This window comes from Erpetoichthys calabaricus, chromosome 10, assembly GCF_900747795.2.
Source record: "Erpetoichthys calabaricus chromosome 10, fErpCal1.3, whole genome shotgun sequence".
NCBI classification, from domain to species: Eukaryota; Metazoa; Chordata; class Cladistia; order Polypteriformes; family Polypteridae; genus Erpetoichthys; species Erpetoichthys calabaricus.
The window spans coordinates 71,880,173-71,952,261 of record NC_041403.2 but is presented as its reverse complement, the minus strand read 5'-3'; positions in this window follow the sequence as shown (position 1 = coordinate 71,952,261).

Genomic DNA, 72,089 nt, shown 5'->3' with positions numbered 1-72,089 from the left:
TAGGTATGCACCAAATTACCATTGTTTTGGACAAAAATCTTTGAATCCTTACCCATTAACAGTTGTGTTTGGTGTACTTGCAGATGGGCTTAAAGTGGAAAAGAACAAACAAATCATAATTGCCTTTACCTCACTACAAGCATGTAGACTTATCTTCTTCAACTGGAAGAATCCTAACATACCTCTGTTAAGTCAGTGGGTAACTGATGTTCCATACTATTTAAAATTAGACAACATCAAATTCTCACTCAGAGAATCTGTTCAAAACTTTAATTTTGGCAGGATCTAATCAATAACATTTTAGAATAACCTTCTATATCTGGGAAAAGGATACTTTTGCTTCCTTGCTGCTTCAAAGATTTGCTTTGTTGGCTGGTTCTTCTCTCTTTATTTCTTTTGGGTGGGGGTTGAATTTTGGTTTTATTAAGTTTGATTTGATTGTATGGGTTATTTGCCTTTAAACGGAATTAATGAAATAAAGTTATGCAATCTGCTAACAAAAGCCAATTTTTTTGTACTTCTGACCAGCAACCAATTTTCATGACACATACTGTATTTGTGAGAAAGCAGAAGCTAACTGCTCTCACTAACTTGGCTGATGCTACAATTTGGTCAATATGTTATAATATGGAAAATTTCTATTCTGTTTAATATTTTAAAAAGTAAATGCGAATTTTTTTTCCATCCATCCATCCATTTTCCAACACGCTGAATCCAAACACAGGGTCACGGGGGTCTGCTGGAGCCAATCCCAGCCAACACAGGGCACAAGGCAGGAACCAATCCCGGGCAGGGTGCCAACCCACCGCAGGACACACACAAACACACCAAGGACACACTAGGGCCAATTAAGAATCGCCAACCGGAGCGCCCGGAGGAAACCCACGCAGACACGGGAAGAACATACAAACTCCATGCAGGAGGAACCCGGGAAGCGATCCCAGGTCTCCTAACTGCGAGGCAGCAGCACTACCACTGCGCCACCGTGCCGCCCTATTGCAGTGTATCGAAAATAAAATAAAACTCCTACTATATATACTGAAAATCTTGAAAGGTAGGTTTTAATTTAATGGGTACTTCCCTGAACCCTGGCTAAAGATCAGTGATGTCTCTACATTGGTGCAAGTGGTTTGCTTTGCTCTGTGAGACATGGACACTATGTAGTGTCCTGATACGAAGACTGGACTCCTTCGGTACTGTGTCTCTTCGGAGAATCCTTGGGTACCAATGGTTTGACTTTGTGTTGAATGAGCGGTTGCTCATGGAATCCCTGCATTGTGTGGGAGGGTCAGTTATGGCGCTATGGCCATGTGGCGTGATTCCCCAAGGGTGATCCAGCTCACAGGATCCTCGCTGTTGAGGACCCGAAATGGCTGGAACAGGCCAAGGGGACACCCACGTAACACCTGGCTATGGCAGATAGAGGGTCATTTACAGAGGGTGGGACAGGACTGTGTGTCTGCCCGGAGGGTTGCCAACCAGGATCCCAAGCTGTTTCATCATGTGGTGGGTGCAGCAATGCGCTGTACCAATGCATGCTCCCCGACCTGACCTGACCTGACCTGACCTAAGCTGAGCTGGGGCGCTGCTGCCCTATACCAGCACTATACCAGCAGTAGTAACCTTTCCTCAATAATTGAACTTATTGTTAAAATGTTTATTAGGAATTCAACTTATCACAATCACTTTTTTCCAGTTTCAATTTCTATGATATGCTAATGCAATATCTTATCTAGAAAAATATTTACTTGCTTACTTTCAGTGTTTCAGCATCCCTGAGTGCATGTACACAGAATAGAACTTGTACAGGAAGCTATTATTTGAATTTTTAGTAATTTAATTTAAAAGCTGTACATGTTTGTGCAAAGTTATGAATCACATTGATTTCTTTTTTTTTTTTCTTTAAGTATAATGCATTTGGCACTTTACAAAGCTGGAAAAGAAATGTTTGGGACAACATTAACCTGTACAATTAGTAGTCATCCAAGGAAGAAATAAAAATAAATAATTTAATAATAATGACTGATTTAACAGGAAAGCCTGACTAACCACTAGCATCTAAAAAATTCCTTGTTTTGCTTCCCATGTCATCTTTTTCATGGGGAATCTGGTAGAAAAGTGTTTTAATTCTGTTCATTTGTGACTGGACTATATGACAAAATAAGTTCATAGATGTTCATTTTGTATGACCTTTATATGGCATTATCTGGCTGATCTATATACTGTATACAGTATTTAAACATGGCTTTAAAGCTAAAGTTTGTAATGTAATTTTTTCTTCATATAATTTTTATTTTTTTGCGCCCATTTCAACTGCAAAGCATGATATTCTTATGACTTGTGCACAGTTGCTTTAAAAAAAGCAGGTGAAAAATGCAGCCTTCATACAAATGGGAGAATTGAAAACATAGCCCTTTACAAAAAACAGATTCTCAGAGCATGTAAAGTGAAATGATCAGAGAAGTAATGTGATTTGCACACACAAACAAACTAAATTGTTTGTTTGTAATCGATCAAACGCATTAAATGCAATTTAAAAAAAAAAAAAACTACCTTGTGGGCAATGGATTAGGTGTGTAGGACCCATCCGGACTTGACACTTTAATTTACAGTACTTGATACCACTTGAGCCAGAGGTCAGTGAAAAACATGTGGAACTAAACTAAGAGTCTGTTTTGTCCTTTACAATAACAGCAAAAATGCAACACAGGTGATCTTAATGTGTTTTTTTTATTTTATTATGCCTTTGGGTTCAGTATTTTCGCATTAAGTTAGCAACCAACAAAGATGCAGACCACTTGTTGACTATGTGTTGGCTGAGGTAAAACAGTGACTGAAAAGCAAAAGTTTGCTTGATTAACTTGTCTTGCATTTGACCTAATATCAAAGAAATCTGGAAACCTCACCAGTCAAATGTGAATTACTAACTGTTGAAAAATCTTTCATTAAGAAATTTGTTTGTAAATGTAAGCATGCCTTTTTTCTATCTACTTCCCTCGAAACTTGCTATGTATATAAATAGAGTGACCTGTTGTTATCATGCGAGCACTCACAACAGGATATTCTACTACTGATCTCTCACATGCAAATTTGCGTGAGCCTGTGTGAGTACAGCACATCTTTTCTCCAGCACATACACTGATAACAGAAAGAAATCAAATGTTCTGAGGACATCCTATTACCTTGACTACATTGGCTACTACTAAAACCATAGCAAGGCTCCTTACGGTGCCCAAACGTACTTTTTCCAAGTACCTCCCTGTATATTTAAAAGAGAATTTTCCAATAGATTCTATCTACAGACTTCCAGAGCTCCACTCCATTGAGGAGGTTGTCGCTTTATATTATACATCAGTGATAGCACTTAGTTACACTATGGTTAAGATTAGGGTTGGAGGAGAGTTATCAGATTCAAGCCAAGTAAACCAAGTGACAAAAAACAATCCAACTGGCTGTCCAGCAGAGTTGCTGCATTGCGGAGCTGCGGAAGTCAGCAACTGGACCCATCTTGAATTTTCTGTTTCAATGTATGTCCATATCTACAGACCATGGGAATAGCAGGAATGCATGTGTATGTAAGACCAAGCATTGCTCCCCGTAAGAGTCCAGGGTGGTCACTTAGCATGAGTGAGGGGATCGCTTGGACATTTTGAGGCATGCGAGTTCCTGTTAAGTTGTATTTTTTGCCTTTTCTTTATTTTAAATTTTGATGAGGTGTATTGTTTGATGCAGTTCATACTAATTCACAAGGGAAGAGGGGAGGGGAACTTTTACAGTGATATAATTCATAGTTTTGTCAATTAAAGTTGTTTAAAAACTTTTTTAGTGTGAGAAGGTTTTAGGGTCATTTAGAAATATGTTAAGAAAATATTAATTATATCAAACGTCAGTGAAACAATGCACATATTGTACTTGGGTACATATTACTGATATTATGTTTGTTTGGCAAGCTGTTATTTATACAAGAACATTAGTTTTAATTTCCTCCCACGGTCCAGTGGCATGCTATTATGTGCAAATCTTAGATTTTACTGTTCTGATATTTTGTAACCGTTGTGACCTGATTCTCATTTTCCAGATATTGAAAAAATATCAGCTATTTAAATGTATGACTTCTTAAATGTCTGTGCTCCTGATTTCTGTATTCTTTGAAGACAGCAAAAAGTAAAATTTTGGTACTGATTACCAATATCTAGAAAATATTTTACCATTTTATCTTGATTTTAACCCTGACTTAGGTCTCAGGCAGGTTCTTTTTTAAATAATAAGTCATACCTCCTTCTGTGTGAAAACTCCAATTCAAACATCTGTCTCGCCTTGTGTGGATATCCTCAGATAGGTTTAAGGTGCTGAGGTACCTGATAAATGAACTACACTGTAGGTGTTATACGATTTACTGAGGTGAAAAGACTCCTTATTATTTATAATTTCACCTTCAATGAGGTGCCCATTGACCAGTTGATTGACGACTCTAGAAACTGCCCCAGTAGAAGTGTGCATTCAGCATAATTTTGTGGTGCTATGAACTAACGTCCTTTCTATGTTTATGTGATCTCTGTGCAACTTTCTACTAAAGAGTTTGATTTCTTCTCACAAACTAATGCATTCTGTCCTACTAACTGCCACTGCCACCTCTAACCTGGCCTGGTGTGAGTAAACATTAGGGTGTCTTTTGGTGGAAGTGATTTCCCCTAAAGCTTTAGCTCTGACTTTGTGCTTGCTGTTACTGGATATAAGCTGGATCTCCATCACCCTATACTGGAAATGCTAGTCTGTGCTAAAAAAAATAGTTCTGTATTCGTAGAAATGTTGAGCAGAGCACACTCTTATCTCAAATGCTCAACAATTGGGCATAAAGTAGAAACAAACTTTGCCAAGTCCATCATGCTTACATCCTTACTCACTCATGCTGTGTCTGAGTCGCCAATTTATCGCTCAGTCCACACAGATGATGCACACGATGAGAGAGAAACCACCAATACTTACAGAAAATAAACATAAGTACTTTAGACTTTGCCTGCATTGCTTATAAAAATTTCCCAATATAATACATAGCTGCAGTACACGTGTACATTTCCAAATCCAGTTCAGGGTTGTAGTGCCAGTGTTTCTTCCCGGCAGCACTTGCCATGAAAACCCCCATAAAGATGTGGAGAATGTGGAAATTCCATGCAGACAATGACCAGATGCAGAATTTGAACCTTAGTTTTAATATAATAGTAATACGGGCAAATTCCTAACAAGGTGGATTTATGTTAGTGAGAGTGAGCAATGTTCTAAAGGCCTATAGGAGGTACTGTGTATTGGCTTGCAGATATGTTGTAGTTCTCTTCCACCTATCTTTTAAAATACAGACCATCTTTGTAGAACTAAAACAAAATGTAGGACTACAGATTATTTAAAAATGAAAGCACCTTGTTAAAAATATTGAGGGTGTGTGAGTATAAAACATAATAAAATGGTAATCTACCTAATGCTTTGTATTTTGAACTGTTGCAACCCTCCTTGGCCAAAGCTCCGACTTTTCTTTCTCTGTTTCACTTTATCAATTACATCTTCACAGACCACCAACCTCTAGTCAGAGAACTCTTGCTTTTGTCTTTTGCTTTATGTTCAAATCAGTCCTGGCAACATCATGCTTTTTAAACTCATTATCAACATCAACAACTTTTATTTTATATAGCACATCATTATACATGAAAGTAGCTAAAAAAGATTAAAAAAATAGCTAAACAGAGAAGAACAGGTGTAACAATAAAGAATTACAATGTCCAACTTAATAACAACTTATGGTCACATGGCCAGGGAGGACAGGAAAATAAAAACTTCAATTGGTGAGATGTTGGAACAAATAAACCTGTGGGGTTCCAAGGACAAAGGAACAACCAGCAAATCATTTAGGGTGCAGTGTTGGGTCTCTGAGGCTAAGGCTGGTTCAAATCCTATTAATGCCAGAAGGGATCCTACTCCATTGGGCCCTTTAGCAAGATCCTTACCCTGAATATTGCTCCAGGGCTCTGTACAATGACTAACCCTGAGCTCCGATTCCTAAAGGTCATGCAAAAAGATAATTTTCCCCTTGGGGTTTAACAAATTATATATATATAAAAAATGGTTGCTTTGCAGTGACTTTCTCTGAAAAACCATAATAGCACCATTGCTATCTAAATTGCTGCGACACTGGGCATATGATTACCATTGCCTGTTTCTTGACTTAAAAGATGAAGTATACAATGCACTTGTTAACTTACTTTATGTGTTAATAGAGCATATGTTGGTTACACAGCGAGTCTCAGGAAGGAACTGAATCAGGAATCCTGTGGAATTAGAATGCACTGCCCTACATAAGAACTTAAGAAATATACTAAACAAGAGGAGACCTTCAGTCCATCAAGCTCTTTTGTTTAGCTAATAGCTAAGCTGTAAGAATATCTCATTCAGATACATCTTAAAAATTGTCAGGGTTTCTGCTTCAACAGCATGTCCGAGGCACAAAACCACACTGTCTACTACATACTGCATATTAGGACAACCACCCTATAGTGGTAGCCTACTCAGATGTCTCTTTACCTTTCTGCCCTTTTCTTATTCATAAGCTATTCTACCCTGTTAATCCCCCTCTGTGGGTGATCTTGCCTTTATCAGCTGGACAGGCCATGTCATTGTAAAATGTTATGTTTCCTTCCGATTTATTCAAGTTCTCCTGAATATAGATAGATAGATAGATAGATACTTTATTAATCCCAATGGGAAATTCACATTCTCCAGCAGCAGCATACTGATACAATAAATAATATTAAATTAAAGATTGATAATAATGCAGGTGAAAAACAGACATATAATAAATAATATTAAATGTTAACGTTTACGCCCCCCGGTGGAATTGAAGAGTCGCATAGTTTGGGGGAGGAACGATCTCCTCAATCTGTCAGTGGAGCAGGACAGTGACAGCAGTCTGTCTCTGAAGCTGCTCTTCTGTCCGGAGATGATACTATTTAGTGGATGCAGTGGATTCTCCATAATTGATAGGAGCCTGCTGAGCGCCCTTCGCTCTGCCACAGAAATTAAACTGTCCAGCTCCATGCCAACAATAGAGCCTGCCTTCCTCACCAGTTTGTCCAGGCGTGAAGAGTCTTTCTTCTTAATGCTGCCTCCCCAGCACACCACCGCGTAGAAGAGGGCGCTCGCCACAACTGTCTGATAGAACATCTGCAGCATCATATTGCAGATGTTGAAGGACGCCAGCCTTCTAAGGAAGTATAGTCGGCTCTGTCCTTTCTTGCACAGAGCATCAGTATTGGCAGTCCAGTCTAATTTATCATCCAGCTGCACTCCCAGATATTTATAGGTCTGCACCATCTGCACACAGTCACCTTTGATGATCACGGGGTCCATGAGGGGTCTGGGCCTCCTAAAATCCACCACCAGCTCCTTGGTTTTGCTGGTGTTCAGGTATAGGTGGTTTGAGTCGCACCATTTAACAAAGTCATTGATTAGGTCCCTATACTCCTCCTCCAGCCCATTCCTGATGCAGCCCACGATAGCAGTGTCATCAGCGAACTTTTGCACATGGCAGGACTCTGAGTTGTATTGGAAGTCCGATGTATATAGGCTGAACAGGACCGGAGAAAGTTCAGACCCTTGTGGCACTCCTGTGTTGCTGACCACAATGTCAGACGTGCAGTTCCCAAGACGCACATACTGAGGTCTGTCTTTAAGATAGTCCACGATCCATGCCACTAGGTATGAATCTACTCCCATCTCTGTCAGCTTGTCCCTAAGGAGCAGAGGTTGGATTGTGTTGAAGGCGCTAGAGAAGTCTAGAAGCATAATTCTTACAGCACCACTGCCTCTGTCTAAGTGGGAGAGGGATCGGTGTAGCATATAGATGATGGCATCCTCCGCTCCCCCTTCTCCTGATATGCAAACTGCAGAGGGTCAAGGGCATGTTGAACCTGTGGCCTAAGGTGGTGAAGCAGCAGCCTCTCCATGGTCTTCATCACATGTGATGTCAGAGCAACAGGCCGAAAGTCATTCAGCTCACTAGGACGTGATACCTTTGGGACTGGGGTGATACAAGATGTTTTCCAAAGCCTCGGGACTCTCCCCTGTTCCAGGCTCAGGTTGAAGATGCGCTGTAGAGGACCCCCCAGCTCCGATGCACAGACCTTCAGCAGTCGTGGCGATACTCCATCTGGACCCGCTGCTTTGCTGGCACGAAGTCTCCTCAGCTCTCTGCTCACCTGCGCTGTTGTAATTATGGGTGGGGATGTCTCTCCTATGTTGGTATCAGCAGAAGGATGTGTGGAGGGTGCAGTACTCCGAGGTGAGAGTGAGAGTGGGTTAGGGTGGTCAAACCTGTTAAAGAAGTTGTTCATTTGGTTTGCTCTCTTCACGTCTCTCTCGATGGTGGTACCCACCGAGCTGCAGCCAGTGATAATCTTCATCCCATCCCACACTTCCTTCATGCTGTTATTCTGCAACTTCTGCTCCAGCTTTCTCTTGTACTGCTTTGCCACCCTGAGCTGGACTCGGAGTTCCTTCTGCATGCGCTTGAGCTCATGCTGATCACCGTCTTTGAATGCCCTTTTCTTCTGGTTCAAAAGGCCCTTGATGTCACTTGTAATCCATGGCTTGTTGTTAGCATAGCAGCGTACAGTTCTTACTGGAACTACAATGTCCATACAGAAGTTAATGTAGTCAGTAGTGCAGTCAAGAACTTCCTCAATGTTCTCACTATGTGATCCCTGCAGGATATCCCAGTCTGTAGTTCCAAAACATTCTCTCAGAGTATTCTCAGCCTCCGGGGTCCACTTCCTGAATGATCGTGTGGTTGCAGGTAGGACCCTCACTTTTGGTTTGTAGTGAGGCTGAAGCAGAACCAGATTATGATCTGCTTTCCCAAGCGCAGGCAGCGGGGTGGTGCTGTATGCGTCTTTAACGTTTGCATACAGTAAATCAATAGTCTTATTTCCCCGGGTGTTACAGTCCACATACTGGGAGAAGGCAGGTAATGTTTTGTCCAGCGTCACATGGTTAAAGTCTCCAGCGATTAGCACAAGCGCCTCAGGGTGCTGCGTTTGTAATATGATGTTAATTATGTTTAATTAGAAAGAAAAGTACAGTATTCTGTATTTTACATTCTTTTTCTCACAATGGCTTACTGTTTCATACATAATGCCAGTAACTGCTTAATGAAAATCTTTTGATACAAGGGCCACAATATCTGTCCATCCATTTCAGAACCTACTTATTCTGGTTCAGAAAGTGGGGAAACTGTTAAAGTATCAGCAGCAAGGTATGAACCACAGAAAGCAAGAGTATATGGGTAATATCATCTCTGCTATCCATTTGTAATTTTCCTGTTTTTTTTCCTCCTGTATCACTTTTAAAATAGTCCAACACGGCCCTGGAAATGAACAAATGCAGTAATTATTAAAAGCAGTATGGAGTGGCATTTCAATCAAATACATGAATGGGTGGTATTCTGTTGATGGAAAACATTATATAACTAGTCATTTAGCCCGTTACAATAACGGGTGCTAGAACAGTAGTGCATAAACATTAGTAAGAACAGTCTATATTAAATAGCAAGGGACCTTGACCTCATTCTGTTTGTTGGTCGTATTTTTCTTTGTCTTTCTGCCTTTCTTTTGTTGATGTTTACTTGCTGAGCTGACCGTTCTTCGTGGGCTGCCGCCGTGTATTGTGTGCCTTTAATTTTCTGTGACAGTAATACTGTCTTGTATGTCCGCTGGCTTGTACATCCGTAATATACCTTTAATTTTCTCTGGCTGTAATACAGGCGTGCACGTCGGTAATATGCATTTAATTTTCTCTGACAGTAATACTGGCTTGTATGTGGCTATAATATGCATCACTGTATTGTGTACCTTTAATTTCCTCTCGCAGTAATACTGGTTTGTGTTTCCGTAATTTTCCCTGACAGTAATATCGCGCATCGCACTGTGTCCCGCGCATGCGCACTTCACCAGACGACACACACACACGGACACCTGGATGCACACAGGGATTTTCTTAAAGAGGATGCTCTCTATGTGTAAAGACACAAGGGACAGCATGTTCATCCATCCATCCATTATCCAACCCGTTATATCCTAACTACAGGGTCACAGGGGTCTGCTGCAGCCAATCCCAGCCAAAACAGGGCACAAGGCAGGAAACAAACCCCGGGCAGGGTGCCAGCCCACCGCAGGGCACGCACACACACACACACACACACACATGCACACCAAGCACACAGTAGGGACAATTTAGAATCGCCAATGCAACTAACCTGCATGTCTTTGGACTGTGAGAGAAAACCGGAGCGCCCGGAGGAAACCCACGCAGACAAGGGGAGAACATGCATACTCCACGCAGGGAGGACCCGGGAAGCGAACCTCCATCCATCTACCCATTATTTAAAACGCTAGATCCTAACTACAGGGTCATGGGGGTCTGCTGGAGCCAATCCCAGCCAACACAGGGCACAAGGCAGGAAACAAACCCCGGGCAGGACGCCAGCCCACTGCAGGGCACGCGCACACACACACACACCCACACCAAACACGCACTAAGGACAATTTAGAATCGCCAATGCACCTAATCTGCATGTCTTTGGACTGTGGGAGGAAACCGGAATACCTGGAGGAAACCCACGCAGACACGAAGAGAACATGCAAACTCCACGCAGGGAGGACCTGGGAAGTGAACCCAGGTCTCCTAACTGCGAGGCAGCAATGCTACCCACTGTGCCACTGTGCTGCCCTCCATCCATCCATCCATCCATCCATTATCCAACCCGCTAGATCCTAACTACAGGGTCATGGGGGTCTGCTGGAGCCAATCTCAGCCAACACAGGGCGCAAGGCAGGAAACAAACCCCGGGCAGGGCACCAGCCTACTGCAGCAGCATGTTCAAAGAATGCAAACTCCATCCTTTTTTTCCCTCTTTTTTTCTAATAGGCTGTCTTCCTGCTTAATATAAATGATATTTAGGTGGCACAAAGTAAAGTCATTTGGCTGAGAAATATTTGGCTGACAAATCCTTGGCACATGAACCTTGATGTTAGGTTGAGTTTGCATTGGTATTTCTGTTTCTATTATGATTAAGTGATCTCATGCAGATTCTAGAAGATCGGAACCAACCACTTCATTCTGCATATTAAAGATGATGTGATTAATTGCTAATTATTATTCAATAGAATATTTTATTGTTTTCTTTTTAATGTATTATTAGGGAAGTGATGCCTTTTTTCCTCCCAATATTTGAATGACTGCATTCATTATGCGTTAAAAAACTCATTTGTATCTTAGAAGCACTATCTATTCTGCATAAAACCTACACAATTTGTCATGAACTCCCTCATTTGCTGTATCCTCAAAAAGCAGATTATGCTTATTTTTCATTTGGACAGTGGAAAATCAAGCCAGGTGTTTGGCAGCACTAGAGTGTTCAGGTGTAACTGCACCAGTGATGGTACATTACTAACAGCATGAATGAAGAATGAGGCATGGAGAAATCAGGGACTGAGGTGCCTCAAGGCCTGTCCCTTCAGTGAGCTCCTGCTGATCAGACAGGTGTTATAGGAGAAGCCAAAGGGAAAAAAAAATAGAAAACTTTTTTTTTTTTTGTTCTCTTGCATGTTGGATTAATCATTCAGCATTAGTAAAAGCTAGAGATTAAATCATTGTTGTAGTAGGTGCTTTATTTTAGACTTTGATGTAAGGCAGACAATTGCATTGCTTATAGCATTTAAAGCATGCATGGTTATGCAAATAGGGTGCTTTACATTTGTTCTATAAAAGTGGCTATTTATTGTAGTGACAGTGGAGAAATGCGGCAAAATATATTTATTTTATTGTGTGCTCGAGCACCATGTAATGGCATGTTAATTATTTAGCAACTTCTGCCTAATTCAGGCTTTACTTAATGACGCATTTCACATCAATTCCAACCAAAACTCCTAAATCATTATTAATTCATCATTGAAGTGACAGAAGATTTACAAGAATATACCAAATACTCAATATCCATAAGCACTTAAGTACTGTATTTGATATTCAGACAGAAGCAAGGAGGAGGTGATGGTGGGGTTAAGAATTTGTACAAATCTAACTGAATGTTGCCTTTAAATTTGAGGCTTATGAAACAGAGTGAAGCATGCAGTCCAGTTTCTTTTGACATTTTCTATTGATGTGCTACGAAGAACCACAGTTAGAAAATAAAGAAGCACTTCGCCGCAAAGTGCCCTGGCAAAGTAACTGGACAGGCACCTAAAAAAATAGGTGAGTTGAACTAGATGGTGTTACTGTGTATTGGGGACTGGCACTGTATAAAATCACTAGAACTGAAATCCTGAAATGACATGGTCCTAAAATGAACTCTTGTAGTATTACAATTTTCTAAAGAAAGCTTAGCTTATCTTTTTTTGTCTGCATTAACTCACCTACCATCAAGTTACACATTGAGGTTTAACTGTTTAATTGCAGGTTAATTAACAACACATCTGTCTAGTGCAATAGCACTGTATGGGCCCAGACTGTGACCCGAGCTGGTGGATATCTTAAATGGCTAATCTCAACCTGCATGAGATGGTTTAGCGCTGTTAAGTGAGTCCAGATTTCCATATAAAAATGTACATCTGTAATAAGGCCTGGCATTTATCATGATAAGTTCACACCTGGGCTCCATCTGTGACAGAGATATTAGCTGTAACTGAAGCAGAGGAATTACCAAATACATTAATGTACACATTAGGACAGCCAATTAATCACAGTTACATTTTGCGATTAACATGTTAATTTTTTACAGATTAATTTTTTTAATACACTTTTAGCATACCATAAATCACTTCCCCAGCACATTTTACCGATCATATACTTTTTTTAAATGGATATCCACAATGTTAAATTATAACAGAGCAATATAAGTAAGTTAGAAACACTGTCCAGACCAAGCAAAATATTTTTTGCCGTCTCAGTGGATTGAAGGGGAAACAAATAATCACTGTGAATAAATTAATTTGATTAGTGTCAGCATAAATAACATTTATTAAAGTGGGTGAGAATGTGAGGCTATTTAAATTTGCGGTTTTAGATTAAAACAGAAAAAAAAATGAACCTAGTGTTTGTGGTTAAGCTCAAACAGTGCTATGCACACTGTGCTGCCACAAAGCCGGGTGAAATAATTAGGATGGAGATTTACCTAAACCTGTTCTTTCACTGCTATTCCATGTCCTTTATTTGCTGTTTGAAAAACTGCTTTGAAATCATTATCACAGGAGAAAATAATCAGACACTAAATAAAATAAAAGATAAAGTTAAAGGATTATGGCTCACTTAATACTCTGATTTTCTTTTTATCTGAGTGGTGGAGCACCCACAGGACCTACAATGGGTTTAAATGAGCCACAACAGTAAACGAACGGCTGCTTATGTAATTTGGCATTAACCTGGGCAGTTTAACGTCTTCCTCGGAGCATCTTCACTTGTCTAACTGTTGGTGGAGCGTCAGATCAGACAGTATAAAATTACATTTTTCTGTGCATTTTATTAATGCTAAGTTTATTATCCCCTGGCTGAAGGTTTTGTTTTCATTGGTTTTCTGTTCTTGTTCACTCTTTTCTTTGGTGGGAATGAATTTCTCCTACAACCTGTATGCCTACCCAAAGCCTTGGAATTTATACTGCTGGCATTTGGGTGGAGCTTTGTGCCCAATTGTCAATCTACAGGTTACAAATCTATTAGGACATGTGACCATTGTTGTCAGCCACCAGCTGTGTATCCTTTTGCTATCCCCATAAGGTCAATAAGTAGGTTAAGGGTAACCTTGACATAAAGTCATGTTAGCAAATGACAAGCTATTTAAAGTGACCCTTTACTTTCATGAAGGGGTGAATCTATTCCCTCAATTACCTGAATATATGTAATGAAAATGACTCAGTAGGCTGTGTAGATGGCTAGAATTTATAGAGTGACCAAGGGAAGTTTTTATTTCATTTCAGTTTCATTTTATTGTCCAAAGTGAGAAATTTGGTTTGTCAGCAGGTTTTACAGAATGACCATGGCATATTATTAAAACATATCAACAAAGAACAAGGCAATCAAACATAAATTAAACAAATAAATAAAATATATATAACAATGAGCATAATAGCTTATGGTGAAACTTTAGATCATGCATATTACACACCAAACTTTAACCAACCTTTAGGCTTGACTGATGCAAAGGCTGACAGTTCCTTCTATGATTTAATCCTATGGATGTTAATTAAAATTAAACATATTTAGAAGATTAATAAAAGAATGAAAAGTTATTTGCTATTAATTGTTGGAACCTTTAATGTGCAACCTGATGGCTGTAACTGAAATTTATAATGCAGAGGTGAATCTTGTCTGACGGAATCCACCATGCTTTCCATAATGCCTGCCTATTGAACAGGTCTTTGAGATTGGACTGTTGAGATCTTGTTGGGTTTTTTTGCTCCATTTTATAATTTGATTTTTTCTGTTTTGGGTCACAGACATTAATATTTACAAATTAGGCCAGCAGAACCGAAGTACAGACAGATTCAAAACTACATTTATAAAATGGTGACGTAATGGTAGGACTCGAAATAAAAAGACTCTGCTTCCTTAAACAATAGAGGCAATGCTGTCCCTTTTTGCAAATGGTTTTCTTAAAAGTCAGGGGTGTGAGTCTATGATTGTCCTCAGACATTTATAACTGTCAACAATCTCTCTACTACTTGGTCCGATTGTTTCTTGTTGGTGCTTGTTTTTATTTCTGAAATTAATTATACGTTTCTTAACTCTTATAGAATGTAACTGGTTCCATTTCAGTCTCCTGGCTAAATCATGAATCTCTAACTTGTTACCCAGTCTGGCAGTATTGGGCACAAAACAGGGACCTGAAATTGAAACAATGTCAGTTATTTGTAGATCAGGTGAATTTTATTAAATAGTAACAGACCTAGACAGCACTGTCATGTAGTTGTTAGCATTACTGCTTCATGGTTTCAGGAACTTGGTTACTATATCCAAGTGTCCCCCCCCCATTTCCCATATATAATAAAATTCACGTGATAATAATTAACAATATTACATTTATCTATATAACACCTTTTTCATGCTCTAAGGCCTTCACAAATATTCAGATGGACACAAGAGGAATAAAATAAATCACACCAGATGCAAACTAATACCAAACATTAAACATCAAATAAAAATGTAAATTCATGAAATACAAAATTATGAAATGAAACCATAGTTCTCTCAAAATTTACAATACTAAGATTTATGCTTGACTAGCTGATACCGTTTTTATATTGAAATGTAGCACTGCATTTTTAGGATTATGTTGTATAGATAAATTGTTCTACTATTACATACATCCAGTTGATGCTAAAAAGAGAGAAAATGGAAAAGAGTTAGAAATGGCAAATCAAAACAATGACTAGAACTAAGAACTACTTGTTCTGCTGTTGATAATAGTCCCACATTATATTAAAGTTTGGACGAATCTGTTCTAAGGTTGCAACTAGCTATATTTTTTTACAGAGACATGTTCTGTATTGCAACCAGTTGTGCAGAAAACATGAAAACAGAAGTACAGTTAGTGAGGGTTGGCGCATGTTTTGGAGAGAGAGGGAGAGGCATCAATAAAGAAAATCTACTTGGAAGAATGAATTTTGAGTCTACATTGCTGTCATCGATCACCACCTCACAAACGCGACACTTGCACATTATATAAGTTAAAATCATTTGGGTTGTAGCTCATACCTATTCACATTCCCAGCCTCTTGGAGCCTCGTTACACCTGCCATACATGTTCTCTGCATTGAACATACAGATGATTTGCAATGGCAATGGAGCAATACAGCACAGCGCATGGCATCTGATTTTCACATCAGTCATGCTGCACTGTAGTTGTGTGTGCAATGTAGCACGCCACTGCTGGAAGTGCGGCTGCACCATACCTAGTATGGACAAGGAAGAGGAGATGGAGGTTGGAAAAATGTCAAATTCCTGTTCTTCGAGCATAGGGTGTCTATCAGGCTGGTGTGGAGGCTATTCATGACATCACCACTACAGTTTTTTTATTACTTTTGTTTAGTTCATCAGTTTCTAATTAAAGAACTGTTTTCAATTCACTGTACCTAGAAAAGCGCTATATAAATGTAATGAATTATTATTATTATTATTACTTGAGTTACTCCCTAAATATCTCAAAAATTAACACGCCTGTCACAGCCCGAGAGAGTGTGGGAATTTTTTATTACATAATGAAATTTATTTCCTCCTCTTCATTTAAGAATTGTGCAAAAATAACCAATTATATAAATTAAATAATTCACAAGCTGCCTCCATGCTGTCCAGTTGATATACAGTATGTGTGTCTGAAATTAGACAAAGCTGGTTTTGATATGCAGGCACTTATTCTCTCTTAATATTTCACCCCACTATTATTTTTCCTTCCTGTTGAAAAGGCTGCCACAACAATGCTGTGCGGTCATCTAAAAGAACAAGCTTTGTAGAAGAGTGTGGTTTTCAAATATGGCTTGTGTCGGTTATTTCTTAAAAGCAGTAGATTTTTTTTTGTGCTTATTTATATAGTTTGGCTTCATTGGTTATTAAATAAAATAATACAGTATGTAGAGTAATTATTATCCCATGTACAGAGTGCAGTGAAGTTCTCTAATATATAATGCGTTTTCACTCTCTTGCACCATGATTATTGAGTAGCATAATAATGTTAAGTTTACTTCATATTACACTTCACAAATGTATTGCATCCCAATGGAGAACCAAAAACATCATCATTTTAATGAAAATATTGGTAATAGATTCATTTTTCAAACAACTTGTGACGCTTTTTACTAAGCAAATGCATGGGCAGGATTGTCCAACAAAGAAAGGCTTTGGGAACTGGAGCATGTACGTACATTGTACGGTTAACCATTAATCACTAAGATTCATTGTTTCTCAGACAAACTCTCCCCTGACTTGTTCTCACGTTGTTTGAAATACTGAAATGGAGTGGCTTGTTTTTATGTATCGCTGGCCATCAAACATTACTCCTATGACTGACCAAAGTTATGCAATCATGTGAAGAGCAATATTTAGAGCAATAAAATGTTGTTCTGACCACCTTTGGCACTCAGTGCAGTTACAAAATCATGGGGCACAGTGCCTGTGCATTGTCCAGCTGTAGATAAGAAGACTCCGTTAATAAAGCATAGCCTATCTGTGAATCCAAGCGACTAGTTCTCCTCCCAAACTGCAGCAGACAGAAGCTGTGGAGGTGGGTGGAGAGCACACTAAAACTCAATGGAGGGCATCTAATCAAGCTGCTTGGGGCATTGAGAGTGGAAAGTGCTCATACTGAGGCAGCCCCTGCTGTAGGGCCTGAGGATCAGAAAGATGCAAAATATTGTATGAAAACTGTGAGCTAGGGTAAGCACTTTTAAAGTCCCTAAGGCTGTGAAGCAACCCAGGAAAACTGACATGCTGATAGTAATTAAGAGACACGCAGTGGAAGAAACGACGGCGTTCAACTCAGCGGAGGCCTCTGCCTCAGATAGTTTAGGAAAGGATGAATTTACTGACTACTTTAGCCTCAGAAGGCTGTCATGACAGCACAGAATGGTAAAGCAGGATAAAGTCATTTTATTGTTACAAACAAAGGGCACTAGGGCAGCACAGTGGTGCTGTGGTTAGCGCCATAGCATCATAGGTCCAGGGATCTGGGTTTACTCTCCATTCCAGTTTGTGTCAGTGTAGAGTTTTTCCATTGTCTCTTTCCATCTGGGGTACTGTGCGTGGGTGTGTGTGTGTGTCTGTGTGTATGTGTATGTGAGTTTAATTGGCAGACCTGAAAAGTCTCACAAGGAGTTAGTGGCCAGGTCTACTTAGTAGAAGTCCATTCTGCAAAGGAATGGCATCCCACTCAGGACTGATTATTGTTGTGTGATGGTTTTTGCTGGGATAGGCCCAGAATATCTATGGCTTAGTAAAGAACAAAAAAAAATGGATCAGAAAATATAAAGTTAAAATTTTTTAAAAAAAGGGACATAGAAATGCACAAGAGCCTTTTTTGAATTTTAACCCCTCTATTGTAAAACCCTAAAAGCCATTAAAGTTCTTTCAGTGCAATTACCAGTCACAAATTATACAGAGAATTAGAAGTGGTGCCTTTTGATACTTCAATGGAAAACACAGAATACAAGAACTTTTCCTAAAAAATGAGAAACAGTGAAAAGCTTTTAAATGCATTTGCATAAATTAATATAAAATAAAGATTAAATTTACATAGAATTGCCTCAATGGTGCAGTCATCAGCAGAGCTACCTCATAGCTCCTGGGACATGGGTTCAAATCGTGGTCAGCTGTGTTAATTTTACATGCTCTACTCATGGCCTTGTGAGTTTCCTCTGGATATATGGGTGCCCCCTGAATGACTGGTGTGGCATCATATCCCCGCTGATTCCTGCTTTAGGCCTAATGCTCCCCAACCATGTAATGTACAAAGTGTTTGCAGAAAATAAACTTGTAGATACACTAAGCCAAGGGCTGGAAAAAGATGGCATTGCAAGATTGCTGAAATGAAGCCATACATGTAGTGATTCAGTTACTGAAACACAGAGAAGGGAGAAGATATTTTCATATATTTTTATTTAGAAGCAACAGTGTTATTGAGTCGAAAGAGTAATATGCTACGTAAAGGTGCATTAACTAAGACTGCTGGTGTAGCGTCACCCAGGTCAGGCACTTCACTTAAGGAGAAGGCCGCTGTTGTCAAGGATAAGTGTGGACTATCATAAGTAAATTTATTGTACAAGAAACTTGAAACACTCGTGCGTCTTTTTGAAGGAGGGTAACTTCTGAAATTATTCTGACAAATATAAAAAACTGGACACTACCATCTGCTCAAGGTTTAGTCAGTAAATCGCATGAGGTGCCTAATATGTGGTGGACACAGACGCAAAATGACTCTGTGTGTGTTCAGAGTTGATCTTTTTTTTGTTGTTACTTTTAGACTGCATTTTTCTTTTTCAGTATTTCCTCTCACTTCAGGTGTGTGTGTGTGTTTTATCAAATCATGACATTTTATACAGTGTAAGCCATTTATTTGGACCTGCATTGTCAACTGCACACCACAAGTGTCTTATAGAGAATGAGGGAGTCCTAGCATGAGAAACAGAAGAGCTTTGCTGAGATGGAGCATTTAGTCATGATGAAGGCCAAGGGAGGCTATACTATCAGACAAGGCTGACTATAAAACCCAGGAACCTTTTTAAGTTTACAGGGATTCTGGTGATTTTTGAGTAAAAAGAGTAAAAAAAAATAAGCGTCACAGTAGCACAATAATCTTCTGTCACTGTTTTAATCGCCACTGAACAATAGCTTGACTAATGCTTTCCTTCACTAATTGATCAAAAAACGTGTTATGTGTGTCCATTTTGTCAAGGACAAATGGTCATTTTTCTTGCTTTCTATTCAATGTTTTATATTGTATATTTAGTGTTTGAGATTTGTCTTTTAGTGATTCTGCTTTTATTTATGGCACTGCACACCCACAAAGCATTAAGATTTCTGGGGTTTGTAAAGTTCCCCTCAGGCCATAAGAAGTGGAAGACAGTGATCCAGGTTTACAGGGATTGACGTTGACCATTAATGTTTACTGTCCTGGTGATGACCAGGCGACTCCTACTGTTGGTTTGTTTCAGAAAATCACTTCTATCGGAGAGCTATTTTCGGAATTGCAGATCTTAATTTTAATTTATTATTCCAGTTTTCTATAAAATGCAAATATATATAAATTAAATGTGATCCAGATGTAAAATGTAATTTTGCAGCTTAAAAACAGAAACTTCTTATTCATTTTCATATATACAGAAATTTTTTAAGTCTAAATTCTAACTGTCGTTGATCAGCTGCATTCTGTAAGGGATTCTGTAGGCAAATAATGATTGTTTCATTCAGAATATGATCGGAAAGAAGTACATCATATGTGATACATCACTCGATGCAAAAATGAGAAAGAAAATGGAAAAGACTTAGAAATGGCAAATCAAAAACAATGACTACAATCAATTAAAAAGCGATTATAACAGAGTAATACGAAACAACATTTAGCAGCAGCACTGAGTACACTAAGCTAAAATAATAGGTGTTTAGCCTTGGTTTAAATCTTTCTTCAGAAACTTGGCAGAGTTTCCAAACAGGTGATTCATAATTTCTGAATTTCAGTATTTCTTTTCATGTATATTTAATTTGCTTATTCCTTCCTAATCTAGTTGTATTCAGTACGAATTTCTTCTTTTAGAAGAAATTTATTCCAATTTTCTTATTGGAATAAATGTGTTCATCCATTTACAGGATCCTCTTAATTATTATGTTGTACCATAGGGGGAAAAAGGTGGGGACCAAACACTGGACAAGCCACCAACCAGATACTCATTCTTGTACAGGTATACTCCCTCATACTGATCCCTCTTACAGTCACCCATTAGTGCCCTTGTGGAACGGGCATCCAAGTAAAACCCACAGTGACACCTTGGACTACATGAAAACACCATGCAGGTACTGACCAGACTGGGATCTGAACCTGGTCTCATGGAACTATGGAGCAACTGGACCCCAGTTCTCCCTTATTATACTCGCAGTTTCTATTAATAATCAAAATATTCAGCAAAAATACAGTAAACTCTTAGGACCTTAAGCCTTGAAACGGTCATCTGGACGTGTATTGGTATTTTTAAGTGGAACAGTATTTTACAGTATCACTAAGCTTTTTATTTCTCTCATTCATCTAAAATTCAAAATGGCAAAAAGAGTTGAGAAAAAAAGCAAACATGACATTTTTGCATTTTTCATTGATACAATATCCAGAACACTATAACAAAATCATCTGAAAAGAAAACAAAATGAAAACCCCAAACCCTTTTGTACTCTATCGCCTCTCCTTCTCCCCCTTTTTGCTGTAGTCAAGTCAAACGACAAAAAAATTGTAAGCCCCCAACAAATAAAAGGCATTGCCATTGTGCTTCAACTCAAGCAAAAGAAATGTTAGTTAAATAAGACATTATTTCTAACCAAAAACATGGCTCCAGATGCAAAACTTGAGACATGACAACAGACACCTCCTCATAAGTAAAAGCAACACTGTACAAACTCTTTAGATTCAAAAAAAGCAGCATCATGGATTCACTTCATCTACAAAAGCAATATAACATAAAGGAGTCAGTCAGTAAAAACTTACATGTAGGATATATCTGGATAACTACTTTCAGCCAAGGTCCACTTGGCGTAGGCACAAGAGAGACTGGCTCTTTTTAACCTCCTCCTCTTCCTTCTCCTCATTATCTCCACTTCAGTTGTGGAAAAAATGTTTTGCAGCAATCATTTTTGTAGAACTCTACAAAATACTGTTGCAAAATCAAAGAAATTGCCAGCAAGAGGTCACTCTTATTTTGTGATTCTCTATCCATTCTCTTAATTTCACAACTTGCCACCAAGGTTTGAAATATGCCCACTGACATGCTGAAAACCACTGAAAAAAGTCTTCTAATGTGTAAAAATCATCACCAGTCAAAAATGGAAAATGCAATGCACATTGCTGCCAGAAATGGGGGAAGAGCATACTTAACATGGACATGTTTATGCCATTGGAATGATCTGGTTGGCTACTTTCATGAAGAGACTGATCTTCATATCTCCCAACTTACTGTATGTGAATTTCCCCATGGGATTAATAAAGTATCTATCTATCTATCTATCTATCTATCTATCTATCTATCTATCTATCTATCTATCTATCTATCTATCTATCTATCTATCTATCTATCTATCTATCTATCTATCTATCTATCTATCTATCTATCTATCTATCTATCTATCAATAAACTAATAAGACTTGGAAACCGGTATTACAAATGTATGACCTGTGGCTCATTGGTGTATCATCAGTGACAAGTTTGGGCCCCCTTGGATTAATACATGTTAAATTCTGATCCCACACTTTATACAGTTGTTGGCATCTTTACAGGTGATCATTCCTCTTAAATCATCCATTACTACTACCACTGCTGACTCCTTCTGCTCTCCTCTTTGTCTCAGGCACAGTACCTCCTTCACAATGCATCTCCTCTTACTTTCTACTTTTTGATTGTGCTTCAGCTTGTGTCTCCTCCTCTTTTCTTCTCTTTTTTCCTTTCTTTCAGAGAACTGCTTCATATCCACCTGACCACTTTCACCTCACTTCTAACTTCATTTTTTGACTTCTTTGGCTACTTCTTAATTTCACACACTATACATATTCACCTCATGTGATATACTTTTCACTACAAAGCCAAAGATGTTCATCAGGAGATTAAAATGAAAGAGTCTTTTTCTGCTCTTATCTTGTCATTTGGTTAGTCCAGAGAATTTGCCACTCCATCCACATGCATCTTGTTTCCTTATTTCTGCTTTCCAGAAGAGGCTTTTTGCCTTAAGAGCAATCGCTAAAAAAATGTTGCCCCAACTCTAGCTGGAAATCTTCCAATTCTCTTTCTCTCTTTCGTGTACTCTCTCTCTCTGTCTGGAAAAACTTCTTTTCAACAAGAAAATCAAAAGGAAATGCTCTTTAGGCATTGTTGCCCTTGTCACTTCATAATAAGAAATTGAAGCTCAGCTTCTAGCCACAAATTAGGTTTGTTTTCCTCTGGAGCTCTGTCCAGCAGGTTGCTCTTGCCAAAATGATGCCTCCTTCCAGGAAGCTGGTGTTCTTATGGAAAAGGTACAGGAAGAAGCTAGGTCAGGTGCCCTCACTGGGCAGTTTCTCAGTGCTGTAGAGAGAGAAGAAGAAGACGGTGAGTGTTAGTGATAGTGCCCCCTCTTGTCCAAGCGGGTTATGACATACCTCGACAGAGCCTGTAAGGAGATCCTCCGACATGCGTGCGTGAAGCTTACATATGGTTAATAGAGAAGTAGAGTCCTTGTATATAGAATCAGTTTTTAAGACTCTAAAGATGATTTATATGATAAGGTCAGTTGGCCAGAGAGGACTAAAATTAGGTATTCCCCGTAGCATAAATATTCTGAAATCATTCCTTATTTTTTTATTCTTTGTCTTAGAGGATTTACTATTAACTATAACTATTATATACAGTTCCTCTCTTGCACAGTTATAATTAGGGTTGCATTTAGCTATGGAAATTTCTCACATCTCCACAACTTTCATAAATTCATTTCCAGCAGCTTTCTTCTCACTGAAGAAAGTTTTTCCAAATAACTTTACTCCACAGATGCACACACGTGCACACACACACCAAACTACCTTTTCAGTGTGTTCTGCATCCATGATACATCACTTTTCAACATCAATGTAAGATCTTTGGTATACACCTGATGAATCTTTAGGGAGAAACAAAGTAACTGAATTGATCAGTGTACGACACATCTCTACCCAGGGTAAGGTTTATCTACAGGGAATAGTGTCCTCTGCTTCAAAAATCATTAAATGACAAGTCCCTTATGGAGAATCATGATATTCTCTTTCAGACTAATCCGTAAAATCTTCAAGATTTTGCTGGATCCATCACATCTTGCCTGTTCTCCATTCACTCTTCTTCTATCAACTAAATGGCTTAGATTAGATCTATCAAGATGAGAACTACCCGATTTTGTAACTTTATCTGCAAACTGTAAGAGACCTGAGTCACAATCTTGACCTTAGAATCCTGTTTGTTTTAGTTGATGGATATGATGCAGCTTTATAACTGTAAAACTTGGAGTCTGTATTATCAATTTGTCTGTGTTTTGTTGTGCTAGATTGCTTGAGGTTGCTGGGAATGATTATTACCGACGTCTCTACATCTCTATGTTATAATTAATACAAGAGCTGCATTGGCAATCTTTCATGTACATCTCCCATAACCATTTTCATCACAGAGACAAATAGCAGTGGACTCCATATAGGCAGTGATTCCCCAACCTCATCATTCCCAAATGCCATGATGACCTTTCTGTTTTCTTTTTAATTACTTCTTCTTAAATGAAGAATAGAACAAAAATAATAAAGTTGACACATCCTACAATTTTAAAACATGCAGTTGAATGTAATATGTTTGCCATAACAGAAGGTTTATGTATTACTTGAAGATATCCTGGAAAAGGATTTTTGATTTTCAGTACTGTACTATGTGTGCAAGAAACATTTTCAAGTCATTTTTCTGTGCGCTGAACAAAATAACTGTTTCTAGGCCTTTTAAAATTGTGTTTTCCCTCAGTCTCATACAAGATAACTTCTTTAAAACAATTAATTTTAAGTTGTGTATATTTTGTAACACCTTGACAGTTTTAAATCATCCACATTTTTCTCCAAGATTAAAGTGAAAATGTACCTGTGACTTTGTCCTTATATTTCATTTTTTTAAATAGGTTTGTGTTACGCATTTGACAGTCGTATTAAATCAGCATTTTTGTATAATGAATGGCATTGATTATTTGTACAAACATTTTTTCATTACTTTTCAATTCTCCTAATTCAGTTAGTAGGTGAGTAATAGCATATAAATTCCCCTGAAATACGTATTTTTAAATTTTATTTTATGCCAGTGATTAACACCATCTGTTACACAGGAATATAGAATATACACAGGATATTAGGTCCACATGAATTACTGACACAACACTTGCAAGTAATTATTTAGGAATCCAGGGAAAGTGCAAAAGATATGTTGGTATAATTCCTTTGATATAGCAGTTGCATTTCTGATTAATCTAAAGATCATATTTTGATGTTTTTGTAAATGAATGCGTGGAAATGTGTTGGCGCTATAGAGGACATGATTACCTTCTACATTTTCATTAACACTGTTTTTCAGACACATTAAATCATTAAGAAGTGGGTCAGACATGAAGGTCCTTTATTATTATTAATGAAATTAATAACAAAATAGTGAAATTAATTGGTTGCTGGAACACTTTTTAATATGGAAGCATCAGTCTTTACTATCTGCACTTTGTTTGCCTAAAAATGTATACTATTACCATAGCAGACCATTCATTTCACATTTTAAATGGATTATTTATATCATGTCCAATGCAACTGTGTAGTATGTCATTTTTCAAAATAGAGTTTTTTTTTAGTCTGTCAAGAAATAATTATATCCGAAGCAGTGGTCCAATATAAACAGCATAGGAGGATAGGATGGCCAAGTATGTAAATGGATAGTTTTGGAAGTTTATTATGCACACAGTCATCATTAACTGATCATTTATAGAACACATTAAGACCGTCTCAGTCATATGTTTGAAAATGAGTAGATTCAGTGGTCTTAATTAGGCTGGGGGTTCTGCTTCATATATTGTGGGACATGCTGGCCAGAGGCTTGGACAATTGAATTGAATTTGAAGCAAAACTTGTGAGTTTCACTTTTCACCAAAAAAATAGCAATCTTTACCACTAGAATTCATGCCATTGACCCAGGAAGAAAGATTTAAAACAGTATATCCAAAAACCCTTTTCCTCCTATATTTTCACATCATCTGCATCCTTAAGACCATGCCAGCACAGGGTCTACAGTTTCTAACAGGTAGCAGGAGTGTGCTGTGGCTGATGGGATGATGCCTTTATTATCATGAACAAAGTTTAAATAGCACTTGCAAAATGGGATCTTATCTAAGACTGCCGCTGAGGGGTTTCCTTCCATCCCATTTGGATTAGACCTTTTGTCTTGGAGTAAGTCTCATCATGGCTTGTGTTTAGCCAAGTTGAATTTCAAAAGGATACTTGTCCCCGGTTTATTTTCATTTGGATCCTTTTTTGGGAAATTTTGAGTCCAAAAGTAGTGTACAGTGTTGACATATCTTTAAGTAGTAGCATGTTCTTTTCTTTCCACCACAAAAAACATTTTAGTGAGTTTCATGGTTACAAAATCATACATGAAATGAATTTTAGCACACACTTTGCAAAACATTATGTGAAAGGAAACTCTGCAGTTGTGCACATCACCACCTATTACATTTCATAACATTATATTTTACACCTGCTGTAGTGAGATTGAAAATGCTGGGCAAGGATGGTGCCAGTTGGCTCTGTGTTGGTCAAAGATGCAGATATGAATGTCATCGTACTGTGTACATGTGACAGAAACTCTGAAATGAACTGATGACATTTATTATCATGCACTTATAATTTCTATCCAAGCAAAGCCTTACATTATTAAAAAAAAGCTAACTGTTGTACACTTGCATGTAATTATATAAGTGCAACATAGCTAAGACACAATGAAGCAAGAATGCATTTGTCATTCAGAATATAGTAGAAAGAGAATGATGGAGGATACTGTTACTATTCAAGTCCATTTTATGATATGGCAGTTACAATTTTAGGCTTTTATATACTGTATTGTAATTTGTAGAAACCTAAATCAACTTTAAAACATTTTAAAAATATTATTGAATACTGCTGCTGTCTAATAATATAGAGTCCCCAACTACTCCATGACTCCTGCAACTTGCACAGTCCATGCTGCTTGTAGGAGGGTTTTACATCTGTCATAAGACAGGGGATGCTCAGAGGAGAAACACCATACAGAAACAGTGGATCATTCCCCAAATTATCACAGAACTTATGTCCATGCTTTCTGTGGTACAACCCATTGCCTTGGATCGCGAGCTAATGACTCCATGAGAAGAGAGTCAAGTCAAACATTGCTATCACCCATCATAAGACCTTTCCTGGCAGACTGGTATGGTGCAGTTTTTGAACTGGTAAAAGCCATTTCACTCAAAGCTGCAGCCTCCATGGAGTGTCTTCTGTACGTGATGCAAAGCCAATTGTACTGTCATAAGTGGGGACGTTACCTCCTGCTAATGACTCTTGCCTGTCTTGTCCTAGATTAGTTTGAGTCATTTTGTAATCATAGATCACCTTTCATGTATGCCATTTTTTATGTAAATGTGATCACTAGATCTAACTGACACTTTTTTCATCACAAAGTATATAAACATATAATGTGAATTATCAAGACGACCACACATTCAAAGCCAGCATTAACTATACTGTACATGAGCTCCAGGAAAAGTTTTAAAATTTCACCCACATATGTGTTTTAACTAGGGTTGTTCTAAACAGGATTATTATGACTGATTCTGTATGTTTAACCAGTCTCAATCTACTTACTCAGACAAAGGCACTTCCTATCTCCAATCCCACATGGATGATTACAATCAAATCTGGACAACTTGCAAATTTGTTTTTAGTGAGTTCTGCACGTATTTTAAGCAATGGTTTATTGTAATACATTTGGCTATCCACATTTGAAGAGAGCATATTGAGCACCATGTGTTTAGCTACATTATGGAATCCTGGAGATGCTAAGACTAAACAAAGCTGGCTATCTTTGCAGTATATTCTATTCCCTTGTTTGTTATACCCTTTAGTTTTTGACTGTAGTAGTTCTAAATTACTTTGAAATATTGCATATACTTGTCATGATTCTTATTCCTAAATATTATTTTTCCCTCATTTATTTTTTTTATCAGTTTTCAGATTTTTTTTTTTTTATTTTATTTTGAAATGGCTTGTCGTCAGTTTGGTTACTTTTGATTGCTGCCACGAATCAAACCAACTCTTAGTTGATTTGTGCTATTTGTGTTTATGTAGGTAGCAGCTCCAGAATTTGACCTGGCACAAGTCAAATACAGAATACTTACTCTTATGTTTGTTTAAAAGGGTTTGTCATTCACAACTAATAATCATTACAATTGACTTCACAATCAACAAAAATAGCAATCATATAAAAAAGTCAAATGTCTACAAGGAGAATCATGCAACACTTCGCAACTCTCTGGCGCCAAGAGTCAAGTCACAAGACATTCTTACAAAAACACTAAGATAACCAAACATACAGTACGGTAAATTTGCTATTTCATGTTGATTTAATGTAAGCACTGTTATATATTGATTTTTTATATATTTTTTTTTCTTTTTGCCTCACTAGCAAAGAGTTCAGCTCTGCATCAGCTATGTCAGCACCTCATTCAGAAAAATCAACCATCAAGGTCTTGATGATTTGTGAACTTAAAAAGGAAACCAAGGAATTGCTTTATAAAGTCACTTGTATCTTTGCTCTTCTGTATGAGAGTGAGACCTAAGTCACCTACCATTGTGACCTGAAACTCTCAAATAACTCTTGAAACATTCCTCAGTTTGATTCTGTTTATTAAGTGAAAGGATTGCCACACCAGTTTTATTGTCCCCACCAAGAAAAAGAGGACCAGCATTATAGCACTGGTCACTACATCTGCATCTCTCCAGACAAGTGTTCTATTTCAAACTGAGTTGAAGTATGCTGTGGAATCAATACAAAGACCCCCTCAAGACATACCCTACAAAAGGCCAGATTATCAACTTTAGTGGAATGACCCATATGAAAAGAGCATTACATAGAGCAATGTGATGATTCATGAAGAAGCACTGCTCTTTGAGATTGATTTTCGTGCGGATGAGACAAACAATAAATAGCAATGGAAGGAAAATCGAAATGGAATCTCCTGTCCCCCATGTACTGGAGTCCATTCTGGACTCTCCATCAATCTAAGGTCACACATACTACATAATGTTGATGGATTCTAATTTGTTACAAGAAACTACTTGAAGATGTCAAGCAAGATTGTAACCAAAGCAGGCCAGGACACCAAGCCATTGGAGAGCATGCAGATACTCTCACTTACTAGACGAACATAAACCTTTTGTGGGAGGACATTTAAGTACTTGATGGAAACCAATGCAGTAGAACATGCAACTTCAACACAAACAGTGACTCAGCTGGGAACTCGAGCCTGATCCTGGTGGCTGTGAGACCACCACTATTTCATGCATTGATAATTAATTTTTCTATCCATTTTATGAATCCTTCTTTGTCCTCGTCTTTTCCGTAGTCTGTTTCTAAACAGATTTAATCACATGATAACTGCACTGGGGAAGTTTATAGTTGCCAGTAACCCTAAAAAATAATTTCAGAGGAAGCCTCTTGAAAATATGGGGAGAAGATGCAAGGTCCACATAGAAGACAGCTGAGTGGTAATCAGACTGGAATCTAAGTGATGTGAGACAGCAATGCCATCTACTGTAGCACTGAATCTAAGTGACAGAGTTTACCTGAAGATGATTCTGTAAGTTGTATATCTATTAAACAATTAATAGTGACTTAATGTTTTAGATGTGTGCATTTGAAGGTTTCACTAAAAATTTGAATGTTCCTTGGCAAATAAGTCTTAGGTTTGTCTGGCATTATCCAGCCAATTCCATAAATGTATGTCAGGAAATTTGATTGAGTTGCTATGAATTACTGTGTCTTATCATAGACTGAGGACCTGTATAGGGCTGGTTTTTGACTTATGAGGATATCTTGCATTGCTTGGGTTTGAAAATTGATAGATGCAATTTAATCCTAATACAGCTAATCACGAGGATCTCTGAGATCAATGACAAGGTAAAGCAGGCGCAAAAGCTCTTATCAGTCTGGACGGTTTCAATGGACAGCATGACTTTGACACCATAATGTTGGCACTGACTTGGTGAGCTGTCCTCGAAGTACAGTTGTCTGACTTTGGGCGTCAGCAGGTGTTGAATGTGCCTAAAAGCACGGTCATTTGCCTTAATTTTGCTATTTTTTAAAATCTCATTTGTTCTTGTGTATAACATACAGTTTGTTTGAATATCTCTTTTTTGGATGCACACTGTATCCCAGCACTTTCCATTACCCTGAACTGGTTTAAGTGAGTTGATAGAAAGAAAGGATGGATGGATTCTCCGGTAATTAAAAAAAAATTATCCTTAATTTGAAATGCCCATACAGGATCTTTTAACAGATACATTTCTTACTATTGGCATCCTTGTTTAAACAGTACTTGCTTTATTTGTGAGACTAATAACATGACATTTATTTGAGTGTGTTTCTTAAGTGTCTGCCACTTGCTTACGCCAAGGGGCCACTCAGATGTAATTAAAACACTCTCTCAATCATGCTTTTCAACAGACATATTTGCAACTGCTATTGCAAGCAACGGCATTATAATAATTCTCTCATCTTACTTTTGGCTGGGATCATTTCACAAGACAATCTGCGTTCAGCACATTCAGGGCTAATGGCAGAAGCATCAAAGAGCAGGGCCTAGCCTCAATTTTCTATTCCCCTCCTGAGGTCACTGTGATGGAACTCAATCTAATCTTGTTTAAGAACGCTACTCTTCAAAGGTAAAGCACCTGGCACAAGTTTTCCATCAAGACCTAATTATTGTAGGCCTTTGATGCGATGAGAGTGAAATTCAGTGTACAATAAAGGGAAACAGGTCTTACGTCGAGGGGACATGAATCCTTCTTTTAAAGGATAAACATAAGCAGATTTTGCAGTGGTGGTGCATTGGGGGTGGTGGGTGGCGTGAATTAAAATCTTTATGCTAATCAGCTAAGCCTCTGAAAAGCCAACTAAAACCACTGAACACACCAGTGGCAAGTGTACTGGGCGAGATAAAGCGCATTGGAGTTTTATCGGTTAGTCTAATTTATTCGGTGTCAGTGCCATATCACAACCCTGTGTTTGATTTTCTTATAAACTAATAATTTCCTGAGCAAACTAATACCTCTGCAGCCGCTGGTAGCTCTGCCTTATAGAAGTCTTTTATTGTTGTGTATGCAACTAAATTGAAATATCTTTCACTTGAAATATTGACTTTAATATCTCATTTGAAAAATTCATGAAGCCTTTGATGTTAAATCCATACTCAATTTAGCCAAATGCCATTAAAATATGCAGTAGAGAAAGCATTATTGTCTGTGTTTCTGTAGAAGAATTACATTTTATGACTCTAATGCGGGGATCTTTTCTGTGTTTTTGTGCAAGAGAAAAGAAAAGAAATAGCAGCCCATTAGAAGCAAAATGAAAAGTGGTATTGATTAGTCTCTTATTTCCCCACTCTTTGCCTCATTTCCTAAATGCATGGCAATAAGAGCGATGCCTGTGCAAGTAACAATAAGCTTTAATGAATGAAACAATCTTTAGAAAATTAGTATAGGTTTTAAGACGGTACACAGATGTTGCTCATTGTAACTGTCATACTTTTGTGTTTTTGTTTCAATCTCCATTTACAAAGGTCTCTTCATCTCCTAATAGTATTATAATGCAAACATGACAATACATAATGATTTCAATAAAATCTATACTGCATGCTTGTCAGGAGAGAAGAGGGATATAAATTGAATCTTTAAAGCAGCAACACATTAGAATTAAATTCCCTATAGTTAAACATGATCAAAATGGTATTTTTTAAAAAATTGTTTGAGGTTAAGGCAGGTAAAAAAGAAGGCAAGCTTTTAGCAAATGGGTTTTCAAGCTTTGAGGGGAAAAAAGCTAGTAAGATAGCAAAATGCTGTGAAATCTTCTATGGCTAATAGTATTTGCCTTTTGGTAATTTATAAGCACTTTACCCCTGCTTATTGATCATGTTTGAAAAAGTAAACTGCATTAACATTTAAGGCTAAAACAATCTTCCAAGGTGTTCTATTACTGCTGCTACAATGTTGTTCTGTTTCCAGAATAGTTAAGTGTCAGGAGTTTTGTAAATAACCGCTGCCCTCATTACTTCGGCGTTAGAAAGGCAGCCTTCTCTGCGTAGTCTCTTATTGAGTCAGATCAAAGTTACAGTTCCTTTCTCTGTGCTAAAGACTCATTTAAAGGATGAGACCCTCGTTCTTTATTGACGGGATTTATTGATATGGTGACACTGTCCATAAACTGTTTTTAATATGTGATTGCTGTCAGTCGATGTGTTAATGAGGTATAGGGCATACATTAAACTAACAGCATTTTTTTTGCAAGATAACAATACAGATAATTGAGGGTAGAATTTCTGATTGGTAAAGAGATGCACAAGGCAAAAAGAGAAATCAGAGGGCAGGGCACAATATGAAAACTACAGAAGAGACATTTAAATGATAGGCTATAGTGGTGAGCAGAGATGGCATCCCACAATTAGCATGATCTCTAGGGTACAGCTTATAGGTATAATAACTAGTCTTCAGCAGGAGCTGTGGCTGAACTGAGGAAGATTACAGGGGACCTGGGTCACCCGCAGGGCATTGATGTTGTAATATGGTGGACAGAAGTTGCATACCTTGGGGGCTGGCCTATTTATGTGCTAATGAGTGGGAGGGCAGTGACTATTGGAGGAATCAAGAGGTAAAGGAAGTCTGTAAAATAGTTGTTGCCAAACTCAGTCCTGGGGGACCCACTGTGGCTGTAGGTTTTTGTTCCAACCAGATTCACAATCAGTGATGATAACTGATCTCATTTAATTAGCTCGTCTTCTTTTCTCCTCTGTTATTCTGTATTCAGCAAAGTAGAGCCTATAATTTCTACATTTATAAGACATTTAAAAATATCTCTTTTTGCCATTGCTTATTATTTTTTTCTTATTATTTTTCCCTTTTTCTGTGCAGTTGGCTCCCTTCATTGTATCCTAATAATGACAATTAAAAACAAGCAGAGAAGACACCCAGGCAAAGAACACTGAATGAGGAAAGGCTGCAACTACTTCAGTGTCGTACACACTAATTAGTAAATAATGGATTAAATAACCAGAACACCTGGAAATGCAGAATAAATACCAGATGAAAATATTGCTAAAAAGGAAAATAAAACTATATTATCCTCATATAACTGCTTAGTACATTTTTAATAAAAATCTACCAAGCTTTGTTATATAATTTCTACATTGACTCCAAAACACAGAAACTGAGAAATAACCGCTCACTTAATTAGGCTCGGAGTGCAATAGAAACAAATGAGAGTTGGAACTAAAACCTGCAGACCCCCAGTACTGAGTTTGGGAGGCATCGCTATAGAGTGACGATGGATCAGTGGCTTGTCTTAAGAACAGATGGGAACTTTTTTGGGAAAGTGCTGGCTTTGTGGGGATCAAATATATAAGCTAACCTTCCAGTTGCATTTTTAAGTGAAAAACTGACAGTTTTGTTAGTTTGTGTGCCTATGTATGTACATTTATTTATTTACTCTCGTGGTGGTTCTGTGGTTAGCTCTGGTGCCTCACAGATCCACAAGGCTGTGTTCAAATCCCAGGTTAGTCAATGTCCGTGTTGTGATATGGACGTTGTATAGTACCCGACCCGACACAGACTCACACTGAGGCACGTGTAAAAAACACAAAAAGACTATTTTCTTCAGCTGGCGGGCACGCCTACCCCGTGAACCCCCCAGCCACAACACAGTCCAAGTAAGCACAGTAAATCACCACAAATACACCCTTCTGGCACCACCACTCCTCCCTTGAAGCTTCGTCCTCTCCTCCTGACTCTGGCCACTGAGTGATGGTGGCTGTCCCCTTTTATAGCCCACCCGGAAGTGTTCCAGGTGCTTGACCACCTAGTTCCAATTGCACTTCCAGGTGGGGCTGAAGATTTGTCCAGCTGGGCTGTGGACTCCATGCAGCACCCCCTGGTGGCCACCCCAGTTCCCAACCGGGCTGTGGATGACTCCATCTCCCATAAAGCCCTGCGGGAAACTGAGGCACCATCATCGGCCAGGGAGGCTGCCACTAAGTGTCCCGGGGGAGGTACTGAGACGCCCATGGTTGCTCCCCCGGAGCATATGTAGAAGGGGCGTCCTGGCCACAGTGTAGAATTCACTCATTTTCTACTTCTCTCTTTAGGTTTTCTCCTTACTCTCCACTTTCTTAAAACATCCCAAACACATGCAAGTTAGACTAAGACATGCATGCGGTCCTAAGATTGTGAGTACAGTATTCCCAGAAAAAGAATTCTGGTTTGTCAGCAAGTTTATTCTGCTTCTGCTAATGGAAGGATGAATATTTCTAATGGAAACTAATGGATGAAAGAATATGTAGTATGCACTCCCCAAACTAATCTTCCGATAATCACCTTGTAAATTAAAGGAGGATTGTGTGATATTACTTCTGTAGTAGGACTGTTTCATTTTGTTTTGTGTTGTGAGGAAGGTGACTCATTTAATATGAGAAAATAATAAATATTTAGATAACATCAGTATTCAAAGATCTATTTCAAATTTATGTCAAATAGCCACAATTAACTGTTAAAGCAAATCACCCTGTTCTAGAATTTGTACTTAACAATCTAGTGCATGACATCCAGGGCCGGCATATTAAACAATGCCACCTGAGGCAAGGCACACTTTTGCTGCCACCCCCCAATATAATGTATTTCCTTACTAGGCATGGGTTGATACACTTAATCCACATACCATACGTATTGCTATACAGAGTACAAAATAAAATATCCCACAACACAGTACATCCTCTGAACAAATAACAAAATAATAAAAAACTATTATTTGAAAAAAGTGTGGAAAAAATAAAAGGAGTAACCTAAAATTAGTAAAACACACAACATTTTACATTAAAAAAATGTGTAGATATACTCTTCATTGCTTCTGTTTGACCCAGATATACAGTATATTTTTATTAGGTTTTGTAATGGAAAAACTGAATGCGAAATGATACTCTGCTATTCTGCTTATCCCACACTCTTCTCTAAATATCTTGGCAGTTCCAAACTCTCCTGCTGACTAAAAAACATCTACTCTTTGTAATTAAACACACGTTACAAACTTGAGACATCTATAAAACATTGTACCTATGATCGACACCTTCATAACATTCCAGAAATTAACAGATTTTATAAAATAACATTCAATATTTACACAATACAATAGGTTATAAAATTTGGAAAATGAATGCTAATAAGTTACTACCATGAAGCTTTCAAATGGGCACACACGATATTAAAGCTCAAATCACAGTGCAGAGAAGCAGTACGAAGTTCTAAGATAGTTGAAACTTTTAAAATGAAAAAAATTCTTACCATTATCAAAGGCAGTATATAAATTAAGCATTAATATGTATATGACTCTTAGGGTATATACTTTTTTTGTAATTTTATTTTGTAATGTTTAAAAAAAAAAAACTCTTGTGGGAAAAGGCTATCCTGACCAAAGTACTACCCAAGGCATTCCCCTCATTACCTTACACCACTAGCCAGCTCTGATAACAACCACCATTTAAAGTGGGGAAAGGAGTAATTTCTCCTGCTAAGTTAATGAAGATTCCATCATTTTTAACTATTATTGTCACTATTTTTAGTGGAGCTTGGCTTAAATTCCATCCATCCATCCATTTTCCAACCCGCTGAATCCGAACACAGGGTCACGGGGTTCTGCTGGAGCCAATCCCAGCCAACACAGGGCACAAGGCAGGAACCAATCCCGGGCAGGGTGCCAACCCACCGCAGGACACACACACACACCAAGCACACACTAGGGCCAATTTAGAATCGCCAATCCACCTAATCTGCATGTCTTTGGACTGTGGGAGGAAGCCCATGCAGACACGGGGAGAACATGCACACTCCACGCAGGGAGGACACAGGAAGCGAACCCAGGTCCCCAGGTCTCCCAACTGTGAGGCAGCAGTGCTACCCACTGCGCCACCATGCTGCCCTTGGCTTAAATTCTCTCCTTAATTTGAAATTATTTTTACACAGTATACAGATGGCAAGAAAGGTAGCAAAGCAGCAGTGCTGCTCCTTCACAGTAATTAGACCAGGGTCCATGTCCCTTCATACTTAAGTGCGAAGTATGTATGGGTTTGTTCTGGGTGGTCCTGCTTCCTCCCTCTGTCCAATGACATGCAGATTAGGTGGATTTGTGATGCTAAATTGGCCCTAGTGTGTGTTTGGTGAGTGTGTGTGTGTTCACCCTGCAATGGACTGGTGCCCAGTCCAGGGTATGTTTTTTGCCTTGTGCCCAGTACTATCTGGGGTAGGCTCCAGTACCCCTGCGATCCTGGTCTGGTTAGAAAATGACATGACTGTATGCAGTAAATTCCTGCAGATTTGTTCATGCATTTGTTCTCTGGGGTTTATAGTTTTAGTCAATACAAAATAAGGTTTTATAATTCTGAATGTATTTGATTGATTGACAAAAAAATTATTGGTTCTTGGCCTGTGCCATCTGCTGTCAGATTATTTTCCAAGTACTTAAAAACCTTGTGTGGGAAAATGAATATTGAAAATAAGTGAATGCTTCTATTGCAATATAGCTACAGAGTAAACCTTTTGTGCAGTGATGATTACTGCTGATTTTCAAAATTTGCCAAAGCATTTTTGCCAAGATCACTGGTGGCCTTTTTTGCCTTTTTTTCCCCTCTGAAAATTCACTCTGTGGCTGGCTTAGATAAACTTTTTTTTTCCCAGCTCTCCATGATGCTTTGCAAGGCCAGCATGACATCACAGAGGTGTAACAACCATGCACACACATTTCACACATGCATACTGTAAAAATTCTCCACCTCACACTTTATGGCAATGACTGATCTAATTTGCACATGAGTGTGAAAAATATATGTCATGTGTATGCATGATATCACTACTTAAATGGCACTCCAGCCAGATTTGCACTCCACGTGTATTTTTAAAAATAAAAAAAGTAGTATTTTTATTTAAGAGGTACATTAGCTGACTTAAATGAGAATGTTATAAAAATGCTTTTTTGTTCTACATTGATTTCTTCTCATTTGTGTCTTCATGGCTGAATTAAGCATGTTATGCTTCTTGCTGTGCAGCACAAATCTGGTAGTCTCCAGAAGAGCTCCCCGAGTATATAACGCTGATCCCTTGCATCACAGCCTCTGAGTATGTGTTAGTCGTAGTGGTAGGAGCTTGGAGATGCAGAAAGTGAAGAATGATCCACAGGAATATTCCTTTAGCTTTTCAGGCTATGCCACTCGAGGACTGGGCACGGTGTCAGGTTTGAGTACATTAGAGTGGCAATCCGCAGTGTGCAAACATGAAGTTGTTGGTATTTGAGGTGGGAATGCCCTGCATATGGTGACTATAACTGGAGATGAATGTAACATAATTAACGAATGAACGTGTTCTATCAAGTGGCAGTGTTGTAGGCACTTGTAGGTTTTGATGAGACAGCTATTGAGAAAAAATAGAATTCCTAAGAAAATCATTTTTTCACTTTGTAAAAATTTTAACGATGCAAGTGATGTTTTGTGACTAGTGAAATTCATGTCACTGTCAATGAAAGACAAGGATTTAGTCACTGCTTTGAAGCATTTCCTGTGCTAATTATATAAAATTCAGTGGAGGGGGAAGAAGTCACCATGATGATTTCCTTTCAAGGTTAAGTTTCTTGACCTATGATACATTTTATTGTACTTCTCATAATTAGACCACCTGCTTTCACACCAACAACAAACCATCAACAACTCCTAACAATTCAGCTGGAATGATCTGTGACAAGTCCTCCTGTGACCATCAGTATGGGCTGTCCATAACTAAAGACCAAGTAGGGAGACAACTGAGGAGGCTACACACAGGAAAAACTACAGGTCCAGATGGTGTTAGTCCTCGGGTTCTTACGGCCAGTGCTGACATGTCCTCTATTACCTGTTCATTCTGTCTTATAGGCTCTGGAAAGTGATGCTGCTGGGGAAACATTCTGCAATGTTCTTTTTCCAAAGAAGGCAGGCATCTATTCTCCTAATGACTACAGATCAGTGGCTCTGACATCTCACATCATGAAGACCTGTGAGAGGCTGGTCTTGGACTATATGAGCCTTCTTATGGTAGACCACCAGGACCAACTGCAGTTTGCCTATTGGACAAAGATTGGAGTGGAGGGTGAATTATCTCTCTGGTCCCCAAGGCTTATTTGCATTTTGACAAGCTGGCAGGACTGTTATGTTTTTGATTTCTCCAGCACCTTCAGTACCATTCAGCCATTCCTGCTAAGGGGTAAACTCAGAGATATGCAGGTGGATCGGTTTATGGTGTCCTGGTTAATGGACTATCTGTCAGATACATCACAGTTTTTGAGACTCCAGGATTGTATTTCTGATACAGATGTGAGCAAGACTCTAGCACCACAAGGATCAGTCCTTCTTTTCTTCTTTCTCTTGGCTCTGTACACCTCAGACTATAAATATAACGGGTCCTGTCACTTTCTTAGGTGATTTGGCACTAATGAGTTGTATTGACAAAGGGCGTGAGATAAAGTATAGGAGTCAAATGTAGATCTTTGTTTCTTGGTGCAGAAAGAATTGTCTTGCTCTTAACATCAGAAAAACCAAGGAGAACTGATAATTGACTTTCACCACACCAAAAAGTCTTGAAGTCCAATCACTATTCAGGGAGTGGATGTAGAGGTGGTCCAGTCCTATAAGTACAGTGGGGTCGACATCAATGACAGGTCCTGTGTTTGGATTCAGCGGGTTGGAAATTGGATGGATGGATGGATAATGCCTCACTATGACTGTGACTGTCAAGTCAGAAGATTTTCTTTCTTTTGTAATTTTCTTCCTTTTTAGTCATTCTGGTGGGTGTATGTGTATATATCTGTCTATTTAACTGTAGCATAAACACCTGTTTTTGGATGAACCATAGTACATTTTTCTGGTCTGCACCCAAATGCAGAAAATAGCTTTTACAATAACCAAGTGAACTGAACTTTAAGATCAAATGGACTTCGGTCAGGACCTTAACCTTTAGTGTGAACACACCCTAAAATGAAGACTGATTATCTGATAGTATGATACTGCATACTACAGAGCAAAATGGTGTATATCCCTAGTGACTTTTTTAAAATAATGAAACTCCTGATCTTCAGCTGCTATCCAGTGCTTTCAAACTGTCAAATTCATTTACCTGTATATAGTGCAGTGCACAGTGATGCACTTCTAAAGGCTAGTTATGACATTTTACACTTTTTCTATGTCTGATTTTTTTTTCCTCATAAAAAAAGAAAATATACATTTACATATATTATTGCTTTTAGTTCATTCTGAGTAAATAAGATCACAGCCGTGGAATAGCATCGTTACACCTCTTTTCTTTTGTGTGAACCCAGCTGGTCTAGTGCTTCTGGATGACACTGTGAGCTGTGTATCTAAAATGTCTGTTTTATTAAGAAGGATTCACTTTAATTTTTATACTTATGGGCAAACAAAAAGACAAATCAGCCAGTGGGCTAAAAAACAATTGCAATTAGCTAATGAATTCAAACTGGATTGAAAAAAAGCAGTGCTAATGGAGTTGTGTAAGTGTAAAGCCTTAAATGAACATACAAAAGGTAAAGAGCAGACAATGTCAGGGTCTAGAAAATGATTTAAAAAGACATGCCGTCAATATGATAGCAGAACAGAAGCATAAAAGATTCATTAATGGTAGCATAAAAGCAGTCCCTAAAAACAGGTTCAAAAAGAGATTTCTTTGACTTGGAAGCAGAACTCGGAGCCACTTTATTTTTCAATTTACATCAGAATTTATTATTCCTTTGCTGCTGCTGATTTCTGCAAAAAGGGGGTGATGGGTTCACCGTATGTAAATGGTACATTGGTGCCATTGTTGTGTCTCAAGTCAGCAAAAGGAGTGACTTAATGCTATCTGGTCTGGAGCCAGTCTTCCCATTAGTAGTTGATGTCCAGCCAGTAAAGGGTTTATCTTCCTTGTATCCTACATGGGAAACATTACAAGGAACCTTCAGAGGAGAAAACTATATTTAACTGTAACTGTAAATGTCTTTTACTTGAATCACAAACTTGATGTGTGTGAGGGGGAATGTAACCTTGAGCAAAGATCATCCATGGCAGATAACTCTACTGCTTGTTATCACTATAATGACAATAAACATGTGCTATACATTTGGAAATTACTGGTTTGAGATGCTTTTTCATGTCGGACCAGGCCCGTCTGAGATCCCTAATATGGAAATAAGGACAATTTCTTCAGTGAATGCAGAGGGTGTCATCAAAGAGAAATTTTGTTTAGTCTAAGGATCCAATTGAAGGAAAAACTTGTTTATTGTGTCTTCTAAACAAACTTGGATGACTTTTCTGTAATTGGACAGTAACCAGAAGATAACACTCCTAAAATAATTAAAGAAACAAAGATGTCCAAGATCTCAATTTATTTTTCACAGCAGGGAAGCTAAAGGACCACAAGAGGGCAGAAGCACCTACAATGCATATGCAGAACAGACAGACTAGAATTGTCTATTTGTACTCGCTTACCAAGATGTTTGCTGATGACATTGTGATCTGTAGCGATAGTAGGGCGCAGGTTGAGGAGACCCTGGAGAGGTGGAGATATGCTCTAGAGAGGAGAGGAATGAAGGTCAGTAGGAACAAGACAGAATACATGTGTGTAAATGAGAGGGAGGTCAGTGGAATGGTGAGGATGCAGGGAGTAGAGTTGGCGAAGGTGGATGAGTTTAAATACTTGGGATCAACAGTACAGAGTAATGGGGATTGTGGAAGAGAGGTGAAAAAGAGAGTGCAGGCAGGGTGGAATGGGTAGAGAAGAGTGTCAGGAGTAATTTGTGACAGATGGGTATCAGCAAGAGTGAAAGGGAAGGTCTACAGGACGGTAGTGAGGCCAGCTATGTTATATGGGTTGGAGATGGTGGAACTGACCAGAAAGCAGGAGACAGAGCTGGAGGTAGCAGAGTTAAAGATGCTAAGAATTGCATTCGGTGTGACGAGGATGGATAGGATTAGAAATGAGTACATTAGAGGGTCAGCTCAGGTTGGACGATTGGGAGACAAAGTCAGTGAGGTGAGATTGCGTTGATTTGGACATGTGCAGAGGAGAGATGCTGAGTATATTGGGAGAAGGATGCTAAGGATAGAGCTGCCAGGGAAGAGGAAAAGAGGAAGGCCTAAGAGAAGGTTTATGGATGTGGTGAGAGAGGACATGCAAGTGATGGGTGTAACAGAGCAAGATGCAGAGGACAGAAAGATATGGAAGAAGATGATCCGCTGTGGCAACCCCTAACGGGAGCAGCCGAAAGAAGAAGAAGAAGAAGACTCTCTCAGTGTTGTTCCCTTTATCTGTTATAGTTCAGACATCAGAGAACACCATGAACAGAACTTTAATTAAGCTCACTGTTCCTGTTTTTTTGTTTGTAGTTGATTGGTATGAGTGCACTGATCATTGCTGCCTGCTGAAAATAGGCCCATATAGTCTCTCTTCTTGCAACTAATCCTTTATACCAGGAAGGGGGAACATCTGATTACTGCCTGCCAGTATTTGAAGAAAGGGACCAAGGAAAAAAATAATCAAAGGAAGAATCCTTTCAGAGATAACAATAGCTATATGCTAGAGAGTGGATAATGTGCTGGGATTCCCACAGGTGACCAAATTTAGTCTGAATATAAAATAGTCTTGCCCATTGCTCTTAGGGCTATGGGAATTATACCCTTTTGTTTGGTGATTCTCCGTCTTCCAAAGTTGTTTGAAAGATGAACACCAACTTCAAGTTGAGGTGTGTCTTATATAGGAAGCCTACTGGAAAGGTTGGGGTTTGTGGATGCAGGGCAGATGTGACATCATTGGTTTTTGGGAGAGTTCTCCTTCACTGTAAAGGCTGAATTAAAATAAATTGTAGGTTATGTACCCTGCATTATCCAAATTCCTTCTCATTGTTCTTACCCCAAACAGAGTCAGTTAGACATGCCCTACCCTCGTGTGCTTGACAGGAGCTAATTCTAAGAATGAAAGTGTGATAGTGGGATTCATTTTTTTTTTTTGGCTGGTAGGTAATGATAGAATATTGAACACCTCATGTAAAAGCAATAACTTGCTTCACAGGGCTGATGCTTTATGGTTGCTTTTTCCATAACCTTAATAAATGCATTAATTTAAATACAATAAAGGTAAGAAAATGCTTCTGTATAGATTAAGTAATCTGGGCCTGTTTCACTGCAGGATCCAAAGCTGAAAGTCAAGACTTTAGCCATGACATTTAAGCAATAGGCATAGAGTATAACATTAAATTGCCTAACAATTCTGTACTAAAAGACAATGTGTTTTACATTAGCCTGACCTGTATGTTTGCATGCTGAGAAAGAGATTTATTGCAGGGCTGTCACAAATGTTCATAATGTAAAAATGCCTCCTAGCTACTGTACATTTCAGCCAAACCAGCCAATAAAGGTGTAGCAGAAAACTGAGTTTAGCAAAGGTTTGTAAAATATGGTGCCAAATGTAATAAATTAGTAGTAAACATGTGTTGGAAAATTAATATAAATTAAACAGTGTGAGCATAAATAATAAAGTAACTGGGGTAGCTCCCTAGCCAGGACATCAGAAAAAGCACAAATCTTACTTTGTGAGTCACGTGAGACTGTTACTTGTACATTAACTGCTAGATGGCCAGCACCACGGGTACTGAACTCCTATTAGTTTTATTTATTTATTCATTTTATAACAATATGTTAATCTTACACTGGCAGTGTTGTCAAGATCTTAGAAATCTACTTTGATTACACACAATCTAAACTGACCATTAGCAGTATGGCAAATGAAATTAGGTCATTCAGTCCTTCAAGCTCATTTTATTAGCTAATACTTAAAGGAATACTCCATCCAAAAATTACATGTTACTTACCCCCTTGTTACGTGTATTGGTGGCCTAGATTTTTTTTTTAATCTCATGCTTTCATGGAGTTGTGACATAACAAAAATTCTAATACCATAGGACCCTTACCCGAACAACAGCAATGAAAAAAATCTGACTACTTGTGTCACATAATAAAATCAAGTCATAGACTCATATGCTCACAACATGTAAAATGCACATACGATTTGGTAAACTTTTGTAAAATAAATAATTTCAGAAAATGAAAGTAGTCAACAACCAGAAAGCCTCTTCACATAGGGTTGTGCTTTTGAATTACATGCATTTTACACATTGTGAGCATACAACTGGGTGAGCTGACGTGGTTTATGCGACACGAGTAACGTGAATTTTTCATGGATGTTTCTGACATTGTTGTTCTCTAGCATTGGTCACCATTGGGTCTCGTTCTATCAAACTTTGTCTATTTTCCTCAAAAACATGGCAATATTTTTTTTTCTCAACCACCACTACAAACTACCAGGGGTTAGTAACATACAGAAAATTCCTTTAACTTGTCTCAATGTTGCATTCAGATACTTCCTAGAAAGTAACTCAGTAATTTGTTCCAGGATCAAATAACACTTTGTGTGAAAGAGTTCCTGGATTCTGTCTTGAATGCAATTGAATTTCTATCAGTGCCCCCAAGTCCATGATTGTCTATTTAACTGAAAAAGTCCTACTGGGCCATGTTTATTGATTACTTTGAGAAATTTTGAGGACCTTATTTAATTTTCAGTGTAGCTTTATCTGCACAAGACTAAAAAAGATTACATCCCTTACCTCTATAACAGTAAGATATGCATTTTAGTTGAATGATATACTTGGTTGCTCTTCTTTGCACAATTTATACATTTATGTATTCATTTTTGCAGTGTAGTAACTAGAACTGTACATGCTACAACTGATGCAGCGTACTACACCTGGCCCACAAAATTTGACCATATGGTAAAGTCTTTTGATTTTATATTTAAGTTTTTACAGGATAACTGTATCCATAAGGGGCACATGCTTCCTAGGAATGTGTTTTTCTAGAATTTTAATCACACTATAACTGATACACTGTTTATCCCTCTCCAGTAACCATGGCAGAGATGTTAGTACAAGAGAAATCTGGTACAAAAAGTTTATTCTGCTTTTTAATGCATTTTCCAACTCATATTGTCTATATATAAAAGCCAGTTAAACAATACAATTGTTTTCCAATTCTTCAGTGAGGTCTTTTTGGGAAGTCGGGGGGGGGGGGGGGTTTTCTAGGCAAAGATAATGTTGCAGAAGCCCAATGTATAATATAAACATCTGAAGACAACCATGAATGAGTTTTGCTCGAGTCTGGGTGGGGACAATAACACAGCTCACTGAGTGTCACATTTTGAAACCAATCCAATGGCTCCTGAAGGTGGGGTTCAAAGTAGGGGTGGTGATATTGAACTATAAAGGTCAGATATGCTTTTGTTAACCTGGTCCAGCAGACAGCAAGCTCTGTTTATGATGAACCGTCTCTACAGGGAAAAAGTCTCCTAAAAAACCTTATTAGATATATAAACGTATGTCACGTGTGCAGAAAGGAAATTGAACGTTTTTAAAAAATAAACATCCTGTTGCAAGGGAAAAATCTTTCTGTGAAATCAGATTATATATTGGCATTCGATGGACAAGTGGTAAACGTGAACAATGTGTTTTCGCAGATGCTGTGTTCTCTGTTGGTTAGCATTATGACAACAGTGTAGGAGTCGATGTAAGGTTGAAAGAATTGGCAGCTGCTGTATGTTCATTAAAATCTGAACAAAGAAATGTTTTTGAAGTAAACAGTGTGTCACACCCTGTCAAAAGGACTGTTGTTAAGAGAGCTGACAACAAAGAGCCACAGGAGATCCAGATTTCAGTACTCAAAACACTGGAATCAACAAGTCTGCATAACAACACCAGTAAAGCACAAAGCTACACAGCACCTATCTTCTGATTGCATGTTTAGACGAGTAGCTACAAAAACTTAACATTACTGTCTAATTGGAAATGCAAACATGCCAGGCCAGAATAGAACTGTGGCATTTCCACATGATTAGTGTATCCATAGACCACAATGCTTCTCTACACTCTATTTGCTGTTGTTATGCCATATATTTATGTAATAGTCAAAATGTCAGAAAGATATCATAGCAGACATACGTACTTGTCAAACATGGAGCCAAGTAGCTACGTTTTTCTATGTGTGTCTCCTTTATTGCAGCACTCATTAAGCTGTACAAATTAAGCTTCAGGTACCTTGTGCTAATGAGCTTCTGAATTGATAACAACAATTTTATTTTGCTCTCTCCCTGATACCCCGGCAGTTTAAACTTCATGATCTTGGCTAAATTGGGTATGATTATTTTATGAACAAGACCTGTGGCTGTAGCCTTTGCATCACAGGATTTCACTACTATTCACTACACAGGTTTTAGTGGGTTGTCCCCAGATGTGTATTCTCGTTTGAGAGACTGAGATAAAGACCAGAGGGAATGCCTTCAGTATGTTCATTTTCAGCTGACTTAGCTGCATTAAGGCTGTGACAATATTTTATGTAGAATATGACAATCCTTGGTTCAAAGGCTAGCCATTCACATTTTCTTCTGACCAATATATATTTGACCATTGTGGCGGGTGACCGGGTCCCATGCCCGGCCAGGACGCCCCTTCTACTTATGTTCCGGGGGAGCAGCCATGGGCTCCTCAGTACCTCCCCCAGCACACTTGGTGGCAGCCTCCCTGGCTGACGATAGTGCCTCAGTTTCCCGCAGGGTTCCATGGGAGATGGAGTTCTCCACAACCCTGTGGGGATCTGGGGTGGCCACCAGGGGGTGCTGCATGGATCCCGGAGCCAGCCTGGACAATTCTACAGCCCCGCCTGGAAGTGCAATCAGGAACAGGTGATCAAGCACCTGGAGCACTTCCAGGTGGGCTATAGAAAGGGCCAGCAACCACCACTCAGGAGCCAGAATCAGGAGGAAGAGGACGAGGTTGCCTGGGAGGAGTGGTGGTGCCAGAAGAAGGGTTGTGGTTTGTGTGTTACTGTGCTTTGTTTTTTTTTTTTGTTCTTTATTTCGCCTTATACAATTTCTTGTATTAGGAATTTGTTAGTTTTCGCATACCCCTTGGGGTCAGAGCGCAGGGTCAGCCATTGTACAGCACCCCTGGAGCAATTACAGGTTAAGGGTCTTGTTCAAGGGCCCAGCAGAGTAGGATCTCTTTTGGCAGTGACAGGGATTCGAACCAGCAACCTTCTGGATACCAGCACAGATCCTTAGCCTCAGAGCCGTGGCTGGAGGGTTCACGGGGAAGACGTGCCTTCCAGCTGAAGAAAAAAAAAAGTCTTTGTGCTTTTACATGTGCCTCTGTGTAAGTCTGTGCCAGGTTGGGCGCTATACGGAGTCTAATTTTACACCATCTACAGTATATATGGTTACCAATATTGCACCTATTACATTCATTATTCTTATTTAGGCTTTTCTTTGGGTCCCTTCTAAGGTGCACAAGAAATATTGTGAGCAAGAAGAAAATATTGAGAGAAGACCAATAAGTTGAAAGAATAAGTCAGACATCAATAAATCAAAGCAAGCAAAACCAAAGGGACAAAAGCAAGAACATAGTATGTAGAACGTAGTAAGAGAAACTGAACAGAAGTCCAAACCAAAGAAACCTAATAGTGGGACCTACTTGATAATAAGTCAACGCTAACAGATCTGTTGAAAGGAATATCCACCAAGTGTTATCGGACATACCGCACATCACCATGTTTGTGCTTTAAATCCCAGATCTGAAACTCACGATAACAAGAACAGGACTGTGACAATGTGTGACCAAAATGTCATTGCATATATAATAAAATCAAAGATGATAACCAAAATGACAACTTTTGAAATGTAAACTAAAGTGAAAACTATAATCAGAAATGAAACCTCAATGTTAAAAAAAGAAAAAAAAGGAGCAAAACACATGTATAAAATCTGAGCAAATATTGGACTCTTTGCTTTTGCAATTTTCAGATTGTTACAGCTACCTTATTTTCTGCTTGTGGCCTTAGTTAGCAAGATTTATGTACTGGAATACCTATTTCTAAAACACAGGTATGTAAGTTGAGCATAAATACATTTAAAAAGCAACAAGGCTCACAGATCAGTGTTGCATTGATCTCTAGTTGTTTTCAGTTCTGGATACAATAACCACATTTTCATTAGTGTGTTAAATTATTTCTGAAGAGTTCCTGGATATTGAGAATGTTCCATCATTGTAAAGTTGTAAATCTTTTTTAGACGTTTCTCCCTGTCTATTAGCATCGCCTGTCTTTTATTTTCAATTATTGTCCTTTTCACCCAAATGTAGCAGTTTGCACTTCCCTAGATTAAACTTGAAACTGAGTTCATATTATGAACATTATGGTACTATGTGAAAGTTTTCTGTTGTGATATTTTTAAAATTTTTGTCTCAGGCTTGGGCACTGATATGATTCTTGACACAGCTGTCTTCTTTGATAAGTTTAAATGTTCACCAAGTGTTCATTTGAGTATCCTTTTAGGACTCCTGTAGTTTCCCCCATTTAGTGCCATGCAGGATTTATGACACTATTTTAGACCTGTCCAAGTACCACAAGTTGGATCTGCAGTAATCAGATATTCTTACCATGTTTCAATTTGCTGATGGGATTAATTCTGGTTTCTTCAAACACACAACAGAAAAAGGCATAGTTTGTATCTACAGGCAAATACATGCTTCTAAAAAACTTTGAAACTTTATTAATGACTGACCTGACACCTGATTTTTTCCAAACTAAGATGTAATTATGAATATGACCAAAAAATGGTCTATTAATAGTTATCACTGATCAGCATTATCATTCCCACATATTTTTTTAAATATGAATGGATTTGAAGAACACTAATATCATTCTGATTCACATTTACAGAAGACTAGACACCGCACTATGTTCCTCTGTTACTCTTCTGAATAGCAAATATAAAGTAGATATCTAAAATTTAACCTGGCAGGTTTGTTCCATTCAGGTGACATGTTGAGCAATGATGTTTTGCTAGAAGACAGAAAACATTACGCAATTTTCAGCATTTGAAAGAATGTAGAAAATTACATCAACACATGACATATTGGGAAAGAACCGGGTGTGTTCATCAGGAATATAAGATAAGGTTTGATGTTGAATGACTTTCTTTTGTTTGGGGAGAGTGTTGTTCATGCTTATTAAATTGTCTATTGTATATGAACAACAAACATTAAAAAAAGGTTTGGCCTATTGGAGCTTATTAAAGTCAAAGTCAAAGTGAACTTTATTGTCATCTCAACCATATACAAGTATACAGATAGACGAAATTGCGAAGCTCAGGGTCCACAGTATAACAACATGATGTGCAAATAATAATTTAAAAATAGAATTAAAATTTAAATTAAAGTTAAAATTTAAAATTAAAATTAAAATTAAAACACAAACAAGACAAGAGATTGTGCAAAGACAAGACAAAGAAGTAACAGCAATATCGATGTGTAAGATATGTAATATAATAAATAAATAATAAATAATAGATATAGATAATACAGAAATTATCAGTGTATGATAATAGTTGTTTAAGACGTGTAAACAATGACAGGTCAGAATGTTTCACAGCAGAAGGATAACAAGAGTGTCAAAATACTTAAAGGTCAGTATGAGATTTTCAGTTATTTCCTACCTGCACACTCGTCTTTGCAGGAAAGTGGCTCACATGTATAAAAGTTCTGTTTTTAGATGTGGTTGAGGCCATGTGGAAGGTCCCAGGGGGCAGCCTGGTGTTAAGGAGTCTAACAGCTTGGGGGTAAAAACTCTCCTGCAGCCTGGCAGATCTGGCTTTGATGCTGCAGTATCTTCTTTTGGATGGCAGAAGTGTGAAAAGTCCATGTGAGGGGTGTAAGGGGTTCTGCACAATGCTGCAGGCCTTGCGGACACTGCATTTGTAAAATATGTCCTGTAGTGAAGGGAGAGGCACCCCAATAATGTTCTCTGCTGTCTTCACTATCCTTTGCAGGCACTTGTAGTCGGATATGTGCCAGTTGCCACACCAGACAGTGATACAGCTGGTCAGAACACTCTCAATGGTGCCTCTGTAGAACATGGTGAGGATGGAAGGGGGAAGACGTGCTCGCTTCAGCCGCCTCAGGAATTGTAGTCTCTGCTGGGCTGTCTTGATTAGTGATGAGGTGTTGTGTCCACGTAAGTTCCTCAGTTATGTGCACACCGAGGAACTTGGTACTCCTAACAGTCTCCACATCTAAACCGTTGATGCTGAGTGGAATGTGGGCAGGACGTGATTTTCTGAAGTCCACGATTATCTCTTTTGTCTTGTTAACATTAAGAGAGATAGATTGTTGTTTTCACAACATGCGGACAGCCGTTCCACCTCATCTCTGTATGCTGTTTCATCATCCCTGCTTATCAGTCCCAGCACTGTTGTATCATCCGCAAACTTGATTATGTGGTTGGTGTTGTGCGTGGCTGTGCAGTCGTGAGTCAGCAGGGTGAACAGCACTGGACTAAGCATGCAGCCCTGCGGTGCTCCAGTGCTCAGTGTGATGATGCTGGAAGTGTTGCAGCCTATCCGAACTGACTGGGGCCTCTCTGTCAAGAAGTCCAGGATCCAATTGCAGAGGGTGGTGTTCAGGCCCAACCTGCTCAGTTTTACAACCAGCTTTTTAGGGATGATTACGTTGAAGGCAGAGCTAAAGTCTATGAATAGCATCCTGACATATGTGTCTTTTTTATCCAGCTGTGTCAGGGAGAGGTGAAGGGCAGAGCATATGGCATCCTCAGTTGACCTGTTTGAGCGGTATGCAAACTGAAGAGGGTCAAGGGAGGCAGGGAGATTAGGGTATACAATTATAAGGGTAATTGTTGTACCAAGCCTCTATGTCAGGACAAATCCTCCCTTGTGGACCCTTATCTTTGATTCCCTGGTTGCCAGTCATAATGGAGTATAAGCTGCTAAGGCTATTTTAATGTTTCTGAAGGGCATTTGAACAAAATCTACTCACTCACTAGTAACCAAGTTGGGTTTTCTCTGCTTAGGTCAGCCTAATCCATAGATAGATATTTTACATATTAAAGACATCACATGCCCTCCAGTCATATATCTTAGGCTATTGCTTCTACAAATAATCAATGCAGCTGGCCAAGTTTATCTCCCTTTGCTCCCTCGCAGTAATCTTGATGTCCAGCCCATAAGAACATACATGGGTGTGAAGACCTGGTGTCTAGGCGTCACTTTGGAATGATGGTCATTAGTTCACAAACTTTTCTGTGCATCTCTTGTTCTGACATTCTTGTTGTTGTAGACTGCCTAAGATCCTCGTCCTTCATGACTAAATGTAACTGATTATGTTTGACATTAACAGTTAAATAGTAGTAGTAGTACTCCCTTTTACACCCTGAGTAACCCGTCACTGGGCTGAGCAATCGTTTAAAAATCTTTTGCCTTATCATACAGGTGAACCATGCCACACACTGACACAAACAATACCTCGTTTGCAACTGATGGGTGAGGACTTCACACTCCTAGTAATCAAATTGTTATAATATTTACAGTTATTTTGATATGAAATCATACGTGTGGTGTTTCATAAATTGTCAAAAAAATATCTGAAAAAAAATCATAATTATTGTGTGTAAGGAATACTGATGTGTTATGCATCAATCAAAAATTCCTACCCAAAAGATTTCAACCAATGCTATGAACCTTCCCACCGACTGAGAAAATGTGAGTTATAGGCAGCGTTATGCCACACTTCTGATTTTTCGTTTCCTCTTGCATGTTGCTTCACAAAACAACAGTAGATATCTACAAGTGACATATTGGTACTTACAGTAGAGTCTCCGGATTAAAATAGCTCCAAGCACATTATTGTACAATGCATCAATTATGAGATATCCTCCAAATAAGAGGATTTATTGTGGAAAGTGCAATCTCACATTTCTGGGTCATTAGCTCGGACTTAATAGATCACAAATTCTCGAACTTGCCACCATTGGATGGCAGCGTCTGGGATGTCTCCAGCGATACATAGATATGTGTATTATGTCAATATATGGACATAATAAGACACAGCTGATGATGTGTATAATGAAGCAGGAGCAAACAATGTAAATAGTTTCATGTAAATGTTTAGGTGTTGTGGGGGCTACTTGGGTGTAAGAGTGTATTAGGGAATGGAATTCAGAGTTTTTTATATGATTCACTGTTTTATGTGCAATAAATTTGTTCTGAACCTGGATCCCTGTTTGGAAAGGTTTTGGATGCAGGAGGACTACCCATGGTGCCAAATGCTGTGACTATTTCTTTGTGTTATCAACATGAAACTTTAGATAGGCATGTTTGATATATCTGTGCCTCAGAGGTGGAAAAACTGGCCTGGCATTACTTGTACATGAGATATACTGTATCAGAAAACAAAAACTTGAAAATATTACAGTGAGCGCCTGTTTTTTTTCCTTGTTTAGCAGCAGTTTCTAAGTAAAGGAATGTTTACATTTGGCACAAACACAGATTCTATCACATTTGAGAAGTTGTCTGTCAGGTTTGAGTGAACAATTGACTGTCCTGCCTTTATTTTTTTGAATAATAAGGCTTTATTTTGAGGTACCCCCTGAGGTAGAGATTGCTACAAAATTCCCTCAGGGTTTAAGGGGACTTGAAAAACACAAGATTTTAGAAAAAAAAATCTCTTGTACTCACAATCTCCTTTTTTTCCAGTCAAAATTTAAAATTCCAGTCAAATTGCATGGTATATTAATGACCAGTACAGTGCCCACAGTACTGTTGATCATTCCCATCATTCTATCTGTCCTTGTCTGTGAAGAAAAACTCAAGGTAATTAAACTCCTCCACTTGAGGGAAGCTGCTTTCCTGAAGCTAGTTGATAAAATTCTAACTCTTGGAGAGATTCAGAACATTATTTATAGAAGTGTGGATTCCAGTTTGGACTGAAGTACACTTGCTCTTGAACATAACAGGGGTGTTCGTCAGATAAGTTCGCTATCCTCCAGTCCCTAAAGTTGATACCTCATAAACCTTCACTTCACTCTCGTATCCTGGCACACAAATTACAAATAGGAGACAAGAACCCTTGGAAGGTTTTCACTTTATTTCAGCATATGAAATACTACTACTACTACTACTACTACTAAAGTCAGTCAGAAATGCCATTATGTGGTCAGGGTGTAATCAAGTGATTGTATAACTATGTAACATGATTCCTCTGATTTTATTTTCATAAAAAATAACTGCAAAAAGGTACTTGGATTGTGCAGCAAATCAACAGAAATTTTAAGATTGCCACATACTGTTGCACAAAGTGAGAAAGCATGATGTAAATAATGACAACTCCTAAATTCTCCGCATGTGTTGTTGATTCCCCCAAAATGATAATGCTGAATGAATCTCTAAATAACTATATTCTGACACAAAAAGTCACCAGAACATACATCTATCACCTTAGCTGAAGCATTTTGTATGAATGCTCTTTAAGCAGGCTGCTGTTTTCCTCTTCATAGCCTCCTTTAAATCTTTACTTATCTGACTTCATAGGGCACTGGAAACCACCTTTCCTTATATTTGGAAGCAGATACATTTAACAAGAATTCATAATCAGAGACATGTTTTTCAAATGCTAAATGCCATAATATATTTGCGCAATAGTTTGAAAAGACAATAAGGAGAAAAGTGTCTAAGCCAAAAACCATTGAACTGGTGCCAGTGTTCAACCTTTGCTCTTTGTAAACCTAATTGGAAATGCATGCAAATGTCAAACTTTCCCAAACCATCTCTCATTTATGAAATGTGTGCCAAACCAGTTCAGATGAATACATAGTAATGACATGAAATTAGGGTACTTTTGATTTGTATAGGTCATAATTATACTTTTAATTACCAGTCACTGATTGCAAATGCAGCCCAGCAGCATTGCAGGCTGCATTCATAACGCTTTTTTTCCTGGGTGGTAAGCTAAAGTTGGTGAACAGTTTATTTACCCACAAGTTTGTGTCAACTTTGCACTTTTTTCAACCTATAAAAAGTCCCTTTGAAGAGGCATTTTCAAGGGCTCAGCATTCTGGATGGCATGTGTTGCTTTAAAAAGAAATAAAAAGGAGAGTTTTTACTTCTTTCCTTCAAAGTTTCTACATACTGTACTGAATATCAGGTAGCGTCAGCTGTAGTGTTGCATTCCTGTTCTTTGGGACTTAAGTGCTAAATTCAACACTTTCCCCATAATATTATTCTTTTATATTCAGGGCAATTTTAATGATATAAAAAGAATAGTGCAAATTAGGATGTATGTAGATTCTAAAATAATAACCATTAATCACACTCCCCAGAATACCTGTCAACGCTGCGTACCCTGTAGCAGCATTTGTGACAACTGAGAGCTTGTGAAGCCGACATTCTCAATATCCCAAAGCAAGGAAGCTCTACTCTGAGCAAACACTATTAAGTGCTGGTCAATTTCTCTTGGAAAGCTCCAATATTCAAGTCATAGACGAAGGTCCACTATTTCCCAGCTACATTATGCTGTATTTTTTTTTTTTCCATTTTCCCTGTCCTTGAAGTTTGGAATATTGCCCAGGTACATGGGGTGTGCTTATTTATACTGCATTATGTACAATTGTTCTGTCCTGTTTTGTAAAGAGTATACTGTAATTGTGCTCAAAGATATATAAAATAAAACTAAGTTTATAAATGGTTAACATAGCAAATATTAAGAAGTGGTAGAGAGGTCAACTTGACATTAAAAATAAACCTGTACAGCTGGACATGTGGGAGTAAGCATGTTATGTAGAAGCCCATTTTTTTCTGTCCTGCCTATTTTGGATATTGAGACTTGACTATTGACCTTGGGTTTCAGGTGCTGTCTCAAAAAAAAAAAAAAAAATGCCCTTTATTGGAGACGACACCAATAATAAATTCCTAAAATTGATTTTAAAGGGACAAACACCAAAAGGGAGTTTCAAAGAGCACAGGAGGACAAAATGTGGCTACATGTAAGGGTGTGCTACACTTTTCTAAAAGGCTTACTAACACATAGCTATTCGGTGTTTTCCATATTAGTATCTCTATAAGGATAGAAGATCAAGGTTCCCTCTTTTCCAGCTAAAAGAACAGTAAGCAGCCAAACAGATCTTATTTCAGAAGACATGGTGGCAAAAAAAAAGCTGCCCTCTGATTCACAGGCTACCAATTCAATTCCCCTCTCTGACCCAGTGTGTGACAATGAGCAGGTCACTTAACCTGCATGTGCTCCAGCTATGAAAAATGTATGTAAACTCTTGTACAGTGTATCTGTACTTGCAAAGAATCATAGGGTTTTGTTTGCTATCAAAAGGCATCTTATAAGTAAAGGCTATTTGTTTGTCATAAGACCTATGGTTTCTGAAGTGAATATTTGGTAACTCTATCGATATGGTGTGCCTGCCTTCATCCACTAATTGTGGGCCTGCCTTTGAGGTTAAAGTCTTCTTCTGGTGTATTAACAATTTTTACTCCCTTTCTTCACTTCACACAATACATATTGTTTTTTTTTCCCAAAATGGTGAGGGTGATTTGCTTTTGCTTTCGTTTTCCTTTCCTCTGTTACAGTCTAGCCAAGATAACGCTTGTAATTTGCCCTGCAGGATGCAAGCTGTGTTTTACTGGCAGAGATGGAACAATTTGGACTTGATTGCAGTCCTCTAACCTGCAACCCCATGCTTTGAGCTTTCCGCTCAATTCCCCCTCCTAGAGCTTTGACACCCTTATTAGATACAGAGCTGTTTTATGACTCCCTAAGGGCCGACTGTAAATTGGGGACTTAGCAGCTGGTTTACAAAGCTAAAATATATATTGATTTATGGCTCCATAGTTAGTAATTTTTTTTTTCTTTTTTTACGATACTCAAACTCCAGACCACCGTGTCTACACTTTAATGTTGCCAATCTCCTCACTGCTTCTTTTATTTATTCCAACAGCTTTATTCTGATCTTTACTGAATGTGCTTTGGGAAAACGCTTACTCTAAAAAGACCTGTAAAATCAAAAATAGCTGAAAAAAAATGCACCTGTTTGCTTCCATTATTCGCGGCATACAATTTAGGCTTACTCATATTCACGTACATTCCTTCATGCTGAATACCTATGTAGGTTTCTGGTTCAGTCTTCTCAGAACCATGAACAGCTGGATGGAGAGTCTTTAAAAAGCTGACAAAAAAATTGACCTGCATTTCAGATTAGAATTCCTTATCCAAGAAAAAAAGAATGCATTAACTATGAGCAAGGAAAAATGATCTAGAAAAGCCATACTGCTTCAGAGACACCATCAATTCAAGTCAAGTGGCTTTATTGTCATACCAGTTATACACAATATTGCAGCTTACAGTGGGACAAAATAACATTCCATAGGACTGCAGTGCAAGATATACATAAACACATTACAAGTGCAAAAGAGGTAAAGAAGTATATTATAAATAGTGAAATAAATAAATAGGTAAGTGAATAGATAGTAATCATTTGAAATAAAGTAATAATAAATAACAGTAAGGGGAGGGGTGGGAGCGGTCCTTCACAATGGTGTAAGCTTTGCGGATGCAATGCTTTACAAAGGTGTCTTCAATGGAGGGTACAGAGGACCAAATGATCTCTTCTGCAGTGCACACCATCAGTTGTAGGACCTTATGTTCAGAATACTTTCACAGAACCTTGGGAAGACTGCAGTTACTAAATCAATGACACAGCCGGTTAGAATGGTCTTTATGGTGCCCCAGTAAAATGTGGTGAGAATGGGGGTGGTAGTCTTGCTTTCTTGAGCCTCGAAAGGAAGTGGAGACGCTGCTACACCTTCTCGGTTATAGAGGTGGTGTAACTTGACCAAGTAAGGTCAAGTGCATACCAATAAATTCTTATCTCTTGACCAGTTACACCACAGAGTCCTCAATGTGCAGTAGGGTGTGGACAGCATGGCCCTTCCTGAAGTCAGCAATCATCTCTTTCATCTTGTCCACATGTTGCAGTTTTACCGGCCCACCAATCGTCGTATCTCCATTCTGTAAGTTGACTTCTCTCTGTTGCTGATAAGACCCACCTCTGTTGTGTCATCCACAAAATTAATGATGGTGTTAGAGTTGTACGCAGCCATATAATCATGAGTCAGAAGAGTGAACAGAAGTGGGCTGATATGCAGCCCTATGGGGCACCAGTGCTCCGCGTGATGGTACTGGAGATGGCGTTTCTGATGTAGACTATCTGTTCTCTCTGTCAGGAAGTCCAGGGTCTTGTTTTGTATGAAAGTGTTGTAGCCTAGCAAACCCAAATCCCCAATGAGCTTTAGAGGTATGATGGTGTTGAAAGCTGAACTGAAGTCAATAAAAAGCATTCTAGCATAAGTATCTCTTTTGTCCAAACCATAACTGCTTGATTAGAATTATCTTAGATTTCTACCGTATCTGCTTATAAGACAGAATGTCTAAATGCTGACAGTTTCTTGGGAAAAATATTTTTGGTTTAAGCATTACTTTAGGTGCAATTTCAAAATGGATATTTTCTTGGCTTCTAATATCATGCACTGCATGAAAATGTATTAATGTACTGCAGTGTGACAAGACATTAACAAAATGGAAAAAGTGACTGACAGCAATAAACAAATAAAAGCTGATGTAGTCATCATTTTAGGCCTTATTATCCAAATTCAAATGAGCTAACACAATTAAAATTAGCGTTCAAAGGTTCAAAACACATTGTCATAATGACTAGAAAAAGAAATTAAGAATCAGAAATTGGACAGGACTGAAACTACAGTCAGATTACATGATGAAGTCAAAACTGAAACCATCAATAACCTAAATTGTAGTTGAAAAATGAAATTGCTCAATTTTGAAACCAGTAACACACAAATCACATTAGACCACTATTGTTTTTTTGTCAGTTTATCCACACCTCGGATGCTGACTGCACACATAAAGTGTTGTATCCATGAAGTAACAACAGCAGGTTCCAGGACACGGCTCTCAATACCCATCAGACATGTTATAGCAAAAGAATGGTGACCACCCTAGGGGTGGGGGGGGGGGGGGGGGGGGAACCTTGAGTCAGGGTAAACACTAAACAATGTTAGTCAAAATGGACTTTGTTCCAGTTATAATACAGGTAACAATACTTCCTGGTAGTTCAACCCCAGAAAAAATGCAAGAGAATAATTCTTAAATTCTGTGTCTGTTTTCAGTCTTAACCATAGTACTTTTTTCTGCTTAACAGTGGAAGCCTGATAGGACTCCATCATTAGCCGATATTACAACAGCTAAAACAAAGGGAATAAACAAAAAACAAAGGCATGTCTACTCACTCAATTGGGGAATAAAGATCTCCTTTATTATACCAAGTACTGTATAAGCAAGTTCACCATTAGAGAAAACCACATGGGATACGCTTTTTTCAGATGTATCAATAACGATAGGCCATATAGAAAAATCTAAACGAAAAAATGAAAATAATGATATCTCACTTTTTTTTGATCTGCATGGCGTCTCTTAGTATTCAATTTCATGACTTCGGATAGTCCTTCAGGCTCCAGTGTTATTTAATTCAATATTAATGAAACTGACAGCCACAACTGCCTAGTGTATGATTTCCATATTTTGTCGTATGACAAGCTAGAGTCAGAGTGGTTGTGAATAAAACCACAATGTATTACATAGTTTGCTTTGCAGCTGTGTTATGACTTTTTAGAAGGAAAAATAGAAAGCTGAAGAAAACTAATAAAATCTAAATTGAATCATAACCAGTGTTTAAACAGCAAAGACTTTCAATGGCTCAGATGCCAAAGCAGTTCATATTTAGCTTGGCTCAGAGGTCTACTTTTTTATCACAATGACAACACACACTGTGCTTTTAATTAAGTTCACGATTACAGATTACACGGTTTTTTTTTTTGTTTGTTTTTTTAGTTTTTTTTTTTTTTTTAGGACAGCCAATTTCCACATGAAGTTTGCTAATCATGGCAATAACAAAATGTGATTTTATAATCTGTTCAAAATGAAAGGCAAAACTGACATTTACAGTGAATGTAAAAAATTCTCACTATTCCTGTTTTTACAAACAGGAGGACATATTTGAATGTATACTTTTACTGTAATGTGGCATGCCTTGTTGAATATAAAAACTTTCAAAAAAGAATTCTAAATATTCTCAAATATTTTACGAGATAAATATGAAGTGCAGAAGTTCAGTGGTATTAAAGCATGTCTACATCAAAGCACAGTGGTTTGCTGCATGATGTACCTTTTTTGTGGCTGCATGCAGCGCCAACACTGAGCAGCTGGGTGTAGCACGCAAAATAAATAGCCTAACTTGGTGTTATCAGCGAGCGCTGACAGGTTGTTGCTAGCTCTAGCAAATACTTTGTGAAGTGACAGAGCATGTGTTACATGGCCAGCTCCCAGGATCCCTTTGCAGACCTCAAGGGAATGTTCTGAATGCTTTTCCCCAATGTGTATTGTGTGTTTTCCTCAAAACATTCTTTTCTGTTTTCATATGCATATATGCCACCTTAATTGTAATTTTGAAATGTTTGCCTTCTGCATTTTTTTGTTTTTACTGTAACGGATTGTGCAGATAACAGCAGGAAGAACATTTGAAATCCAATTAGTAATGAGAGAGCTCAATATGGGGCAAAGAAATTGATTGGCTTTTTGGCCAACGCTACTACATTGCACCATCTTGTCTTTCTGCACTTTTCTTGTAAAATGTATTGCTCTTTTTGTGGTCTTGTCGTTTTGCATGTTACACTGTGGGCCTGAAGGCCTGCGATTTTGCCTCACCATGTACTTTGCATACGGCTGTGAGGACAGTACTTCACTATATGGATCTGCCCTGTAATTGCTGGTGTGTATGGAGAAAACACATTGGGCAATGATCGACCATTTGCTTAAAAAGTCTCTTTGAATGTAGTTCCTTCAAGAATGCCAGAAGGGTAATGGCATGGGTGATTACTATTAAGATGACTGCTTTCCTCAGTAGAACAATGAGGTCCTTGAAATATTTACGTTGGTCAGGCTTGTTAAATTCATTATCATGAAGTCAGTCCAATAGCAGTCATTGGTGTTATGATTTGGGTTCATTTTAAATTTTTATCTTATTTTTCTGGAGTTTTTTAAAGACTTTTTATTTTCCTTTACATGTTTTTGAGACTGATTCCTTTTTAGATATTAAACTCTTTGTTTTGAAGGTGTGTTCATTTAGTTACAAAGCATTCACAGTTTTCCGAGTGCTATTTTTATTTTTTCATGGGTGCCGCCATTTTACACAATTTTTGTATTCTGTTGCAAGGATGGTTGCCACCAAAGGATGACAGGTGTGGAGATCACAACCTCTGATATAATCAGGTCAGCAGTATAAAGATAAAAACCACATACTTCCTGGTAATCTCAGATTACAGATTCACTCATGGCTTTCTTTGTGAGTTTCTTTGCTTAAGTTTGTGTAGTTTACATCATTTTGCTTTGTTTTTGTTTTGAGCTTAGCATCTGGCTTCATTATTTTGTTTAATTTGACTTTGGCTTGTTTTTTGACTATGTTTCATCTTCAGATCCAAGCTGTCTCCTGGTAGACCTAAGCAGGACATTTGGTTTCAGATTCCTTAACCAGGTTTAGGAAATTTGGGGTACTTAAATGACCTCTTTTAAAGAGGCTTAAGAACTTTCTTCAGAGCATCCGTGAAAGATGGTTTTCTGGGAGTCCTGCTAGGAAGTCATCAATACTCCTCCAGGGCACTAAAGTATATGCCACCAAGAACAATTGGAGCCCTGCTTTTTGGAGTACAGGTCAATCAAACTACAAGCATACACAACTTCCTTGCTCTTTACATGCAGATCAAGGCTTGGGGGCGGCAGCAGCTTTAAGTGGCTAATCCTGAAAGGGAAGGCGATGGCCAGTAAGTAAACCCTTTAAAAGGCTGTTCTCCGTATGTGACTAATCGAGAGTGAAGAGCTGGGAGGAGAGCCTGGAACATAAGTTCACTGGCAGGAAAGAAGAGAGGCCAAAGAAACATAGTGAAATGGAAAATTGGAAAAGATTTTACTAAAAATGTTCCATTTTTATTTTATTTTGCACTCCTTGTTTCATTTTATGTATTACTGTTCCATGTAAGGGTTTTGTTTAATGAAGAATTAATTACTTTTACTTTCTTTTTAACATAGTTTATATTACTTTGACCTCTTTTTTTGTGGTTTTTATTGGAAATCTCATTTTTTTCTGGGGCACCATCCTCTTCTGGACTTTTGCATGTGGTTGCCATCTTGGTTGCTACCACATGACAACACAATGTGTGCAACACATAATGACATCATTACTACAATATAAATGTAAAATGTAAGCACTTCCAGCTTGTCTACCATTATAGATTCCAACCATTTTCTTTGCAAATTAGTGTTCTTCTTTCTAGTATTGAAATTCTAGCTATGAATTAAGACTGATTTAAGTTAGCATTTTGAACTTTAACAAAAGATTTCTGATCATCTTGGGCCTCATATAAATGGTACGTATGCCTGTTTCCACGCACACTTCGAGATGTATAAAAACTAAACTTGGAGTGAAGCCACACACATTTTCTCAACAGCCTCACTCCATGTGTAAGCACATTTCTGTTCAGTTTTGCAAACGGGTGGCACCCACCGTTCATCAGCACACAGGCAAAGCTGAGTGCACAGACAGTGTCTGAAGATGTGCTGGGTACAGTAGCACCATCACTGTATGGATTCATGTTCTCAGCACGGGGGACAGCTTTTGTAACATTGTCTGAAACAAAATAAACAGACGGTGGGCTTTTCACTTTTCACTTTGACTTTGATATCTGACCACTTCTTTTTTTATTTTGGGTACTGTGCTAATTTGTGAATTTTCAAGTGTCTCCGCCATGCTGTATTACTCCTTCCGTTTCCTTTTGTTGCTTATACCACAGCTTAAGCCAACAGATTTTTTCCTTGCCTCCACTTTGCAATCGCTGAAATTCTTTTTCCCCATGTGCTTTTGCTATTGTCTTTTAACACAAAACTGAATGAAAGGGGCAATTTATATTGATTTGCATATTCAAACATGCAAAATTATGGGAGGAGTCGGCATGGGGCTGTAGGCACATGCATGTGTGTTAAATTTGATCAAATTAAGAGTGAGGATGAATAATAATTAATCAAACTAACAAAAGGAAAGAAAATGATAATATTTATAGTATATTATATAATATTTAATTATAATATTTGCTTATATTCAGGAAAAAAAATGAAATTTTGTCTCCTAGTGTTAGTGGAAAAGCTGCATTAGTGTAGGAAATGTTTGTAAGAAAAAAAGACAACTCTGCTTCTGTCAGCTCATTAATTCTGCTAAAGTTAGTAGAGCTTGAAGACTGTCAGTAGTGACTGATTTTGATAGAAGAGATGCATATACAGTACTTTACTTTTAAGAAGCCATAGCTGTCTTCTTGGAAGCTGCATTTAAGTTCCTGTTGTTAGCAGTCCATCTGGTACCGCAGAAGAAGCAGGTGATTATCGTACTTTGCTATTGTCAAGTTTACCAGTGTTGCTGACACACCTAATGATATATAACAACTTCTCATTTGAGGGACAAAGTTTTCTACCTACTTTGAACAGTTTACAAAAAGTAAAGAGAAATCTTATCATTTGCAATCATAGTGCATTTGTTTCTGAACTCTGGCAATCATGAATCATAATTCACTTTATTATAGAGGCCTTAAGTGCAACAAAAGCAACAAAAAAACAAAAAGAGAATTTAAGCAAAAAGTCAGGGAAGACAGCATTAAGAAGCCAACACTTTGGTTTCCTGCTTTGTTTAACTAATAGATAATAAACTTGACGCTTCTTAGCATTATGGTAACACTTGTTATTGCTATTTAGATATTGTTCATTTGTTACATTTTTCCCATAGAGCTTGATTCTTCTTGCATGATGCAGTTTTGACACTTTTGACATAAATGGAAGCGGAACCAAACGTGGCTACACCTCAAGTGGGTCAGAAAGACATTAGAAACTTTCTGTTCCTCATTTCATTAGTGGAACATTCCCAATGCATATTATCAAATGAGGATGATGCATTTACAGTAGGTAGTTCTAACAGTTAGGGTTCTGTCAACAATTTTAAGTTGAATTGCACTGTGCTTTGCACAGATTGAAGAGGAGTGTATGTTACGAATTAATGAATGCCAGTCATCATCTGACATATTAATCGAGAGGTCCCTTTCTCATTATTGCCTTAGAACATCAAGGGCAAACTCCATAAAATTAATTAATAAAGTCTATAAATACTATTCATATATTCACCAAGATTACACTAAAATATTTAAGTGTAAAGGTTCATAGCAGATCAAAGAGGGTGGGCAAACTCCCTTTTACAAAGTTTATAGCTAAAACAAAAGTAACGTGTTGCTGAAAGTCTACTTTTGAAGATCAAAAGATGCATACAAGTTATCAGTTAAGAAGTGTCTAAAGGTCTGGGGTCAGATTTATAAAACTTCCATATGTACAAAAGAAGCCTAAAATGTGTGTACACAACTTTACACCCAAAGTTAGGATTTATGAAAGAAAACTTGATGGGGGAATTTGTGTATATTTACGGCAACTCTGAGCCATTTGTATGCAATATTTTGGAGAAAGTGGGAAATGATGAAAAACCTTGGTTCAGTAGGGAAATACAGCAAAATCAGCCAAATGGTGACTCACATGCAAAATAATTCTTGTCACTTAGCCATTGTTATAATGTGTGTTGATGTGACAACAGCTCCATCTCCCATGAAGCCCTGCAGGAGTCCAAGGCACCACTGCAACCCATAGGGGCTGCCATCTAGCGCCCCATGGGAGGAACTGTTCTGGCCACACTTGCTCCCCCAGTCCTTTTAGTGAAGAAGTGTCCCGGCCGGACAAGGGCACCAGCCGTCTGTGACACCTCCGTTATAACCACATGGTCTGTTTGTGGCTTATTAAAACAATTTATAGTGATATAGTCATTCTGGATTGGAAAGAACTTTTGGAGCATTTTCCTGACACTACATTAGTTACACAAAGACCATTTAAACTTTGCATTACCAACTAAATTATTATATCTGTTTAATTACAATTTGTCTTTCTGAAGCTAACTTGGTTAAATCTGGTAGTTGTATCATGTGTAGTAATACAGGTGCTTGTCATAAAATTAGAATATCATGACAAAGTTGATTTATTTCAGTAATTCCAATCAAAAAGTGAAACTTGTATATTAGATTCATTCATTACACACAGACTGATGTATTTCAAATGTTTATTTCTTTTAATGTTGATGATTATAACTGACAACTAATGAAAGTCCCAAATTCAGTATCTCGGAAAATTAGAATATTGTGAAAAGGTTCAATATTGAAGACACCTGGTGCCACACTCTAATCAGCTAATTAACTCAAAACACCTGCAAAAGCCTTTAAATGGTCTCTCAGTCTAGTTCTGTAGGCTACACAATCATGGGGAAGACTGCTGACTTGACAGTTGTCCAAAAGACGACCATTGACACCTTGCACAAGGAGGGCAAGACACAAAAGGTCATTGCTAAAGAGACTGGCTGTTCACAGAGCTCTGTGTCCAAACACGTTAATAGAGAGGCGAAGGGAAGGACAAGATGTGGTAGAAAAAAGTGTACAAGCAATAGGGATAACCGCACCCTGGAGAGGATTGTGAAACAAAACCCATTCAAAAATGTGGGGGAGATTCACAAAGAGTGGACTGCAGCTGGATCAGTGCTTCAAGAGACAGCGTCAGAAGCATCTCGCCTGGGCTAAAGACAAAAAGGACTGGACTGCTGCTGAGTGGTCCAAAGTTATGTTCTCTGATGAAAGTAAATTTTGCATTTCCTTTGGAAATCAAGGTTCAAGAGTCTGGAGGAAGAGAGGAGAGGCACAGAATCCATGTTGCGTGAGGTCCAGAGTAAAGTTTCCACAGTCAGTGATGGTTTGGGGTACCATGTCATCTGCTGGTGTTGGTCCATTGTGTTTTCTGAGGTCCAAGGTCAACGCAGCCGTCTACCAGGAAGTTTTAGAGCACTTCATGCTTTCTGCTGCTGACGAACTTTATGGAGATGCAGATTTCATTTTCCAACAGGACCTGGCACCTGCACACAGTGCCAAAGCTACCAGTACCTGGTTTAAGGACCATGGTATCCCTGTTCTTGATTGGCCAGCAAACTCGCCTGACTTTAACCCCATAGAAAATCTATGGGGTATTGTGAAGAGGAAGATGCAATACGCCAGACCCAACAATTCAGAAGAGCTGAAGGCCAATATCAGAGCAACATGGGCTCTCATAACACCTGAGCAGTGCCACAGACTGATCGACTCCATGCCACGCCGCATTGTTGCAGTAATCCAGGCCAAAGGAGCCCCAACTAAATATTGAGTGCTGTACATGCTCATACTTTTCATGTTCATACCTTTCAGTTGGCCAACATTTCTAAAAATCCTTTTTTTGCATTGGTCTTAATTGATATTCTAATTTTCCGAGATATTGAATTTGGGACTTTCATTAGTTGTCAGTTATAATCATCAACATTAAAAGAAATAAACATTTGAAATACATCAGTCTGTGTGTAATGAATGAATCTAAAATACAAGTTTCACTTTTTGAATGGAATTACTGAAATAAATCAACTTTGTCATGATATTCTAGTTTTATGACCAGCACCTGTAATGTTGTTTAATAAGTAAAATATTCAGACTTCATGGATATGTCAAATAAAGATGCCAGTAGTCCTCCATTACATATTTGCTGACTACTAAGTTCATACAATGACATTCAAAGTTAGCATATGTTATTGCCAGATTTCTATCTGCTGTTATAATCCAATGAGAAGTTGTTACATGCTTCCCATAGTTCACTGCCAGCAGCTGATTTCTCAGTCCTAGGGCAGTTTATAGTTCTTCTATACTTGCCCATCTCCTCATTTCCATTGGCTCGACTTCTCATCTTTCGGCTTCATGAATCTGTGAAACCCAGCATGTTTTGGATTCTTCCATCACATCAGGAATAAAGTTTGAATATGTCATTTGCCAAGTAAAGACTGCTTTTTTTTGAGGAAGAACACCATTCCATCCCAGTATTTATAGTAAATCCAATGCATTTTTTAAACTTTAAAAACACATCTCAAAAAAAGTTCATAGGTAGCAGCATTAGTTGTAATTTGGCCCATTTCAGGGAATAATCAGAATTATTTTGCAGACGGATACAGATGCTAGTAAATGGTTTGAGTTGCTATATGTTCAAACATTATGAATTGAAGAAAGATGCATTGAATTTTCAATACAAATGTAACAGTTGGTGAGTCTAATACTGTCTGCCAAATAAGCAATTGTTCTCCCCTATAATTGTCTGGAACATTTTTAAAACGTATGATATAATGAGGAGGATGCATGCAGGTAGTTTTCACAATTAGGATTCTGTCCTTGATAGATTTTAGACAAATTTAAGTTGAATTACATCATGCTTTGCACAGATTGAAGAAGAGTGTATGTTATGAATAAATTAGTGGCAGTCATCATCTGACATATTAATCAAGAAGGTCCCTTTCTTATTGTTGTCTAAGATCATCAAGGGTATACACCATAAAATTAGTTCATAGAGTCTAGAAATACAATTAATTTCTCTATCATTACTACACAAAAATAGTTAAGTGTAAAGGTTAATAGCAGATATGGGAGGGTGGCCAAACTGCCTTTTACAAAGTTTCTAGTTAATACTTACAAAAGTAATGTTTTGCTGTAAGTATAAATTTGAAGATCAAAGGATGCATACCAGTTATCCAAAATGTCCACATGCAACTTTCCACACAAAAGTCGGGATTTATGAAAGAGAACTTGATTCGAGAACTTGTGTATATTTCTGGCAACTCTGAGCCATGAGTTGAACTCATCAGTATTTTGGAGAAAGTGAGAAATGACACCCTTGATGCAGTAATAAAATCCAGTAAAACCATGTAAATGACAAATCACATTTACAATAACTCATATCACAGAACCATTGTTGTAATGTGTATTGACACAACAAACAGTAAACCTGAAATGTGATGAATATGATATATAAGCTCTGTTTTAGTCACCTTTTAAGATGGTCAATGCTGTATGTTTGCACTGAGACACTTACTTGGATTTTCCTCAGCTTCTGTTGGTGTCCTGTTGTTAGTTCTTGGGGTTAGAGACCAATACATTCACTTGTTGTCAATTATTGCATCATCAATTATCAATTATCAATTATCGCTCATGTGATTCACTCCATGCATACAGAAAGCTTTATATATCATGCCCTACAGTCTCTTTATAACCTAATGTTTTGCATACTTTTATACTTGTAGTATAACTTGGTCGTATATGAAGGGATTGAGATTTTAGAGACCAGCAGGATTTTTCTGCCCATGATGATAGCTGGCTTATGAGCCAATTTTGGCTTTCATTCTCTAGAGATGAAGTGCTGAATTAGGCTGAGTATTAGAAAGACAGATGGCCCAAAATGAGGTTACACCTGTTCATACGCATGCCTAGTTGTAGAGCACATCATAGAACTCCTCAAATATAGGTGGCAGTGTCTGGATGCTTCAGGTGAGAGACTGCTCATCCAGCCAACAAAGATTTGCATCATCGTGAATGAATGCACTGTGCTACATAACGTGGCACGACATAATAATCTTTTACCCCTGACCTTGATGATATGGAGCCAGATGATGCCATTCCCTACTCGGAAACTGACAATTGTATATGTTGCACTTAATGGCTATTACTCAAAGTCATATGTTAAGTGTTTTTCCCGATTCCTCTACAGCTGCCTACTCTGCCACATATGTATCTCTGAACTGCTCATGCATTATAAGGCATCTCCGATTACAGCTGCCATTTGCAGATTGAAATCAGAGATGTACTTTTTCCCCATACTGTTACAATCGCACTCTGCCGGTGATGATGATCTTCTCCTTTGTCTGTGGTCAGACCATATTTTTTATTTTTTTTTTTTTTTAATTTCAGGTATGGTATGGCTAGTCAAGCTGACCGCATTCACAGCAGCAGTAACATGTTGCCATTAAACATATTTGCCCTTGTTGGTGACACCTGCACTTAGGCCTCCAAATAAAGGTTCTTTGCATGCCTCTTCTTTGAAGATGAAAATGAGTATCTCACACTCTTCAAAGTTTTTGCTTTTTCCTTCTCTTCTCTGTTGTCACCATTGTCTAATCTTACAGGTGAATCTGTTCATTATATACGTACAGTACGTCAGTCATTTCTTAGCCCGATTAGTTCTGAACAGAGTCACAGGGGGTGTTGGAGCCTATCCTAGCTAGCACAGGGCGTAAGGCATGAAGAAACCCTGGATATGGCAGCAGTCCACCAGAGGGCATACACACACACGCACACACACACACACACACACATGCATGCACACTAGGGCCAATTTAGTATCACCAATCCACCTAACCTGCATGTTTTTGGGAGGAAACCAGAGCACCTGGAGGAAAGTCACACAGACACGGAGAGAACATGCAAACTCCATGCATGGAGGACCCGGGACATGAACCCTGGTCTCCTCACTGCAAGACAGCAGCACTACCACTATGAGGTTGATTAGCATGGTCCATATATAGTTGCTTCAGGGTGACAACTGGGCATGGTTGGGGGTCATTTACATAGGCACATTTATAAGATGTTAATGATTTATAAAGGGTAAATCGCATACAAATGTGAATACACCAAGTATGCTCGGTTTTTTGCTGTTTGCATATTTTCACGCTTAGTTTTATAAATGAGAGCCAGGACACTTAACAACTTCTATAATTTACATGGTTAAGAAGACTGTATAATTGTGGTGCTTTACAAAAGCAGAGAAGAGCATCTCTGTCTAGAGGTGTTTTCTACTGTACATTGCTTCCATATTTTAAGAGTCAAGTTCAGTCTGTTTTCTAGTAAAATAGCAATAGGTATTGATGACAGGGACACAAAGTAAAGCATATAAATGTTACAACAAGGCCAGAACTAGAATCCAAAGAACAAACCAAAATTGTGATTCAAAGTCCAAAAAGAAGGTTGTAATAAAGTTCAAAGAAAATTCTACTACAGGTACTAGGTCTACTTGAAAAATGAAACTATCACTAAGGCATTCAAAGAGACTGGAGTATCCACCAAGGCCCACTGACAAGTGTCCTATTTATACATCACCTCCTGTGCTGTCAATGCTGTGTCAAAAGTGGTTACGTGACCAAATTCAAAATGATGTTGCAGTAAACAAAAATAAAACATTATCAAAAGTCAGATTTTTACTTTTAAAACTGAAGGTTAAACTGATATCAATTTCTGAATTTACACATTAAAAAAAAAAAACCTAAGGAAAATGAACGTTTAAAACAAACATATTACAATAAACAAGAATTTGAACAAGATTTCTTTTTCCACATCTTATTAAATAGGTGCAGTTCTGTTACCTTGTGATTCCTTTCATAGTTTAAAGTACAGTATATATTTCCAACATATCAATAAAACTGTCATGTTGTAGATTTTTGAAAAGTTTTCTGTTTTAATGTATGACTTCTAAATGACCAACTCAACAATTGAATTTAACTTTAAAAACATTACTTATTAGACTTACCAGAATCAGGATAATTCTTAAGGAGTAATATGCCTTTAAAGAATATTCATTTTAACAATATAATTTCTCCCTGCTAAGAAAAGTTCAAGAGATGACCACTTCTTAAAATCTTGTTTGATACTTTCCATCGTATTGCAGGAATTAAATTATTAAATTTGAAAAGGTCTTTAAATTTTCTTGTGACTTTAACTCCACGATATCACAGTTCTTCAGAGATAATCAATGAAGATTGATCTAATTTAGTATTATGTGCAAGATACTTAACTGGGAAAGCACATTCGTATTTAAATTAATTTTTAAACTGAGAGATTCTGTAAAAAATTTCCAATCAGTTTAACATGATTGCCAATAATGAATTTAAATGATTTAGACAGAATATGCAGTGCTGCTTTTGTTCAGTTTCTTACTTTATAATTTTCTTTACATCAAAACACAGATAGCCAGGAGTTGTATAGCAAATTTAAAATAGTGTTGGCAATAGTGGACAGCCTTTAAACTTTAACCCACTAAACTAAAGGTCCACTCTATTTTATAAACAAATCACCTTGGTTGGGCGGCACGGTGGCGCAGTGGTAGCACTGCTGCCTCGCAGTAAGGAGACCTGCGTTCGCTTCCCAGGTCCTCCCTGCGTGGAGTTTGCATGTTCTCCCCGTGTCTGCGTGGGTTTCCTCCGGGTGCTCCGGTTTCCTCCCACAGTCCAAAGACATGCATGTTAGGTGCATTGGCGATTTTACATTGTCCCTAATGTGTGCTTGGTGTGTGTGGGTGCCCTGCGGTGGGTTGGCGCCCTGCCTGGGGTTTGTTTCCTGCCTTGTGCCCTGTGTTAACTGGGATTGGCTCCAGCAGACCCCGGTGACGCTGTAGTTAGAATATAGCAGGTTGGATAATGGATGGATGGAAATCACCTTGGTTTAAAAAAAAAAACATATATTTACAGCCTTATTCTTTGCTTTAGCTTTTGACCTGAATTTTACGTTATTGCATTAGTTTTGACATTTTGTTTTTTCTGATTTATTGTTTCTTGCTTAATTGGTTATCCTTTGGAAAAATCCCTTTGAACTAGTTTACATATTTGCTGCTCCTAATGGAACCTTGAATCTGAAAATATGAATGTTGCAGAGACGCTTAATTTAAGTACACAGATGTATTGACATGGAAGGAGGTTAAAAACTAAAAGGCAGTCATAATGCTGTGGCTGGTTAGTTGTTCACTTCAATTTGAACTTGAAATCGACACTTTTCTAGTGCTGCCATGGAAGCAGTCATCTCTCAACATTCCTCAGATTTTAGAAACCTCCATCCCTGTGTTAACTTCTCTAGGATGTCATCACCCACCAGCTAAATGCAAATAGGTAACAGAGCTTCATGTAACATGGTTAAGTCTATAACCTTCAAAAAGCATTAATTTAATACAGTACAACATTTTAAAACATGGATGTTATTATATGTATTTAAATTCATTTGAAACTCACTGTTCATAATGATGTAGTTCATGTACCTTGTATTTAATAATGGGCCTTCCTGTGGTATTCAGCAAAGGTAAATTTCCATTCATACCAATATGAACGATAAACACATTCTTTCCTACATCTGTAGGCTTAAATGGTATGGAGAACTGATAGTACAGATAATGTCAATGCCATTCACTAGGGACACTGTTTGCATTTTGTTTCAATGGTATGAAATCAGCAGCACTAGGACAAGGATGTCATGTACAAGCAAAGATCAGTACATGAATCAGTCAAACAGCCAAGGCAGTTAAGCTTAGACTTGAGCAGCTGTCAGTTCAGTAACTGCTGTCTTCATACACCGACCAGATCAAGGCATCACAAAAGGCAGGGTCTAGTCTTAGGCACAATAGTTCATTGCCCCTAAGGCACAGCTGTTAAGAACAGACTGACAGCACAGCCTGAACTGTGATTATCTCACAAGGTTTGCAGGAGGAACACCACAGCATGACAACCAGGAGACTTGACAAATAACTCAATGACTGAGCCACTTTAAGTAATTCAACCTAAACAACTTCGGATGGTGACTAAGTAAATGCCATGGTATAGCTAATGGAGTGGTTAAACTCAACAAACTTTAATGATGAAATGGTTTTCTGCTAGCCCAGGTTATTTTCCTATATAAGCTATGCTGAAGGCAGTATTTTGTGTTAGACCACAGGTGTCAAACTCCGGTCCTCAGGGGCCGCAGTGGCTGCATGTTTTCATTCTAACCATCTTCATTAGTGAGCCGTTTTTACTGCTAACTAACTTCTTTTGCTTTAGTTTTAATTAACTTGACTCAGGCCCCTTAATAGTCTCTTTTTCCTTAATTAGTAGCCAAACAAGCCACCATATGACCAGCTGACCTGTGCCCATCGCACAATATCTAAAAATAAAGAAAGGTGAAGGTCTCAGTAAGGTTGATCTCTCAGGTCACCAAAACATTTTGACGGTGTTCTTAGAAAAAACAGAAAAAAATCGACAAATTTGGAAATATCTGCTGTGGTAGAATGAGAGCAGCAACAAGCCATTGAATTAAATAACGGACTTAATTAAGAGCAAGAATCAGCTTCTCATTAAGAAACTGTTTGGAGTGAAATTGGTTGAAGTTTGAAATCCCAGTTTAGCTGGTCATCTGTTGGCTCGTTTCACATCTCATTTGTGTTTGGCTGCCATTTAATGAAGAAACAAATCAATTCAGAGGACTGAATCCTTAAAAACAGGGCTATTGAAATGAAGGGAAAAGGAGTTAATTAGCAGTGAAAACTGGTCACTGATTAGGAAAAGGGTTAGAATGAAAATCTGTAGCCACTGTGGCCCTCCAGGCCTGGAGTTCAACACCCCTGTGTTAGACTATAAATAAAAAAATGTTTTTGTTTCAGTCCTACATTTGACCCTGAATCTTTTTTCGTCTGTATTTCTTATATTTGCCATGAAGAAAGGGGCAAACGTTTGAATAACGGAGGAACTACCTGGTGAAGCAATGTCAAAAATACCAGCAAAAGATTATAACCGAGAGCCCGTCTTATGTTTCATCAATTGATAATTGAAAATCAAAGTAGAACACTAATAATGATCTCAAACTACAAACATGCAAAGAGTTCTTTTTATTTATCCACAAACTTGGATGACAAGGGAATTGCAAGGTACCATCCTTTTATCCTGATACATTGATGATGTCAGTGCCACAAAAAAGTGCCATCAAAAAAAAGATAAGAAAAAATTCATATTTGAATTCTGCAAAACAAAAAACACTATCTGCCTCAAAAAAGAGCAAAATAGGTTTAGAAAAAAGTGTAAAAAAATTAGCAGTGATTTCCAACCATAGCAAGAAATCAGTCATTTTTTTTTATTCAGAAGCCAAATTTTGCTTTTTTTATCAGAGCATTTACTTCAATTAGCTTAGCTTGTTCTAACTTTCCTCACTCACTTTAAAAATTCCTTGCAGCCTTTTTTATACCTGAAAAATAAAAATAAAAATTCTGACAATTAGATTAAATTTATATGACAGAGTTTCTTGTTTCTTTCTAAAAACAGTAGGTTTATGATAAGATCTCAGAAATAGAGATAATTTGGAGTTTGCTGGTAAGCTGTAGGCCATGGTTCTCCTTGCCCCTCATTGTTAATTAGCCACTGGTTATAGAAAAACATGAAACATTTGCCTATTGCAAAATGAAGCAAAAATAAGTGTGCAATCTTCAGATTCTTGAGCAGCAGCAATGAAACAATAGTAAGGATTTAAATTTCATAGAGAAACCCAACCTAATTTATCATTGCTTTTAAAATGGTATATAAATAATGGGAGTGAGACATCTAATGAAATGAGAAGTTCAGTTAAGAGCAGGGATTCATTTTACATCAAGAAAATACAACTGCTGAAACACTCCAAAATCAGAACC